A 60198-nucleotide genomic window follows, 5' to 3' on the forward strand; every position below is an offset into this window, starting at 1 on the left:
AAGTAGAGTAGTCGTTTCTAGGAGCTTGGGGCAATGGAGAATGAAGAGTTAGTGTTCAATGGGTAGAGAGTTTCAGTTGGGGAAGATGAAAAAGTTCTGGAGATGGATGGTAGCGATGGATGCACAACAATGTGAATGTACTTACTGCCAATGAATTGTACACTTAAAAATGGTTAAAATGGTAAATTTTATGTTATGTATATGTTACCCCAATGGAAATCCTGGTCTAGGTAGTCTTCTTCCACCTTTTATCTGGGTCCCACATCATCTCATCTATGATATGCTTGCCAAAATTCATAATCCGAAGCCAACCACAAAGAAATATCAAACAAACCCCAAATGAGGGACATTCAACATTTGTCCAGTTCAATACGCTAGCCATTTTGCACAGTAGCCATCTCCTACAAATTAAATAAAATGTAAAACTCAGTTCCTCAGCCCCACTAGCCACACTTCAAATGCTATTTTTGTATGGCTAATAGCTGTCATGTTGTACAGCACAGATACTGTGCGTTTCTATCACTAGTGATCTACACAATAACTCTCCAAAAATGTCAAGGCCATGGAAAGACAGGGAGAGACTGAGGAACTATTCCTGATTAAACAAGAATAAAGAGATGTAACAACTGAAAACAATATGGGATCCTGAATCAGACCCCAAAACAGAAAAAAAAAGGGGCACCTGGGTAGCCAAAGCGTCTGACTTTGGCTCAGATCATCTCACAGTGTGTGGGTTCGAGCCCCACGTCAGGCTCTGTGCTGATAGCTCAAAGCCTAGAGCCTGCTTCAGATTCTGTGTATCCCTGTCTCTGCCCCTCCCCTGCTTGTGCTCTGTCTCAAAAATAAAAAAATAAACATTAAAAAAAAGAAAAAAGGACATTGGTGGGATAACTGAGGAAATTTTACTAAGGCTTGGATTAGTTAGTAATATTCTATCTGTATTAAATTTCTGGTTTTGATCATCGTACTGTGGCTATGTAAGATGTAAATATTTTATTATTTTTGCAACTGTTTTGTAAGTCTGAAATTATTTCAAAATGAAAAAATTTTAAATGAAATAAAATTTAAAATCATTTAGACCCTATCTGGCTATTTATATCAATTACCTCTTACTGTTGACTACATTCTGCCCTATTTCATGAGTAGAGTTATTTTTTTTTAAGTTTTTATTTAAATTCCAGTTCATTAACATACAGTGTTATATTAGCTTCAGGTGTACAATGTAGTGATTCAACACTTCTATACATTACTCAGTACTCATCAAAATAAGTGTGCTCTTAATCCCCATTACCTATATCACCCGTCCCCCCCTCCCTCTGGTAACCAGCAATTTGTTCTCTATAGTTAAAAGTCTGTTTCTAGGTTTCTCTCTCTCTCTCTCTCTCTCTCTCTCTCTCTCTCTCTCTTTCTCCATGAGTAGTTTATTGATCACTGTCTATTTATTCGTGGAAGGGCAAGAGAGTGATCTATATCCCAGGTACCACCCCCCTCCAGTGAGGGCCTTTGGAGTACTCCTCCCCTTTAAAGCTCATAACCTAACAGGTGGCCCAAGTCCCCAGGCCAGTGCTCCAAGGAGGGCTGTGACTCACATGTGATGATTCAGCAACCACCAGCTCACATTTCCCCCCAGAGAGCACAGTCAGACCCAGAGAATAGTGACCGAGGGCCCCCAAAACAGAAATGTTCTCATGTCTGAGTCCCTTCAGGGAACTCTCCAAGACTGAAAAATAAAGTATAAACCCTGCCTTTATAACCTTGTTTCAGATAAGTTTTTAAACTGTTATTATTTAAACTATTTTATTTTTCATACTGACAATTTCATTACCAAAAAATTAATTTATTTTCAGTAAAGCTGAAGGAAAATTATATGCTTGTATACACGATATGGGGAAAACCAGAAATGCCTGATGAAGAAAACCAAAATCTGTACTCATAAGGCTACTACTCAAGAAAAATTGCTAGCGACACTCCGGTGTCTTTTCTTCTAGTATTTTCTTTTCTAAAATAATGGGCCTCTGAGTCCTCTGGCTTCCAAAGGAAACCTTGACCAACCACATGAGATCTCTGGACATAACAGGGTCTGGTAGGAGCTCACCTTACCTCTCAGTGGTCTCAGAAGAGGGCTTGGTCCATGTCAGCTTGTGAGTCAGTCCCTCCTGCAGGGGGCTCCTCCAGGCCTTAGCCCCCATGGTCAGCACGGCCTCCTCACCAGCCTGAGGGCATTGTGTTGCTGGTCACCTGCCACTCAGGGACTGCTGTCTCACCCTTCCTTCTGAGAACCACTGACGTAAGTTGCTTGGCAACAGACATTTACTGAAATTTGTGGGAAAACAAGCAAATGAATACATGGGCAGGACACAGTTTCCAAGTTGCCAGAGTTCCTAAAATTCACAGGCCTCCCGCAATACAGAAGCCTTCCCCCTGATCACATCCCTCCATGGCTCCAGCTTCCTGCCACACAGCTGGTGCCTTGCTTGCTTTCAGCCCTTTTTGCGGTCTCTTGTCATAGGGTCCCTCCCCTAGGATCTGGAACTCAGTGCAGAAAACAGAAACCACTGTAGTTATTTTGTGCATGAAGCGTTTTTTGTTTGTTTGTTTTTGAGAGAGAGAGCAGAGAAGGGGCAGAGAGAGAGGGAGACACAGAATCTAAAACAGGCTCCAGGCTCTGAGCTGGCAGCACAGAGCCCGACACGAGGCTTGAACCCATGAACCATGAGATCATGACCTGAGCCAAAATCAGATGCTTAACTGACTGAGCCACCCAGGTGCCCCAAGGGTTTTGTTTCTTGAAACATAATTTACCTTCTGTGAAATGTATCAATCTTAAATGTGCCACTTGATTAATTTTTATCTAAGTAAATACCTGTGTAACCAGCATCTGGATCAAAATCTACAACATTTCCATTTCTCCAGAAAGTTCCCATGTACTCCTTTATCAATCTTAACCCCAGTCCATTATTCTGATTCCATCACCATAGTTATTTTGCCTGTTCCTGAATTTAATACAAATGAAATCAAATAATACATGCTGTTTGGTGTCTGGCATCTTTCACCCATCTTTTTTTTTTTTTTTTAAGTAATCTTTACCCCCAACAAGGTGCTCCAACTTATGACCCAGAGATCAAGCGTTGTATGCTCCACTGACCCAGCCAGGCACTCCCCTACCCAACACGTTTTTTTGTTGTTTGTTTTGTTAATTTTTTAAATGTTTATTTGTTTTTGAGAGAGAGAGAGAGAGACAGAGCATGAGTGGGGGAGGGGCAGAGAGCAAGGGACACAGAGTCTGAAGCAGGCTCCAGGCTCTGAGCCATCAGCACAGAGCCCGATGCAGGGCTCAAACCCCATGAATGGTGAGATCATGACCTGAGCCGAAGTCAGACGCTTAACTGACTGAGCCACCCAGGCACCCCCCTACCCAACATGTTTTTGATGTCAGTCTATGTTGTTGCATGTATCAGGAATTTGTTCTTTTTGTTGCTGAGTAGTATTCTATTATATGAATATACCACAATGTGTTCATTCTATTTTCTATGGAATATTTGGGCTTCTCTGGGTCTGGGCTAATAGCACTACTATGAATATTCATGTAGGAATCTTTTTGTGAAGTTATGCACTCATTTAAAAATTGCTGGGCAATAGGGTATATTTAGCTTAATTAGAAGCTTCCAAGCAATTCTCCAAAGTGGTTCATCACTTTACACCCCCACCAGCCATCTATTGATGGTTTCAGGTGCGATAATCCAGTGCTCTTTACCAACCCTTAACAAGGCCAGTTTCTTTCCCGCAACGCCCCCACCCCCCACCCCACAGGAAGGAATATAATACAGAGAATTACTTTGTTTCAAAATTGGTGGTTGGGGGGCAGGGGTGGAGGACTGCAGGCAGCAGGAGGCTCCCAAAGGAGTACCCGAGCTCAAGACCACATTACCATAACCATAGTTGGAAGTGAGAAGGCCCCAGCTCCACACAGCTCTGTCTCAATGTCAAGTGGATGCAGGAATGCCAAGTCTGGCTTTAGGCCTTCACATATTTGTGTCCTTGCTGTGGTTAGAGAGATAGCCTTTATCCCCCAAATCTCTGATGGGGCATCTCATTGTCAGATCTCATTTTATATGAACTCTAGCTGCAAAGGAATCTGGAAGGTGTTTTTCCCCACCTTTCAGCCTCTGTGAAACACAGGAAAGCACCCTATATGAGGAGGCAGAGGGAGCCTTGTTTCAGTTGGCTTTTACTAAGTGAAAAAGCTATCCCAGGGGTGCCCAGCTGGCTCGGTCTGTGGATTGTGTGACTCTTGATCTCAGGGTTGTGAGTTCCAGCTCCATGTTGGGTGTAGAGATTAAAATAAAGATTAAAAATAAAATCTTAAAAAAAAAAAAAAAGCTATCCCAAATGTAACTGAGCCACCATTTATCTAGCTCACAATTCTGCAGGTTGGTGATCTGGGACCAGGCTTAACTAGGCAGCTCTCATCTTCTTTGGGCTCCCTCATGCCAGTTACCAATTCTGATGGGAACTGACTGGCCTGAGATGGGCTCAGCTGGGATGGATCATCTCTGTTCTATGTGGTCTGTCATTCCCCAGCAGGCCCGCCTAGACTTGTTTTTTTCATCATGGCCGGACAGGTCTCCAAGAGAGAGTTCAAAATGCTCTTTAGGCCTGGGCTTCAATATGGCATATCACTTCTGCCATTCTGCTGGACAAAGCAAGTCACTAAGGCTGTTAAGGTTAAAGGTGAGTGGAAACAGATTCTGCGTCTTCCAGAAGGTGATGTAAAGCCACAGTGCAAGGGTGTGAATAAAGAGTAGAATGAGAAGTCAGGGCAATCTGCCATACTAGCCCACAGCACACACCATACCCCCAACTCCTGGAACTAGTCAGCGAATGCTAAGTACCCTTTTCCTTTTCTGTGCAAAGCAGTAAGATTCCCTCTATCTCACCTTTTCTGTTCCTTCCTTTTGCTTTTTCCTGGGTTCCTTTATTTTCCAGATCTTCAAATTAATTTTTAATGTAACCAATAATGCCTTTATTTCCTGAGAATTCATTCTTATTGTCTGATGTTCCATCTTTGCCTTATGGATGTAATATGTTCCTGAATCTAATTACTGAGGGTAGCAATTAGAGAGTCTTGAAAAATACTTTTTTTTTTTTTTTTCAGGGCGCCAGAGTGGCTCAGTTGGTTAAGCATCCAACTTCAGCTCAGGTCATGATCTCGAGGTTCCTGAGTTCCAGCCCTGTCAGGCTGTGTGCTGACAGCTCAGAGCGTGGAGCCTGCTTCAGATTCTGTGTCTCTCTCCCTCTCTGCCCCTCCCCCGGTAGTGCAGGCTGCTCTCTCTCTCAGCAATGATAAATGAATAAACTTTACTTAAAAAAAATTTTTTTCCTGATATTCCCTGTATGGTTTTCCTCTGAAGCCTTTTTTTTTTTTTTTTTTCTATTAGCTTAGTTTCTCTTTTGTGTTGCAGTCTCTCCCCTCTCTGGTGAACTTTGTTTGCGTTAAGAATGAGGCAATAAAAAGCACTGGGGAAGTTCACTGCACATCCACTGGTTGGCTTCCTTTTGGGGCAGCCAGATGCAGACTGGCCTGTAGAGGAGGCCCTATAGGCTAGAACACGAGGAGCTCATGTATGGGGCTATTCTGTTTCTTTAGAGCATGGGCACTTAACCTGGCTCAGGCCAATGACGCCTTGGATTGTCTGGTAAAGTTCAGAGGACAGAATAGTGTTTTTAAAGGAATTAAAGATACACAGGATTACCCCCCAAAAATCCCAATTATATTGAAATACAATCATTAAACTATTAAAGAAATGTTTAAGTAGCATTATGCATAAATGATAATCTGAGGTATCTTTATTGTGATATGAAAACACCCATAATTTCTTTTAGTGACCAAGTCTTAGATTCTGCTAATGTCATCGTCGCTGGTGGCCAACATTTAAAAAGGAAGGAAACTACAAAAGGCAACTTTGTAATTGGGGGGTGATGGATCTGTTCATTATCTTGACTGTGATAATGGTTTCATAGGTACATACCTATGTCAAATCTCATCAAATTGTACACTTTAAAATACGTGTAGTGGTTGGGAAATAAAGAATCCTGTCAACAGCAAGACCCCTGGACACCCACACAGAGGACAGAAAATACCATTTACTGAAAAGGCAGTGAGCTCACACACATGCAGGTATATCACGAGACACTACAAAGCCTAGGGACCAGTTCACACATTTTATACTTAAATTCTACACACTTAAATGTTCTCTCCTCCCCTCAGGAGACAAATGAATAAACTGGAAGTTTCCTGTCCCCCTCATAAGAGACTCCTGAATTGCTCTTAGAGCTCCACGAACAGAGTTGTAACACCAGAAGGCCTGCAGTGTAAAATCCAGCTCACGTTATCGAATTCCTGACCAAATGGTCAGGCCTCTGATATTTTTCAAGGTGACATCCTAAGGTGAGGGGAGAAGCAGCTACCTCCCTGTTATTAAACAAAAAAAAATTGTATTTATTTATCCTTACGGCAGCTCATTGTATGCCATTTGTACCTGATACAACTGCAAACATCTTCAAAAAAGGGGGGGGGGGGGGATATTAATTCCAGTTAGTGATTAGTGAAAAAGATGTAATTTTTCCCCCACCCAAGTCTGCATCATCCCCTGAATTCTATCTATGGATCCTTTGCAGGTCTGTGGTTTCCAGGCCCCATAATTGTCTCAATGGTGCCCTGACAGTAACAATGTTTCTCCTGACTCAGTGTCTACCCTGTGGCCACCACTGCCTTGGGGTGTCATGTTTCTGTGGTCTCCTTTCATCTAAAGCAGTTCCTCAGCCTTTCGCTGCCTTGATGGTTTTCAAGAGCACAGGCCACAATTTCCTTCCCTTTGGGTTTGGCTAAAGTTTCCTCCTGATCAGATTCAGGTTAAGCATTCTTGACACTCAGATGTGTTGTGTCCTTCCTGCAATCAGGGAGGCACAGCATGATCCCATCATGGGGGATGTTCACTTTGATCACTTGATAAAGGGGGCACCTCCAGGTCTCTCCACTGTAATTTACTATTACCCATTTTTAATTAGTAAGTAATCCATAGAAAGGCTCTTCGAGGCTACATAAAAATCTTGCCCTCACCAACCTTTCACTCACTAGTTGTGGTGTCTTGTAGGCACCTTTGTGTGGATCCACTCTAACCCTAATTACATCTAACCCTAGGCATTTTATGTTGGTCTTTATCCTGAATGGGTCATGTCTTCCACTGTGTTTACTAACTCCTCGTCCAAAGACATAGGAAACTTACCGATTTTGCTCATCAGTTTTGTCACCTTAGAACCTCTCTGAGTCAGGAGAGGCTCCTCTCTTGGCCAGAACTGACTTCATTTTCATCACATGAGTACTATAGGAACACATGAGCCAGAAACCTGTCAAAGGGTTTTAATGTCTTTTACTCTTGATCAAGTGTCCACACCAAGCAATGCCCAGAGAGTAAACACTGTGCTGCCAGCTCTAGCTTCAGGCAGAGTCTTTGCTGGGCCAAAGACTTCTGGACCCTCAAGCTGCCATGGCCTGCATAATCAGGGTGGACATAGAAGGTGTTGCTCTGACTACTGCTAGGCTTCATAAACTCAGGCAATTATTTCAGAGAGAGGAGGAGTTCTAACCACTTTTTTACTCACCATTCCTAGGGGCAGAAATCACAGGCCTATGCTAACACCCAATCATAATACTAACCAAAGAGAAAGATCATTCCTTTTCGTTAACAGCAGTGTAGAAGGCAAGCCAGCAGAAGTTCTGAACACGGGGCCCGTAGCAGGAAACTTGCGAATATTACACCATTGGTTTCTTTGCTGTAACAAGTAGCTTATCATCTGGGAGAGGGACATGTGATCTTGGGCCTACCATCCTTGAGAGATAGCAGAGGCAGTCTGCTATTTCTATCTGCTTTCCCAGGAGAAATAAAAAGTTGTTACATGGTGATGTTGCAGACTCCCTGGCCCCAAGGGTCTCTTATAAACCACCTATTCATTCTGTGCATTCATTCATTTAACATATTTTGGGTGCCTGCTATGTGCCAGGTGCTATGTTTAACTAGAAAACAAGAGACACAATGTAAATCCTCCTGGAGGTGTAACCTGATGGGGAAAAAAACATTAAACTAAATAACACACAAATAAGCATATGTGATGGGTGGAAGGAGGCAGAGAAAACTGATAAAACCGCTGTATCTGCTTCTTAAGGGGAATATATAATTCATGTCTGGAAGAATACATCTTTCTATGATCCCCTTCAGCTTACAGAGATTAGTGGGGAAGGAGGCCTTGCTTGAGAATTTAATCATTTCCTATAAGAGTTTGTGAGTTCAATGCAGAACATTGAAAATGTGGTTTGAGGAGCACCTGGATGGCGTAGTCAGTTAAGCATCCGACTCTCGATCTCCACTCAGGTCATGATCTCGTGGGCTTGTGAGTTCGAGTCCCACATTGGGCTCTGCATTGATGGTGCAGAGTCTGCTTGAGATTTTGTCTCTTCTTCTCTCTGCCCTTTCCCTGCTTGTGTTCTCTCATTCTCTCTCAAAATAAATAAATAACAGGAAGGAAGGAAGGAAGGAAGGAAGGAAGGAAGGAAGAAAATATGCTTTGAGTTGCTGCAGATGGAATCCCAGAACAGTCTTTTTCTTTCTCTTTTTTAAGTGGGCACAGATATACTATCAACAGGTAGGCTGGAACCAAGCTGGGTGGGCAATGAGGCCTTACACTGCTCAGTATGAACAGGACAGGGGGGAATGAACACGAATAAAACAAGGCTGCTAAGAACACACTGCTCAATATGAACAGGACAGGGGGGAATGAACACGAATAAAACAAGGCTGCTAAGAACAGCAAGTACAGGAGGAAGCATGGGGAGGCACTGCTTAATGGATGCAGTTTCTGTTTCACATGAAGAAAACAGGCTGGAACAGATACAATACTGTGAATGTACTTACTGCCACTAAATTGTACACTTAAAAATAGTTAAAATGGTCAATTTTATGTTATATATACTTTACAATAAAAAGAAGAAAAACAATTTTTAATAAAAAGATAAGAAAGAAAGGAGCAGCCTGAAAGCTGATGGGTGGCTGAGGCTCCAGAAGGAACTGAGAGTAAGAACATCCCTTTAGAGGGAATGGTCTAGAGACTCAGAGAACAGGAATGTCTAACAATCAATCTTAAGTTTTTTGCTCTGTTCTTTAGGATAACTCCTCTCTATCCCTCTAACCTTTAGTTAAAGTTTGCTACCACCCAAATGCCTGATTCTGGGGCATCAAGGGAAAGAGCATGTATTCGGAGTCTGGGCAGACACAGCACGACAGGGAGAAGAGAAGAGCCACATGTCTTGGGACCTGAGGGAGCCTGACAACACCACAGAAGCCAAGAAGACAAGAAGTGATGCCTCAGAGACACATATGATGTGCTCAGTGCTCAGTATCCCCCTGCAGGTGGGGATGAGGGCTCGACCAACTGCCACTGCAATACTAAGGGGATGCACCAACTCCACAGAATGGAGGACCTGGAACCATCCAGAAGGCAGAGGTCTGAGTCACACAGGTGAGCCTCAGGGACTTCATAGCCTGCAAGCTCTCTCCTAGGTTAAGCTAAACTGGTTCCAGTGGAGCCTCTGCACTGCCGTTCCTACTGGAAAATAAGAGATACATCTTGAGAAAGTCATTTTCCTTTTCTGATGCTTTCAGGGATCTGCCATGTTACAAAGATTAGGTAGTGAAAGGATGGGTGAAACAGATAAAGGGAATTAAGAGATACAAACTTCCAGTATAAAATATGTAAATCACAGAGATGAAAAATACAAATAAGGCATATAGTCAGTAATACTGTAATAACGTCGTATGGTGACAGATGGTATCTACACTTATGGGGACCCATGCATAATGTACAGAATTGTTGACTCAATCTGTTGTACACCTGCAGCTAATATAACATTGTATGTCAATTATACTTCAACAATAATGATTTTTAAAAAGGATTAGGGAGAAAAAACATAGCCATGGATAACAGGAAAAGGAGAGCCAACTAGTGCTTCACTGGAATCCCTGAAGAGAACAAAACCAATGAAATACAATAACTATTAAAGATATAACTCAGGGGGGACTCCTGGCTGGCTCAGTCGGTGCAGCATGCAACTCTTGATCTCAGGACTGTGAGTTCCAGCCCCATGTTGGGTGCAGAGATTACTTAAAAATAAAAACCTTAAAAAAAAAAAAAAAGATATAATTCAGGGAAATGTTTCTGAAATAAGAATTTCAATCTACATTTGAACAAAAAAACACACCATGTTTACACTACAAAATATATTCTAGTAATATTACTGGAAAATAAAGAATCTTTGGGGCACCCAGACCAAAAAGGTAAGTATACAGGTTCCAAATTATTATTATTTTTTTGAACATACAAGAACTCAGGAATATTGTTCTTACATGGTCATGTAAAAATAGGGAATCAAAGAGGAAAGAAATTACACTGCAGGTTTTCCAGAAAATATCATTAGAGAAAACACCACATGTCAGCACCTATGGGTTATAGCTAAAACAGTTGTCAGAGGAAAATTCTTAACTTAAAACACAAATACCAATTTAAAAAAAAAAAAAAAAACCTGAAAACAAAAGAATTAAGCACCCTTAAAGAGTTATAGATAACAGAAGGAAATGAAAACAGAAGGAAGGACTTAATAAAAATGGCAGAAATTAATGAGTTAATGCTTTTGCAAGTTTAATGATGGGTACTCAGATTATGATTCTAACCACTGTTTTATAAATGTGAGATATTTCACAGTAATTCTTAGATCTGTTAAATGAACTATAATATACTCATATAATGAGTAAAGAATAAAAAAGAATAAGGGGCACCTGGATGGCTCAGTTGGTTAATGTCCAACTATTGATTTTGGCTTAGGTCATGGTCTCACTGTGAGATCAAGCCTCGCATCAGTGCACAGCCTACTTGGGATTCTTTCTCCCTCTCTCTCTCTTTGTCCCTCCCCCTCTTTCTATTTCTCTCAATAAATAAACAAACTTAAAAAAAGAATAAGAATCCTATGTACTGCTATGAAAAGATCTCCAGGCAACACTGTTAAGTGAAACAAGCAAGTGCAGAACCCTATATCAAGCTGGCCTATAGTGTAAGAAAACAATGCAGGCAGGAAGTGGAATAAGAACCCAAGTTCGTATTTGCTTGTATTTGTATAAGAGAGATAGATATGTAGAAAATATAGAAAGCTATCACCCTTTGGGATAGTGGGGGGAACAGAATGGATGGGACAGAGGTGAGAGCAAGTTTTTCAGTGAAAATTTTTTTATCATTCTGACTTCTAAACCATGTTACCTATTTGGAAAATAAAATTTAGTTAAAAAATTCAAGGCTGGCCCAGATGGGTTCACTGGTAATTCTACCAAACATTTAAGAAAGAAAATATACCAATTCTCTCAAATCTCTTCCAGAAAACGGAAGGAGGGGCAATACTTCCTAACTCATTCTACGAGGCAATATCACCCCAATACCAAAATCAGACCAAGATATTATAAGAGAACTACAGGCCAATATTGCTCATGAACATAGAGGTAAAATATTAGCAAATAGAACCCAACAATGTATAAAAAGAATTATACAACATGACCAAGTGGGATTTATCCCAGGTATGCAAGGCTGGTTCAACATTTGAAAATTAGTTAATGTAATCAATCCATCAGACTAAAGAAGAAAAGTCATATGGTCATAAAAACAGATACAGAAAAAGCATTTGACAAAATCTAACATCCATTCATGATTTAAAAAAAAAACTCCCAGCAAACTAGGAATAGAGAGGAGCTTCCTCAACTTAATACAGAATATCTACAAAAATCTATAGCCAACATCATAGTCAATGGCAAGAAACTAGAAGCTTCCCCACTGAGATCAAGAACAAGAAAAGGATGTCCCATCTCACCACTGGTTTTCAACACTGTACTGGAAGTGCAATTCATTCAAGAAGATAAGAAAAGGAAATAAAAGCTATATATGTGGAAGGAAGAAATAAAACTACACCTGTACACAGATGACATGATTGCCTCTGTAGAAAATCTGAAAGAGTAAGAAAGAAAAAAAAACTGTTGGGGTGGGGGAATGGCGCTTGGGTGGCTCAGTCAATTAAGCCTCCAACAGTTGGTTTCAGCTCAGGTCACAATCTCACAGTTAGTGAGATTGAGCCCCGAGCTGGGCTAGGCTCCTTGCTGACAGTGTGGAGCCTGCTTGGGATTCTCTCTCTCCCTCTCTCTCTGCACCACCCCCCCCCCCGCCAAAATAAATAAATAAACTTTAAAAAAAAAAAGAAGAAAAACCTGTTGGAACTAACAAATGATCACAGCAAGGTTGCAGGATATAAGTTAATGTTCAAAAGTCATTCCCTCTCCTCTATACCAACAATGAACAAATGGAATTTGAAATTAAAAATATATTGCCATTTACACAGGTACCATTAACATCCCCAAAATGAAACTTAGGTACAAGTCTAACAAGATTTGTTATGAGGAAAACCATAAAACTCTGATGAAAGAAATAAAAGGAGAACAAAGTAAGTGCATATTCCCTGTTTGTGGATGGGAAGACTCGATATTGTCAAAATGTCAGTTCTTCCCAATGTGATCTATTTGATCTACATATTCAGTGCAATCCCAATTAAATTCCCAACAAGTCATTTCGTGGATTTGAAAAACTGATTCTAAAGTTTATATGGAAAGGCAAAAGACTGAGATTAGCCAACTCATTATTTTTTAAAATACTTTTATTATTATTATTTATTTTTGAGAGAGAGAGCATAGGATGGGCAGAGAGAGCGAGACTGAGGATCCAAAGTGGGCTCAGCGCTGACAGCAGAGTCAGATGTGGGGCTCAAATTTATGAACCATGAGATCACGACTTGAGCTGAAGTCAGGATGCTTACCTGACTGAGCCACCCAGGTACCCCTAGCCAACTCATTATTGAAGAACAAAGTTGGAGGACTGACACTATCTGCCTTGAAGACTTACTACTATCTAAAGCAACAGTATTCAAGACAGCGTGGTACTGACAATAAAGAATAAAGAAATTTTTTTCCAGTTTTTTTTTTTTTTAACGTTTACTTATTTGAGATAGAGAGTGCATGCATGCACACACACAAATAGGGGAGGGACAAAGTGGGAGAGAGACAATCCCAAGAAGGCCGACTTGGGGCTCACGAACCATGAGATCATGACCTAAGTTGAAACCAAGTGTCAGGTGCTTAACAGACGGCGCCCCCAATTGAATCATTTTAAACCACCACAAGGAGCTGCTGGTTAAAGATTCATAACAGGAGTTTGGTGCCCCACCCATATCCTTTTGGGTTTGACCATCATGCAGCCAGGCCCAGCACCACAATGCCTTTTTCTGGGGGCAGAAAGAGCCAGGTAATTTGTCTTAAGACCAACTCAAAACCACTGACTGAAGAGAATGGCAGACAAACATTCTTAGTCCCTCGCCCTTGAAGCAAGGTCACTCAAAGTGACTGTTGGGTTACAGGCCCCCAGAGGCACTAAGCTCCCGACCCACCCTTGATAATGTACCTGTATGGGCTGCCTTCCCTTCCAGTACTTCCTGGAATCACCTCCCATGTAAGCAACTTGTAACTAATCCTCTAATCCTCGTCTCAGGCTCTGCTTCTCAGAGATCCACACCAACCTGCCACATTTTGGTACAGAAAACAAGTACTACCACCCGAAGGAGGCACGTAAGGCGACAGGGGTGATATGGGGCACAAGAGGTGGAGACCTCCCAAGATGCTTCTTGGAGGCATCTTTGATCATGAAAGCTCAGATACCCAGCTCAGTGCCAAAGAGACACGTACTCATAAGAGCAAATATACATTATCCAAACTTACAGAAACGAAGAATGAAATCACACAATCAGTGCTTTTAATTCAAAACAAGAAAGACAACTTCATCCTGGCTAGACTTCTTGCACCCATCTGATGGTATCTTCTCTCCCTGAAAACAAAGGAAACCTAGCATTATCTTGAAGTTGCCTGGTGGGCAAGGGATGGGCCCAAAGAGAGCTACAGAATCCCCCTGCTGAATGAACGACAGACACATTTGTGAACTGTGGTGGGGCTGGACACTGAGCAGGTCCTCACTGACAAAATCCTTGTTGATAATGTTTCCTAAGTGAGTGCAAATACAGCAACCAGCTCCCCCACCCTGGGAGTCTCAGGTTCCTTTTGCATTGTGAGGACTATGGGTTTGGAAGGAGAAAGTGGGCTGAGTTCCACTCCTCATGCTCCAACACTAGCAACTGGTGGACTGTTTTGGGGGCTGGCTGCCGGGGATGAGAGAAACTGGGGTCAAGGACAGGTGAGACTGGTCCACTATGCAGTCTAAATGAGTCACATGGCAGCTCCAGGCACAGGATGTTCTGGGATTCCTCCTCACCACCCTTTGCCCAGCCCTCTTTTCTGCCAGCTTGTCCCGTCCACTTGTCCTGGATGTGGTAGCACAGCAGAGCTGGGAGCAGGCTGGGAAGGAGGCCAATGCCAAGATTCACCTGGCTGTGTGTCCATCCATCCTTGTCCTCCCTCCCTGCCCCTCAGGAAGCCCCATCCCAGTGAGGGGTCAGCGGGGCCAGGAAGCACTGAGTTCCTTCTCCAGACCCTGGACAAACTGGTCATTGAGGAAGAGCAGTTGACCATGGGGCAGGAAGCGGGCAAGGATGCCCTCGATGCGATCAGCCCTAAGCAAGAGGTTGGTGCTGGGGGTAAGCAGCCGGAGGTGATCCAGAAGGAGGCGTGCCAGCAGCCGGAGTGTGCTCTCAGCCAGCAGCAGGTTCTCATGGGCATCCAGCACCAGGGCGAAGCCTAATGAGAGCACACCCAGCCACACCACTGTCCGAGGCTCCTGGAAAGGGTCCCCTGCGGCCAGGCGGAAGGCCCCATGTGGGGCCTCATGCAGGGGCACTGGCTCATCTGAGGACTGAAGCTGCAGGTCCACGGAGGTCCGGCCAGATGCCTGCTGCTGAAGCTGGCACATGGATTCCACCTGCCTGGGAAGAGTGGGTGAGTCACTGATTTCTGTCATCCTCATGACCACCCCTAAAACTGAGAGGTGCTATTAACTCCATATCTCAGATATAGAAACTTAGCCCCAGAGAGACTAAGTGACCTGCCCAGGACCACAGAGCAGGAAGCATGAGCCATGACAGGAATCCAGGCTCCCATCTCCAGGCCCTGAACCATTTCACTCCATGTGTTCAAGAGAAGGCAGGTTTTGAACACAGCTCCTTGAGCCAGGAAAGGGCACCAGGGGAAAAAGATCCTGCCACCACTAGCTTCACAGAGGCTTCCTTAACATAAAGAAACGCAAGCCATGAGAAATGAAGAAATGCAACTGGCCTGTCCAACCTCTCCACCACCATCCTGCAACCCTTTCCAAATAAAAAAGAAAGACCGTCCACTTGGCCATTCAGGTTTTTGAAATCACTCTCTGATCCCTCCTGAATCACTTTCTAATTTGGGCCATGCACAGGCTGGTTTTAAAGGCATTTAATTTTCTGTGCTACAGGAGGGGGGTGGAGGCCCAGAGGAACAAGGGGATGGCAAGAGGCTAACACAGGGCTGCCCATTCGAGAATGCTAATCCCCGGACACAAAAGGCAGAGAGGTCAAGAGATTCTGGCACTGGCTGGCTCCATCTGGGTCTCGGATGGGAAGGTCCAAGGCCAGCCACTACATCTGGAACAGTATTTCCCACACACTGCTCTTTCAGTGGCTTTCAGGAGGCTCTGGGCTCAGCATTCCCATGTATGACATTCTCACTCCTCCTTAGGGATTCATAAAACCTACAGGCATACTAATGGCCCTAAGAAGTCCTGCACTGCAAAGCATGTTCCAGGATCTGCCTGCCCACACCCAAATCCCAGCTCTGCCATGTTCTAGTTACATAACCTTGGGCAGGTTAAGTTCCTTAAAGTCTCTGTACCTCAGTTTATTCACCTGTAAGGTAGGGATAACAACTGTATCTATCTCAATAAACGGTTACAAGGATTAATGAGTTCATATACATGAAATGCTCAGAACATAAACTCTTAGCACATATGTACAGGCTCAATAAATGCTAACTATAATAGTTAACGATGATGACCGTACTGTTATTATTTCTTTAACCCCTTTTCACATACACTTGTGAACAACTGTGGACAGCTCATGGAAACACTACTCTAAAACTCTGTCTCTGCTTTAGTCTGATTCTCTGTGCCCCGCAGAAAACCTATCATTATCAGGCATGTGTTCAGTGAAGGCCCATATGTTACCTGGCCACAGCCAAAATCTGCTCCTTTCGAAGGAGCCTGTCCCTCTCAGCACCATGTGGCCGTGGGTCATCAGGTGAATTCTCGGCACCAAAGACGCAGGAGTAGAGCACTCGGCAAAGGCCTGTGTCCTGGGCCTGCGGAGCCCGCAAGTTGTGGATGAGGAAGGCGTGGACCATAGCTCCAGGGCAGGCACTACAGGGAAGCCAGAGACCTCAGTGAGATGGGTGTTAAAGTCACAGGGCAGCCACAAGGCAGCATGTCCAGAGGCTGCTGTGGCTGGTCAATGGTGCTCCTCAGCCACCCAAGACACATTCCCCGCCTCGCCATAATGGTGTCTGGTCAGCAGCACTTCTGCCCACAACAAAGTCAATGGTGAAGAAATCTCAATTGCTTCTCTGCCTTTTGGCTAAGGTCAAGTGAAGAAATCTCAGACAACCCCAAACCTACAAAACTACAAAACAAATGGCCAGGAATCTTCAAAAAGTGTCATGAGAGTCAACAGAAGCTGGGGAGCACTGCTCCAGACTGAAAAAGACTAAAGAGACAAGGCCAGCTGAACGCTGCCTGTGTGTGGGATGTGTGTGGGGGATCCCCGGCCAAGAAAAGGGTAGTTTCAACTTACAGAACTAGTAGGGCAACTGGAAACATTCTAGATAATAGTCTTGACCAATGTTACCTAATTTTGAATGTGGGAGAATGTTCTCGTTTTTAGAAAATACACACTGACATACCTCTAAACATTGAGCTAAAATGGCATCGTATCTGCAGCTAACTTAATTATCAAAGGGTATGAGATAGCTCTTTATAAGAAACTCTTGAAATTTTCTGTAAGTTTCAGATTACTTAAAAATAAAGACTACTAAGTAATGATACTAATAATAAGGGTGTCTGGCTGGTTCAGTGGCCAGCCAGGGATGGAAAGGCAGCGGGTACACAGTAAACAAATATCTGTTATCTGTAATTAAGGGTAAATAGATCGTCAGTTTAGACTGGTCAAGCAAGAAGGTTCGCGAAGGCGCTCTGAGAGCGGGAGCCAGCTGACCTGGCGCTGACCTCCGGTGACCCTCCAGCGGCAAGAAGAGCGCGTCATCAGCCTCCGCCACCGCGTCCCCCCTGCCCACAAATGGTAGCGACAAAAACTCTCACGTCACTGCCTCGCGCAACCCTGTGGCGCAGGGCATTTGGGGGGTTGTAGTTTCTTGCTCCAGTCAGACAGACCTAAGCCAGACACCCCGCCCTGAGTGTGCTGTTCCTGAGCCCCGGGGCCGCTGTCCTCCAGGCGTCGTACTCACCCTTCCTTCCCTGACTGCGGACTTCTGCTAACAGGCCGCAGGACCCGGCAGTGGGAGAGTAATGGCGGCTGCGAAGCCCCTGGGCGCTTGCGCACGCCGGTCGCGAGAGCGCGCACGAGGTGACGCGCGCAAGGTGGGCGGGGCCCGCGCGCCCGGAGTGCTGCGCCGGGAGTGGGGAGGGGCGGTGTTCTGACACCCTGGCCCCCAGCGAGGGCAGCTTTTGCCCTCCGATCAAAGACCCCTTGCTTCGAGCTCCCAGCAAGGCCCATGCCCATTATTTCCAGACGGGGTATGAGTGTTCGTACTCGGAGCCCCTGGACCAGCCGAGCCCCAGGCCACAGCCCCCGTCGACCGCGAGAGGGCGCAGCGACCCGGCATGTGAACCTTCCGGAAAAGGCTGGGCGGCCGCGTAGTTGCGAGCAGGAGGGGTTCGGACGCCGAGGTCCCTGCGAACCTTCTGAGGCTCGTGGGGCCTAAAGGTGCGGGGCTTGTTCTCAAACTGGCCATTATGCGTGGGAGTCAGTGGGGTGCCTGTTAAAATGCAGGTTCCTGGGCTTTACTTTTGGAAATTGTGACTTCAGGACAAAGATGCATATTTAGGCATTTCTTCAGGGAGGGTTTAGGGTTGTGGGTTCCTGAGGTGGGTTAAGGCCAGGGTTCGGTTTCGAGTAGAATGATTCAAATTTATCCCTGCCCCCCCCCCCCATCCCCCTAGCCCACCCCTGTCACAAGTTTGTGTTCCTGGCAGGTGAGTCACTTCGTTGGACCCCAATGAAGGGTTTAGTAGGCTGACCAGTTTTTCCTTTGGTACTTCCACCTGTAATAAGTTGACCCCTCTTTGAGGGAGGCTGTCAAAGGTATAGTGAAGAGATTTATTCTTTCAACCTAAAAGGGGCCTGGCAGGCCATCTGCCTCCAGCCCCAATTAGAGACTCAGCCCAGAGGTGTTTGCGACCCGGCAAGGTCTATCCTGAGCCTCACTGCCTACCCTGGACATCCCCACACATGCATGTACACTTTTGCCTATTAGCAAGTGAACCACTTAAGCTTCCCAGTGTTCTGTTCCTCAGAGCTTCCACACTGGCTGTTCCCTCAGCCTGGAATGCCCTTTCCTCCCCCGCTTTTTCCCCTTCAAAATGTGCTCAGACCAAAACTTAGGGGAAACTTTCTTGCCTGGACTGCCCGTTAGCATTCAGCTGCTTTGCACCCATTGCTGAGGGTCTGCCTGTGGTGGTGATGTCTCCCATGGGGTATACACAGGCCATGGCACACATGTTCCCTCCCCAGGGCCATGCACAAAGTAGGCCTGGAGCCGACAAGAACACACTCCTTGGTGACTGAAGAAATGAAGAGCCGGGCAGCCAAGGTGGGGACCCTGGAGCCAGGACCCTCCAAGGGCAAGGCATGCATTGGCTACAGGACCTGGGCAGGGCAGCATTGAAGGAAGGCTACAGGAAATGGGCAGGGTCTGACTAGGGCATAGGGGCATTTTGAACACATGTACAACATATATTTGTAGATGGAGGGGCAGGCCCAGAGACCGTGTGAGAACTCAGTCACAAGACTGGGGTCATGTTGGCTCAGTTCCTGGTTGCTGGTCCCTATCACGCTCAGCCAGGACCCATGTCTGCCAGCTGATTACAGCAGAGACCTGGCCAAGGGCTGTGGTTGCTTGGGGCCACCTGGCATCTGGAATACAGTATTCCAGCCTCTGTCCGTTCCTTTTTTAAAAAATTATTTTTAAATTTATTTTTTTTTTCTTTTTAGAAAGCCCAAATGGGGGAGAGGGGCAGAGGGAGAAAGAGAATCCTAAGCAGGCTCCACACACTCAGCATGGAGCCCAATGTGGGGCTTAATCCCACGACCCTGGGATCCTGACCTGAGCTGAAATCAAGAGTCGGACACTCAACCGACTGAGCCACCCAGGCGTCCCTCTGTCCATTCCTTAGGCATTGAGTCCACTCCCAAGTCCCAGGCCACTGAGGGGCTGGCCTCGCGAGGTATGTAAAGGAGACAGCGGTGAAAATCTAGCCTGAGCCACTACTATGCAGGGCTTTGGAGGACCCAGATGGAGGTAGTGTCTTGACAAGTAGCAGAGCAGACTCAGGTGCCATGCCTGACTCTTTGCAGCCTTCAGCCAGCCTGTGATTTCCAGGTCTAAAGCCATGAGCTGAGGACAGTGAGGCAGGAAGGAGCCTGGGTCCCCCAAGATGCTGCAGAGCCTTCTTGCTGAGTGAGGAGCACACACATTTATTTTGTTAAACAGCTGTGTGGGGTTGCCGTTACATACAGTCTAATTCATGCCTAATTGAGGCAACGTGAGGTGGTCAGGGTGTTGCCTGGCTTATAGTAGGCACTTGGTAAATCAATGCATGTTGACAACCCTTAATACAGAGGCAAGATAGGAGAAGGTGTCAGAGAGGTGTTGGTCAGCACTGGAAAGCAAGTGGGGTGTTCTGGTCTGATGGGAGGCAGAGGGACGGACAGGCTGACCTTCCAGTGCCTCTTGGAATTATAAGACCGGTCCTCACGACAGAATGGAACAGTCTGAGTGCGGTGGAAGCAACATGCGTTGCATGTTCATGTGTGTGTGAGCCTTTCATAGTGGTTACCCTACAGGTTGCAGCTGGGCCAGGCATACAATAGGTGCAGATGTGGGTTTGTGGGATATGGAGAGTGTGTGTGTGTGTGTGTGTGTGTGTGTGTGTGTGTGTGTGTAAGAGAGAGAGAAACTGAAGAGAGAAGGAAGGAAAGTAAAATAAAGCACTACACAAAAACTAGAGGAGATTGAATGAGGAAGGTGGCTGGATTTAGGGCCTGGCCCACCTGTCTGGAAGTGGCTCAGGATCACACCTTCCTATCATTCCCCCTCCGCTCCCTCTGGCTGTGTGCAGAGGTGCCTATCACCCCACTCCCCAGTGGTCTTCTCAGTGGTCCTCTGAACTGGGGTGGGGGGTTGCCTGTACCCTCTTACATTGGGCCCCTTCCCTACACTCCCATCCTCCACTGCTCCCTACCCATGTCAGGGTGAGGCCTACCCCATGGTGGCAGGCAGCCTGGTGCCTGCCTTTTCCAATGCCCCTTGGTGCCTAACACTGTGATGTGTGCACGGTGACTGATACTGATTCAACTTGGAAAGCAGTTTCCGTTCCGCACCTACCCAAGCCGTAGCAGTGTCCTGATCACCGGTGGGCAGCCTGGCTTGGGAAGCTCTGCTGCTTCTCCCAGATGTTAGAACCAACCCCCAGGTCCTGCTTACACATCTCCAGGGACAGGGAACTCACTCCCTGGGGACAGCCCCATTAGTTTTTGACAGCTGGGAACCCATATTGAAGGTCTTTACAGACCCTGAGTCCTCAGGCCAGACTAGTTGAGCCACCACCTACTTCTGGATGTGAGGAGGGCAATTGGGTAGAATCTGCCAGCCCCAGGCAGTGGATTTTCTGAATGACTCCCTGATAAGGATGTCTAGCCATTTCTCAAAGAGTAGAATAGCAAACTAAGCAGAAGAAGGGATCTGCTTTTTTGAGAATCCAGGCAGGCTGAGATTAAGTGGATAAGGCTGCTGTAGAATAAAGGGGACCAAATTCAGGCCAGCCTTGTTCTTCCATCCCCCTCCACCTCCCTGAGTCATCTCACAGATGGCATTGTCCTGTGCGGGCAGCTTTCCACCAGCCACACAGATGGCTTCCTCCTCTGTCTCCACCACATCCCCTTCCACAGCTTCCTAACTGCTACCTGGACTGGTGCAGTAGACCACCAGCCTACATACAGCATTTGGGCTTTTCTCCTACAACCCTGGGGCTTGCCCATGTGCAGAAAAGGGACAAAACCCTCAGCCTGGACCCCTTTCTTCTAATTGTTTTCAGGCTCATCCTTTTTACCTGTCTGTTCTTTAATCCTCACACCGGCCCTAAGTAGTAACAGCCATAGCCAACTCTTGTATGGCACTCGCTGTAGACAGGTTCTGTTCTGAGTGCTTTACATACACTAACTCATTTGATCCAACCCGCAATCCTTTGAAGGAGGGCATTTACAATCCCCATTTTACAGATGAGGAAATTAAGGCACAGTGAACTCAAGTAACTTTCCTGAGGTTACATGCTAAGGGAGATGTGCATGTCCGTAGATTTCAGCCTGCCCCTCCCCCCACCTTGTGTGTCCCCCTTCCTCCCTGTCCCCTCACAGTGGCCCCAGGGGCTGACTCAGCCCCTGCTCCAAATTTCAGAAGACCATAAGCCTCCTCCAACTCCAGCCCTGCATACCTTCTACAACCCAACCCTGGGAGCTCCATCCCACCCTCAGGGAGCCCCAGGCCCCGTGGAAGTAGTCTTGGCTGGGCTCCAGGAGGAAGAGGCCATGTGTGATTCGTCCTTTCAAACAGCCGCGCTTCCTGCAGGGCTGACAGCCAGAAGGCCCCACGAGGCGGCTGGGACCCGGCCACGTGAGGCTTCCTCCCCTGGGCTGCCTCAGGCCCCGCTGACTCAGAGCCTGGCAGCCCTCCCAGGGGCGTGTGCTGGTGCAGCTGGGTGGGGCGGAGGCTGCCTAGCGGCACAGGGCTGGCACCCACACCAATTCCTGTGTGGGCTGGGCAGGAATGCTTCTTACCTTCTGTCCCGTAACCAACTGTCTTCTTTGAACAATCGGCTGTGAACAAGTCCACGTCCTCCAGCGTTCTCTCAAGGCATGGCTTTCCTGGCTGCAGAACAGCAACTTCCCCGTCATTACTCAACTTCCCTCTCCTGATTGTTTCCAGATTCCATGAGACCGTGGACCTCCTTGTCTAAACATCCCTCCTTTCTGTACGAACAGTTTCATTGCCTCTGGAAAGTGGGCGCCTACGTGTTCGATTCCAGATATGAAGACTTTTTAGAAACCCCAAGTTTTCTAGATGGCTGTAAGCTGTCGTCAATGGATGGGCTCAAGCCAATGACATACAGCCAACTGACTCTGAGGAGTCACTTTAACTTTTTAGAGAATCTTACTTGAGGAAGAAATTAAGACCAATATTTCAATGTAGGAGAGTCAGAAAACAGGCTGGGCTTATAATGCTTGAGCCTTGCTGCTGCCACACAACAACGTGTAGGTTCAGCACTTAACAGAGCTCTTTGCTATGTACAATGGTCACGTTTTCTGGTTAAGAGAGAGAAATTAAAATTTACCAATTGTGATGAGCATACGGGGCAGCAGAATTCTCACTCTGCTGGTAGAAAACGCTAAAGCTGAGCAAACACACTATGACCCGGCATTTCCACTCCTGGGTATATTGCCGGTACCATTTGAAATCACCTCAAATAATCCATCAAGGGCAGAATGAAAATGTTCTATACCTGATTGTGATGGTGATTACACACTGTATGCATTTGTCAAAACTCACAGAATCGTACACTCAAATGGGTGGATTTGATATATATAAATTATATCTTCACTTTTATTTTATATATTCTTTAAGTAGGCTTCATGCCCAGCACAGAGCCCAATGTGGGGCTTGAACTCACGACCCTGAGATCAAGACCTAAGCTGAGATCAAGAGTCAGATGCTTAACTAAGCCACCCAGGCACCCCTGTATCTTAATTTTTTAATGTAAAAACCAGAAGAAAAAAATTTAGAATGAATAAGTCAATATAGGAGTATAGTCACACAGTGGAATACTATTCAGCAATGAACAGGAACAAACCGCTGCTAAAGGAAACATAAATGAATCTCAAAGTCATGCTGAGTGAAGGAAGCCAGACGTAAGGGTATGAACTGTATGATTTCATGTATATGAAGCTCAAGACAGGAGAAATGAATCTACCTGACAGAGGTCAGAATAGTGGGGACCCCTGGGATGCAGGCACTGGGAGGAAGCAAGAGAGAGCCTCATGGAATTCTAGAAAAGTCATTTATCTTGAGCTGTGTAATGGTTCCTCGGGTCTGTGTTCTCTGCTTAAGATGTGTGCCCTTGATGAGATGTTGATTATTCTTCAATTTAAAAAGAAAACATTTTTTAAAATTGTTTTTGCAAGTGACCCAGTGAGCGATTCAGCTGGTGTCCACACCCCACTAGTGCCCACTGACTTGGTCAGCTTGGCACAGGCCAGCTTCCCACCTGTGCCTGGCCCTATGATGCTCTTTAACTACCCTGGCCCGGGCAAAACAACCTTCAAAACTGGCCAGCAGCCCAGGATTTTAAACTGCTTCCTTGCCTGATCTGTGTCCCTTCATGAGCATCCAGGAAAGAAGTTACCGCTTCTCTTGCTAGGGGGAGGAGAGATTGCCCCATCCCCTGAACTCCAGGGATAGATGGGGTCCTGGCCCGAGTTGGAGAGGCAAACCTCTGGCATTCCCTCTCCTAGACTCAGGCCCACCCCCATCAAGGTATATGTGAGCACCAGGACCTTCTCTGGGGGAAGTTTTGTTTCCTAGCTTGACCAAGGCCCTCTCCCTGACTCCTCCTCCTCTTCCCCTGCAAAATGAGCTATATACCTACCTGGTAAGCTTAGGAGACAACGTATAAGTGTCTGGAACAGTGTGAATGCCCCATGACCACAACTATGGCTCCGATGATGGGATATGAGGAGGACAGATGTAGTCTCAGATGTCAGCACCTGGCACACAGCCTATGTGTTTACACTCAACACCCATGGCTCTCTCCTCCCACGTGGCCTGACCGTGACCCATGGGGTGGAAAGAGGACACTCAGAGTAGAAACCAGGCAACCTAGCCCCACCCACTTGGCTTTTCTGGGACCAAGGCAGGAGGTGAGAAGTGGGAGAGTCCTAGGCAGCTGGAATGCCTGCTCTGCTTGTATCTGCTGTGTGACTTGGAGGCAACCACATGCCCTCTCTGAGCATCCAGCAGCCTTCCTCCTCTATAAACCAGGAAGGAGGGAGTGGGGCTTCCTGGGACCACCTAAGCAGAGTGGAGCAAGCAAATCTTAGTAGGACAGTGCCCGGGGCCTTCCCCCCCACTCCCCATTTCTCCCTGTTCCTCAGGGGTCTACACAGATACTTTTTTTCTGGGGCAAGTCCCCTTACCCGAATAAATGCTACCCTTGGTGTTAGCTGCCTGATCAGCAGATAGGGCTTTGGAGCTTTCAGAGCCCCTCCCTCCCTGAGCAAAGGCCCAGGCCCCCGGACCATCAAAGTCACACCCCAACACCCCCCATGCATTGTGCCCTTGCACGGGGCCTGGACCAAGAGGGAAGACCAAGCCTTTGGGCGTAAGAATCTTGGAGGAAAAGCCGGAGACAAGGCAAGCATTGTTTAGACTCAGCCTGGGAATCTGGAGTCCTTTATTGCTCTGGTAGGAAATAGCCTCCATTTTCCCATCTACAATATGGAGTGAATAATCGTTAGCACCACCTACTTCAGAAGGTAGATGAACTTTGACAGAAAGGGGTAATGATGCCCCACATGTTGTACACACTCTGTATCAGGTAGTACCTTATCTGTACATGTGTGCAGAGGAGGCCTGGCAATCACAGACTTGCATTTGGGGGCAAGGGTCACCTGCAGTGGTGTTCTGAGGGAATTTCCTGAGACACCAGGTTTGGTCCTGGGACCCATTCTCCCAGGTTGGCCCTTTTCCACTCTCTTGATCTTGAACTTGGCATCCCCCTACGTGGTGGAACCTCTGCGGGGTGCTGGGGCCGCTGAGAGGAAAGTCAGTTTTCTGACAGGGCAGGAAGGCTTCTGGGAGGAGGTGACATCTGAAATTGAGTCTCAAAGGAGGAATAACAGGGAGAGAACATTCCTGATGATGCAGCAGGTGCAAAGGAAGGAAATGTGAAGAGCAAGGCATGGGGATTTGAGTCAAAAGAGGTGAGGAATGGGGCTGGGGAGGGCCCAGGTCCTAAAGGGCCATGCAGGGATAAGTTTATCCTGAGGGCAGTGGGGAGCCACTGACAATTCTTGAGCAGTGACAGGGTCACTTTGGTTACTTGGTGCAGTTTAGAAAGGGTGAGCTTAGAGGTGTTTGAGTAGACACACGAAGGAGAGGCAAGGCTGCCTTGGGAAGAGAACATGAGGCCACCTCTTCAGGAGTCTTCCAGCCCCCATCCACTGACCTGTGGCTATCCTACCCCCCCCCCCCCCACCAGCGTTTGCCATGGTCTTGTCAAGGGCCCATAGGACACAATGCTGGTTACTCAGCTTGCTCAGTGCTTTATTGAACCAAGGCCCAAACAGATGACTCATCTGGGCCTTCAAGCACAGCCCCCCACACATCCTGAGATTCGGAATCCGGACGTGGCTCTGTCCTTGGCTTCGCTGCTTCTATGACATTTCATCTTGAATATTTCCAAACCTTAAAGTGTAAAGACTTTGTCCACACAGACAGACACATATATATTCTTGCCGCAGGCTGTCATGCTCACTGAAATGCTTCAACTCAGCAGTTTGTGTGTGCAAGGCATTGGGCATCCATGGCTATCCATCCATCCATCCATCCATCCATCCATCCATCATCCGTCCATTCGTCCATCTGTCCATCCACAACAAGACAGCAGCAAATTCTGACCAGTCAGGCCCTGGGGTTCACAGCAGTGAGGTCTGGGCTTCCAGGGGCTCAGGATGCAGGCCTTAGCCCTGGCCCAAGGGCCCCTGAGGAGCTAGGGTCAAGTGGCTAATTAATGTTCAGAGTCTCTAACCCCAGCTGGAGAGGGGAGCCTAATCCTCAGCCTGTGAATATCCTGAGATGGGCAACAAATCAGACAAATGAATCAAGCGTGCGGGTAACACTGAAACAGGAAAGAGTAAGAGGTTATGTTTGTGCTGGAGGTGTTCATGTGGAGGGACAGGAAAGAGAAAGAGAAAGAAAACACGGCAGACACACCCAGGAGTGCTAGAGAGGGCCCGGCCACAGTGCCAGCTCCCCTCACAGGGAGGAATTCTGCCTTGGCCCATCCTGGGGGGCTGTGGCTTTCCTCTGGCCACATACAAACAAAGCCCCTAGAGAAAAGGGGGGTCTTTTCTGGACATGGGAAGACAAAGGGTTAACTCAAACAAGGAAGGAAAAAAAGCAAAAAGGTCCCTGCTGGACACAAAATACTTCCTTAGAGCTCGACATAATCCAATTTCACCAAATCAACAGGCTGGGCTCCTCCAGGGGCTGGGCTGGGGTGGGGGTGGGACAAGGGTCTGAAGTATGATTGAATGGAGACATGGGGACCAGGGCTGGGGGCAGACAGACAGGACACCCTCACTGCCTTTCCCCTGGATGGCACCTGGGGCCTGCAGCAGACCCTCAGCCCTGCAGGGCCCTAGGTGGCTGGCACCCAGGCCACGAGGAAGAGAAGGTAGGCAGGACTGGCGCTGGCCTTCACTGGTCCTGCAGGCGGCTACAGAGCTCCCGCCTGCTCCTCTCCCCAGCCCAGCTGCGTGTCTTGAGACGGAAGGTCTTCAGCTCGTCCTTAAAGGCCTCATGGTTCATGGGCCGGTAGTCCTGGGGCTCACAGAAGGTCTAGGGCAGGATGGGAGAGTCAATCAATACAGGGAATGGTTAACTCTGGGAGGAGACCTCCCTTCTCCTTGGGCAGAACCTATTCCCTACAGTCCAACCCTCCCACACCCATGGTACCGGGTGCTGTGGGAAGAACTCCTTATAGCCGCCCTTGAGGATATACATCTCAGGATAGTAGAGGCTGGGATAGTCGTTGGCGGCTCTGTCACGCTCCCTGATGAAACGGCACCTGAGACCAGCAGGGGTGTAGGGGTCAGAGCTGGGCGTGCAGTGGGATATACCTCAGGGGACCTATTCTTCTTTGCACCCACCCCTTTGTGGGCCATGGGGAGCCACAGAAGGCTTGAGTAAAGGAATGTCAGCCACAAGAACACTCTTAGATCATCTGGCTACTGGGTACAGAAAAGGTTGGGGAGATGGAAGAAAGGAGGTAAATCAAGGGAGTTGTTTCTAGAAGATAGTTCACAATCTTTGTTAGAGATATCTGACCTGGACCAAGAAAGGGGAAACAGGAAGGAGAGAAGTAGACAAAATTGTAGAGATCTGTTCAGGAGGTCTGGACAAGACTTGGTGAGGATGAGAGGTGGGGAGAAGAAAGATCCGTCAAACCCTGGAAGGGTCAACATCACCGAGGCTTGGAACAGGGCCCTTGAAGGTTAAGGACACTTTTGACACTTTTGGAGACTTAGAACCAGATCTTGGGGGGGGGGGGGGGAGGGTAGCAATGGATGGTGGGTGGATGAGGCCAGATGGGAAGGATGGGGAGAGGGAAGTAGGAGGAAGGTGCCATGCACAGGAAGGGAGGCTGAGGTCTGCTACACACTGCCAGGAGACCAGAGGCCCAGGTCTAGGAGGGGCTGGGGCTGGGCTCAGGCCTCCTGTGCATCAGATGGCTCCAGCATCCCAGAGCCTGGGCAGAGGTCGGGAGCAGACACCAGCTGGCTGACTCACATGCGGGGACCGCGTTCAGATGAGAATTCACAGTGGAAAATGAGGATGATTCTCTTGTCCAGATTACAGGGTGTGATGGGGCTCTGTAGCAGGAAGGTCTCAGCATCCCGTTCCAGGGGCAAGTTCACGGCAGTCTGCCAGAGGAGCTGGAGGTCAGGCAGTAGCCCTGGGCCTGGGTGGCAGGTCCCTCCCTGTGCGGTTCCCAACTTTCAGACAGGTGACCCCACCTCTTACTGGGCAGAATCCTTCCCTAAGATAGGGTGCAGCCACCCCCACTGAGTCACTCTCCCCGCAGAGGAAGGACAGACCTGGTGGGTCTTCAGGGCCTGTCCTCATCAGCCCGCCTCACCTTAATGTGCCCGCCTTCATACTCGTAGGGGTACCTGCAGTCCACAATCACAAACCTCTCCACGATGTTGCTGAACTTGCCTGCCAACAGGGCTGCCATCTGTGGGTCACAGAGGTGGGTCCCAGCAGGTCAGGCTGACAGGTGGGAGCTGACCCCAACCCTACCGCTGCCCTGGCCTTTTCCAGCCAAAAAAGGTTAACAGGCAGACGTCCCAAGTGTGCCTGGAGAATGGCTCATCCCCACATACCGTTTCTGGTGAGATGTACTTGAGATCTTGGTGCTTCCCATCCACAGTCTGCAGAAGGAAGGCCTGAAGGGAAGAGGAGAGAGAGTTTGAGAAAGGGAGATGGGAGAAAGAGAGAGAGAGGAGAAAAAAAGGTGAAACTGGCAAGACCAGGAGTCAGGTAAGTATGGAGTTTCTTTTCTAAGCACAGAAGGCCACACCTGCTCTGACCTTCAAATTTAGCTCTGGTTCTGATAGCAACCAAGAGGTGCCTCTTGGGTTCTGACATCCAGGGAGCAACCCCTTTCCAAGGGGAAAGTGAAGAAGAGAGCAGAAGAGATGAACTCCCTGCCTGCTGCCCCCACACTCTGCAAAGCGCCCGGATGAGGCCAGAGGAGGCTCCAAGCTAGATGTTAGTTTGGAAATGTTTTCCAAGGTTGGAACACAACTGATACCCCAGACAGATTTGAGGTAGAGTCAGGAGACCAAAGAGAGCCAGAGAGAGGAGTCTAGGTAAGAATAAAGGATAAGCTGCAAATGACAAAGCAGGGAGTGGGCGGAAGTGTGCTGGGAGGGGAGAGGAAGGTGCCAAAACACCTGCTGAGCTTGGGGGGGCCATACAGTAAGGGGTCAAGTCTGCGGAGGGTCCCCAGTGCTGGTACCTTGGAGTAATCCCCAATCAGTTCTCGGTGGTCACTGTCCAGGATAGTCTCAATCTCATCATGACACAAGGACTTTGAGCGGAGGACACGGGCTTTCTGTGGGGTGGATGGTGGCCAGGATCAGGGGTGGGGAGGCTGCCCCTCAGTGCCCCCATTCAGCTGGTACCTCTTTCCCTGCCCCCTCCCTCTGCCACAAACCCAGCCAAGAAGGGCTTGCGGGGTGGACTTGGACAGTGGCCGCCTAGCCCCACCCTAGGGGGTACCCACAGGTTCCTCGGCCTCCCGTTGCTCCTCTGGAGGGGTGATGCTCTTCCTCCGCTTGTTCTGTATGGGCAGGTCCCTGTCGTGGGGCCGCTCCAGCCTCTTGAGGATGGGTCGGATCACGCTGCAGGGCATGGACGGAGAACGGAAGAGCCGCTGGCACTTGCTGTATATGATGAGGTCCTGGGAGGGGTGGCAGGTAGGGGGTCAGAGTGCCCAGCCCCTGCCCCCTACTAAACCCACCTGGAGGGTAGGGCTCCACCCCTCCAAGTTCTGAGCGGCCCCCCCAGAAACCCACCTGCTCTTCCTCCTTTTCTGAGGTCTTGACCAGTGGGGCGCTAATGAGGCTCTCCATGCCTGGGGGGACCACATTGTCATCCTGAGGCCAAATCAGCAAGGATATGGTTAACATGCAGGCAAAGGCCAAACCGCGTAGGCCCTAAGTCCTTCAGCATGGCCCTCCTCGGCCATGTCCACACAGGGTGGTCCCTTAGAACCAGGAAATTGCAGGGCCCCACTTGTTTGCACAGAATCGTGAGAAGCGTGGCCATGGTGGAGTGCCAGGCTTCCCTCTGCCCTGCAGGGCCCTCCCTCAGTGCATCACCAGTGCCAGTCGCCTGCTAGTCTCTGGTAGGCCAGAGGTCAGGCTGTGACTCCATTAGCTCCAATTCCTCTTCTGTCATTGGAATGATGGTGTAGTCTCCCTGCAGGAGGTCAGTGCTTTCCTCTTCGGGGAGATCCTGGGGAAAGACTGGTTACCTTTAAGTCACTCTCCAGGATGTCCACAAATCCATCATCTTCCTCAGAGGACCCCTGGGTGGCAGTCAGGGGGAAGCGGGATCGGGCCGGGGGACTCCACTCCTCTATTTCCATCTTCCGCTCAGGGGTGAGACACTGTGCAGGGGACAGACACAAGCTGCTCAGGGTGGGGACCCTGGGCAGCCCCCAACCCCATCCTTCTGAGAAAAGGTTCCCACTGCCTCAGGGTTCAGGATCACCCTCCACCTTCCCCCAGGCTGCCTTCAGGGGTGCCAACCCTACATGCAAGCCCACCCTGCATGGTCTGGCTCTCCTGACGTACCATCAGATCGGGGGCTGAGCTTGGTCTCTGGGCAAAGGCTTCTCTTCGGTCAGCCCACTCTTCCAAAGCATGGGCATGGCTGGGATGTGGGGGTTTCCATGGCATCTTGAAAACAAATCCATCCTGTGGGCAAGATGGGGGGGGTGTCATCAAACGCCAGAGAACCACCCCAGCACACCCCCTTCTCTCCCTGAAGTGCTCCCACTCCAGCCTTCAGGACGCGCACATTCTCTTTGTCCTCCCCAGAGCTGCGGGCAGCTCGGCCACACGCCTCACTCTTCCTCCAGCTGCCAGGTGCTTGGGAGTTGGTGATGTTCCGTAGCACAGGGCTGTGGCCCAGAAGCCTCACCTAGAGAGCCAGGTAGGGCAGCAGGTACTGAAGGCTGCATTCCTCTGGCATCAGCCCTGGCCCTACCTTCTCCCATCCCTCCTTCGAATCCCCCAGCTTGCCCATCCACCTCCAAAACCCCATCTCCCACAGCCAGACCAGGGACGCCAGACCACTTCAAGTCCACCCTCTGGGAGGCCACCCTGGATCCCTCCTGCCCTTCCTCAAGCCTGGGCAATGCCTGGGCCTCTAAGGTCAGGCCTCAGAGGGCACTCACCGGTAAGGACTGGAAGCGTCGAATGGCAAACTGCTCGCTGCAGAAGGAAACGGGGATATGTCAGGGCTGGAGAGTAGAGGGCTGTGCAGGAGAGCAGGCAGGATGCCCCTCCACCGCAGAGCCCTATGCATCCCTGTGGGAGGGAATGGGACAGCACCCTCCCCATGCCTACTCCACCCAACATGGGGGGGGGGTGGGGAGGGTGGAGGGGAGGGGAGCATGGACAGAGCCTGTGGTAGGTAGACTACCAAGACTACCAGAGCCGGCCTGAGGAAGGCTGTAGCACTTACTTTCGGATGACCCGGCTGGCTGCTTGGATGGCCTGTTCAAACCTAAGAGAGAGAAACGTCCTGTGCAGCCCACCTCCTCCCATAGCACATTGCCCACCCCCAGCATCAGGCCCCCAGTCCACAAGGCCCAGAGGCCAGGACTCAGGCCAGTAGACAGTGGAGGGAAGAATGCAGGGAGGGGGTCCAGGTACTGGGGAGGGGGGAGAGGAGAAGCAGCCTGGGATTTTGAAGACTGCCCTGAATGGAAGAGGGCCCAGAGAATGGCAGCAATAGAGACAGCTGGGGCAGGTCACAGGGTTGCTGAGGCGCTACCAAGGCAACAGTCTCGCCAGCCTGCCCACAGGCCTTCCACCTGTATGCAAATCACCTCAGCGGGGCCATATGGTGGCCAGGAAAGGCATCCATCCATCCCATGATGACAGACTGTGGCCAACAATGCGGGTATCTCCAGGGCCTGGATGCCTTCCCTCCCCTTGTGTGGGGCGCTCCTGGCTCCCCCCAGGACAGGGGCCTAGTTTAGTGTGCCCCTGGATCAGCCACAGTGTGCCATGCCAGACCCCCTGGTGACAAATGTTCAGGGTCACATCCTCTCCTCCCTCCTATGGAATTTTCCAGGACCCAGTCTCTGTCCCACCCCCTTCTCCTGCCTTAGAAGAGGCCAGCAGGCAAAGAATTCCAACAGATGTTCCTTTTGAGGCTGGGGCACAAGCTTCTGTAGATAGGCCCCACCCCCTAGCTATGTTACCAGAGACCACCTGCCACGCAAGGCTTTTGTGCGTCTATGCGAACGCAGGCACACACACACACACACATGCTTCTTTCTGAGAAACTGTAACCGACACAGCAGGTGCAGAGGTGGGGGGGCCCACTGAGGGCTAGCGTCAGGGGGATGACTCCTAGGGGTGGGGAGTGGTTGTGCCCAGACAACCTGGCATCAGGAATGACCACGTTGGATTGGCTTCATTTACAATCTGCACCTGGGCCTCGGGAGTAAAGCAGGGACAGCTCTGTGTTGCCACCAAAAACCGACCTGCAGTCCCCCCACCCCCACCCATTTCTCTCCCTGCTTCCTGTTTGTGAACAAACCCTGTAGCCCAGCCCAGTTTGATCAAAGGCAGTGGGAGGAAAGATAGGCACTGCTCTGACCCCAAAGCCATAGTCCCTCAGCTCAGTCTGGGGATGCCCAGCTGTCCCCACTAAGGCCTGGCAGCTGCTCTCCCTGCTGGGGCTCTAACAGCTGGATGGGAACAGCTGTGGTCTGGAAGATACTACTCATGCCCCACAACCAAGGGGAAGGGATCTGTCCTCAGCAGAACTCTCTCTCCACGCTCTCTCTCATAAAGTGCCTGGTGCAGAGGTTGCTGATAGGATGGCCAAGGGCTGGACCAACCTGCCCCAACTGTTTTGTTTGGTCTATAGCAAATTCAAAGTTTTGAATCAATTGGACCATATTTTAAAATTGTTATATCTCACAGAAAAAAAACAAATAAACATCTGTATAGGCAAAAGAAAAACAGGACACACACCAGGCCTGTATTCCCACAAGCCAAGGGCTGGCTGAAGTATCCACTGCTCCAGAAGCCACTATCCCCACTACCTGGTCCTGAGACCACAGTTGGCTGCTCCTATAGGAGCAGACCCTTTTCTGAGACAGGAAGTAAAGTCTCAGGACTTGGGAAGGTCAATTAGTACCAGGTATATGGGGATAGGAGGGGTCTGGGCATTCTCCCAGGCTTCCCCAGTGGGTTTATGCTGAAACTGGGATTCCCAAAGGCAGGTACCAACCCCTTGGTAGTGAGGATCCTTTCACTTTTTTTTTTTTTTTTTTTTTTTTTTTTTGAGAGAGAGAGAGAGAGAGAGAGAGAGAGAGAATATCTTAAGCAGGCTCCAAGCTCAGCATGGAGCCTGACAAAGGGCTCAATCCCACGACCCTGGGATCATAACCTGAGCCAAAATCAAGAGTCGGATGCTCAACCCACTGAGCCACTCAGGTGCCCCAGTGGAGATCCCTTTTCTGTACTTACGTCCGCTCTGCCATCTGGGGGTCCATGGGGCTGGGAGAATCCATGCAAAGACCTGAGGGGACAGAGCACCTTGGTTTGAAAGTAGTGCCCATCTTCTGCACTTTCCCCCACCATGTCCCAACCCTATTCAAGAAAGGAAAAACCTGTTTCTATTTTAGATCTTGACACATTAAAAAAAAAAAAAAAATGAAACAGGGCAGAGAGAGGGAGAGAGACAGAATCCCAAGCAGGCTGTGTGCTGCCAGCATGGAGAACTTTGAGATCATGACGTGAGCTGAAATCAAGAGTCTGAAGCTTAACCAGCTGAGCCACTAGGTGCCCCTCCTCTGTATGGGTTTTTAAACCAAAATTTTGCTAAGCATTTTTCTTAAACTGGTTTAAAGTAATTTGTTCTAGAAGAGATAACAACTTTTTAAAGAAAAGGTTATAGGGGCGCCTGGGCGGCTCAGTCGGTTAAGCGTCCGACTTCAGCTCAGGTCACGATCTGGCCGTCTGCGAGTTCGAGCCCCGCGTCGGGCTCTGGGCTGATGGCTCAGAGCCTGGAGCTTGCTTCCGATTCTGTGTCTCCCTCTCTCTCTGCCCCTCCCCCGTTCATGCTGTGTCTCTCTCTGTCTCAAAAATAAATAAACGTTAAAAAAAAAAATTTAAATAAAAAAAAAAAAAGAAAGAAAAGGTTATAGCTGAAGGCAAGCAAATGTTATAAAATGACCAAGTTTCAGCCCTAATGCCTCCCAGGTGGGGCTGTGGTTCAGGGACTTTGGCGCCTGGTTTTAAATAGGTAAGATCTCCTCTCCCCAAGTGGGCCCCGCCCTACAGCCCGCTCAGCCAGTCTGGGCTGGGTGTGGTAAGCCCCACCAGAAGTGGGCAGGTGGAGGCTCCCGGTTGTGGGGAAAATGTTAGTGTGATTGGCAGGGAAGTGGGGAGACTCAGGCAGCCCCCCAAGTCCCCCGGGGTCCCTTGAGACTCACCTGCATCAGAAGATTCAGAGGACTCAGACGACAGGGAAGATTCAGATGCTCGTCTCCGGGACAGGGATAGGCGTGTGAGCAGGCCGCCTACCTGACTCTTTGGGGTCTCACTGGGAAGGCAACAGGGACCCAGGGAAGGAGAAATGTAAACATGGGGCTCAAGAGCTGGCTGGCCCATGTTCCCACTGGCCACACCTCTGAAGGGCCCACCACTGCCCCAGAGAGGTGATGGCACTGAGGGCTTACCCTCTTCTCTGGGCCTTCTGCAGAAGCCCTAAGTGTCTTTTCTTTGTTGATTAAGAAAGAGGTGAGCCCAGAGCAAGAGCAAGAAGCTGGGCTGGAGGCCACTCTGGGGGATGGCAGGGCAGGAAAGGAGCCCTGGAGGGCCTTCATCGGAACTCTTCAGACCCCTACCCATCCACAAGCCTTTCTGGAACTAGGACCAATACTTTAGTCTCTATTGCTGCTGAGGGCAACCCAGCCTGGACACTGCAGGCCTGTTCAGGAAGCAGGACCAGTGTTTAACCCCTTAACCCTGGGAAAGGACTAGGGGTGGAGGGAGCAGGGGCATGGACATAGGAGAACCAGTCTGTTCTGCCACCCTCAAGTTCCCACTCCAAGCTCAGAATCCCCTGCCTGGGGCAAAATAGTGGTGATTAGGGCAGAGATTAGGGAGGCAGCGGGGGAGGGGGGGGAGCCGGGAAGTGGGACAGTGGTCTCCAGAGGCTTGTGCTGCCAAGAGCAAGTCACCTGGAGGGTGTGAGCAGCACAGACCTGGCCTCATTGCCCTAGTCCCGGGTCCCTGAAGCAGGCTCTTACCCAGGACACCTCCCCACTCAGCCTCTCGATTCGACTCTCACGCCGGGGACCAACACCCTAGTGCGGGCCTCTCACCCCACACCCCGCGTCGGTGGGGCGCCCTACCTGCCCAGCCCGGCGAGGTTGTGCATGGTCTGGGTGAGTGTGGTGACCGGCGAGGAAGCGGCCGCGCGCTCCGGGGACCCCACGAGGCCATGAGCTCCCAGCCGGAGGCCCCGGAGGTGGCTGGGACGCTCGGCGCCACCGCGCACGCCGGCCGGACTGAGAGCCACGCCCGGCGCGGGCTCGGGCTGGGGCAGCTCCATCGCGGCGTGGCCCGCGGAAGGCTGGCCGGAGGGCCGGGCGCAGGGCGACGCCGGGCACAGCTGGCCGGGGCGAGGTGGGGAGCGGGCCCGGGGTGGAGGGGGGGGAGGGAGGGAGGAAGAGCCACGGGGCCGGAGCGAGGGAGGAGAGGGAAGCGGGGAGGGTGGGGCGGGGTGGAGGGACGCAGGGACCAGCCACCAGTCCGGGAAACCTCTAAGCAGCAGCTGCCACCTCCACCTCCTTATATATTCGAAAAATAACAGCAGCCGCGCCGACGGACGCCACCAATGGGGGCTCTGGTTAGAGGAGGGCGGGGCTGAGGGCGGGGCCCGCGGGGTGAAAGGCGCGGAGGCTGGCCAGCCCGGCCCCGCCGAGTTCCCGGCTTTGGTTGGGGCTGAGGGACTGGGGTTTCTCCTGAGCCCCCACGCGCCACCCCTCGCCCCTCCAGCCAGGACTTGAGGATCTTGGCTTCCCAAATTCTGCTTCTCGGGATGTGGTTTGGAGTTACACACCCCCGGCCGAGAGGGTCTCAGAGGAACCAACACCCGCTAGGGTGGCCTCAGAGGGACCTCCCCCCACCCCGAGATTTAACATCACCTACACTCACCAGTAGGCACCGTGAGAAGGCTCCACTCCAGGAGTTTGCCAGACAAGGCTACGAGGTGCGGTCTGAGTTTGCCACTCTATCGACCCGGACGTTGAAGCGTGAAGTTCATTAACTCGTTCAAGGTCACACCGGGCAAGTGGTGGAGCAGAAATTCACCCCAGGCGCTCTTGCAGCCTCCCTGCGCTCACGACTAACAGCGCGGGGCATCCCTAAAGCAAAATCACCGAACGGAGCCTCCCGCCTTCCCCCGCCCCTCGCACACGAGGTACACCGGAGGTGGGGGGCTACGATACATGTGACCCCGAGGGGTCTAATTTTCTCCAGCAACCCCAGAGGAGGCTCTAATGCCTGACCTAGCCATAGGTTTTGGCGGTTGGGGCCAAAGAAGGTGTCTACGACCTCAGAACCCAATTAATGGAAGTTTCTCACACCCACCGACGGTTTGGCTAAGGTGATGTCAATGGCATCACATCGTTTAATTTGTGTCTTTGATGACGAGGGAAACTGAATTTATCACTAGTTTAAACTGAGCACCTTCGAACTAATCGCTTTGCATCAATCCTGCTTTCCTGGAATGAGACCGGAAGGCTGCACTCAAAAGTGAATGGGTGGTAAGCTGTTTTTCCATCCCATCTCCCCAGCAAGGAGTTGGCCTCTGGCGGGGTGGAGCACAGCTGGGAAAGCAGGAGCTGAGGCTTTGCGCCTCTTGCGTAGTCCCATCCCTCCTGCCAAGGTGCAGTGGGTGGGAGTGGCAGAAGGGAGGGCCTGGCGGTAGGAGGTTGGGTGGCTAGGGGACTTGCGGAAGAAGGGGATGCAAAGACCCCCAGTCCTACCTGAGAGTGGTGAGGAGGAGGGTGGGGTTCATGACTTTTCCTTTTCCCAACATTTTGCCCAGCTTCTGTGATGTGTCAGGCGCTATACTTAGTGCTGGACAGGGCTGAGGTTTCAGGTTCATCCGCCCTGGATCAAGGGTCCAGCTCCCAATCTCTAGCCACTACTCACAGTCCAGGCTGTGGCTGTCCCCAGGATGGGGGACTGGGGGAGGACAGTCTGTGAGGCCTCCCACTTCAAAGACCAGAAATAAAACTGAAGGGTTGCGTTTTCAAAATCAACCCAGCTGGTGTTATGCCCCCCCCCCAACACACACACACACACACACACACGAATGTGCTTACAGGCTTCTACAGGGTGTGGGGAAGGTGTATCTGTGTGTGCTCAACAAAAGGTGGGGGAGTGTGACACTCTTGAATCCTTTGAAATCTCACAGTCAGAGGTCACCTCTGGGCCAGTCAGGAGAGCCCAAGACCACAGAGAGGTCATTCCAGAGCATTCCTCCCATCAGCTCTGTGTATCTTCCCACATCTCCTTTTGCCAGTTAGATCACAGATTATGTGCCCAATTAAAAAAAAAAAAGATAGTCAATAAAAATAAGCTAAAATAGATATTTGGAATCATTTTGTATGAGAAACAACTCCCCACATCCAGCCAGGTCCTGGTTACAATGACAATTCTGGGCTTCAGAAAGCTCCACTTCCCATGAAAGGAACACCGTGCCTCTAAACTGTACACATCAAGCTGTGGGCTCACTTAAGGGGGTCTGGTGTGACCCCAGTACCTTGGCAGAAAAGAAGGAAAAATTATCACGTTTGCAAAATCCTTCTGCTTCTCCAAGCCTGTTCCCACACGGCATTTTTTTTAATTTATTTTTTAAATTTATTTATTTTTTTATTTTTTTCAATATATGAAATTTATTGTCAAATTGGTTTCCATACAACACCCAGTGCTCATCCCAAAAGGTGCCCTCCTCAATACCCATCACCCACCCTCCCCTCCCTCCCACCCCCCATCAACCCTCAGTTTGTTCTCAGTTTTTTTTTAATTTTTTTTAACATTTATTCATTTTTGAGACAGAGAGAGACAGAGCATGAACGGGGGAAGGTCAGAGAGAGAGGGAGACACAGAATCTGAAACAGGCTCCAGGCTCTGAGCTGTCAGCACAGAGCCCGACGCGGGGCTCGAACTCACAGACCGCGAGATCATGACCTGAGCCGAAGTCGGACGTCCAACCGACTGAGCCACCCAGGCGCCCCGTTCTCAGTTTTTAAGAGTCTCTTATGCTTTGGCTCTCTCCCACTCTAACCTCTTTTTTTTTTTTTTTCCTTCCCCTCCCCCATGGGTTTCTGTTAAGTTTCTCAGGATTCACATAAGAGTGAAAACATATGGTATCTGTCTTTCTCTGTGTGGCTTATTTCACTTAGCATAACACTCTCCAGTTCCATCCACGTTGCTACAAAGGGCCATATTTCATTCTTTCTCATTGCCACATAGTACTCCATCCACACGGCATCTTTATGGGATTCATTTTTCTAGTGCCTTTTCCATCATGGCTTGTGACATGTTAAATGGTTTTTTAAAATTGGAACATGTTACTGGGGTGCCTGGGTGGCTCAGTCAGTTGAGTGTCGGGCTCTTGATTTTGGCTCAGGCATGATCTCACCATTTGTGGGTTCAAGCCTCGTGTAGGGTTACATGCTAACAGCACAAAGCCTGCTTCGGATTGTCTCTACCTTTGCCCCTCCCCTCCTCGTGAGCTCTCTCTCTCTCTCTCTCTCTCTCTCTCTCTCTCAAAAACAAATAAATAAAATTAAAAAAAAATTGGTTCATGGTACCAAAAATTTGAACAAGGGAGAAAATTCAAATGGTACAAAACAGCAGTGAAAAGTCAATCTTCCATCCCACACAAACATTCAGAACAGACGCAGTCACTATCATAAACTTGTTGCATATTCTGGAGATAGTCTATGACAGTCCTAGGCAATAGAAACATAATGGCAGGCACAAATATGAGCCATATACATAATTTAAAATCTTCTAGTAGCCACATTAAAAAATATAAAAGAAACAGTTGAAATTTTAATATTTTATTTAATCTAATATATTCAAAATGTTATCATTTAAACATATTATCAATGTAATAATTGTTAATTAGGTATTTTATTTGAAAGTTTATTTATTTATTTTGAGAGAGAGAGAGAGAGAGCACATGAGCAGAGGAGGATTGAGAGAGGGAGAGAGAGAAAATCCCAAGCTGGCTTCCAGCAGGTAACCCCAATGCGGGGCTTGAACCCACGCACGAGCTGTGAGATTAGGTGCCCCTAATTAGATATTTTAGATACTTTTTTTTGGTACCAAGTCTCAAAGTCCAATGTGCATCTTACACTCACAGCACATCTCAGCTTGTACTCACCACATATCCAGTGTTCAATAATCACACGCTATTAGTGGCTACCGCAGTGGGCAGTGTAGGTCTATATATGTACAAGCATATGTCCATATTTTTACAGATATAACAAACAGTATGTGAAACACTGTTTTACCCCTTGCTTTCTTTTACTTGGAGGTGGATCCATATGAGTACCATAAAGGCATATATTTACTCAATTCCCTAATGCTGAAAATTCAGGTTATTCATTTTTACATTGATGCGGCAGGCACACACAGAATGAATTCCTAAAAAGGAACTATTGCAAGATATGAGCTTTATTTATTGAAATCTCCTTTTCCCTTTCCCGAATGTCACTTCCTCAAGCTGACTGAGCTGAAGAACAGGGACCAAGTCATTTGCCTCTTCTCTCACCTCCAGGCACCTCGTATGGGCCCACGGCCAAGGTTGGCCTCGGACCCCATACCCCACCTCTACGGATTTCTCTTAAAGAGAGATAAAAGTACACACAGATGTTTGTTCATTGAGTCATCGTTAGTAACAATGAAATGCAGAGAGCAAGCTGGGTGTTCTTACAGGGGAGCAGTTAATGAGGTGACTCCTCTATACCGTGTAATACCTGCAGCTTTTAAAGAGAATGGGCATGGGGGCAGGCAGGGATGCTTGGCATCCAGCAGGGGCCCAATAAGTAATTGTTGATATTTGAGTGATTACATAATGGGCTCTCAGAAGATGGTCTTTTCAAGAGAGGGTTCCTAGCGTAAAAGAAAGTTGAAACTCACTGATGAAAATAATCATTGACGTGAAAAGATGTTCACAATATGGGCTACAAAATATTATGCCAACTATGGTCCCACTAAAAACAATATGCACAGAAAAGTATCCCACAAGAATATTCTCTGAATAGTGGAATTAAATGTTTGTACCCTCAACATCTTCTGTATTTTAAAATATTTTCCAAAGAACAGGTACAATTTTCAAGTTAATTCAAAGACCTGAATCTGGTACTCAATCTGGTAGTTCCCCAGACAATTAAACATAAGAGTTACCATATGACCCAGCAACTCCACTCCCAGCTATATACCCGAGAAAAATGAAAACATGTTCACACAAAAGCTTGCAAACAAATGCTTACAGCAGCATTATTCGTAACTGCCAAAACAGAAATAATCCAAATGTCCATCAAATGATAAATGGATAAAAATGTCTTATATCCATACAATCGAATATTATTCAGCTGTAAGAAAAGAATAAAGCACTAACAGATAGTTCATCATGGATGAATCTTGAAAATATGACTCTAAGTGAAAGAAGCCAGTCATAAAAGACATGTGTTATTGATTCCATTCATATGAAGTATCCAGGCAGGGATTTCTTTCTAAGGTGATGAAAATGTTCTCAAACTGACTGTGGTGGATAGTTGCATGTATCTATGAATTGTATATGCTAAATGAGTGAATTGTATGATACGTGAAATATATCTCAATAAAGCTGTTAAAATGAAAGGATGGGGGGAGCACCTGGGTGGCTCAGTCAGTTAAGTGTCTGACTCTTGATTTCAGCTCAGGCCATGATCTCATGGTTTGTGAGTTCGAGCCCTGAGTCAGGCTCTGCACTGACAGCAAAGTGTGCTGTCTGTGCAGAGCCTGCTTGGGATTCTCTCTCTCCCTGTTTCTCTGCTCCTACCCTGCTCGCTCTCTCTCTCTCTCTCTCTCAAAATAAATAAATAAACTTCAAAACATGAAAGGATGGGGCCACCTGGGTGGTTCAGTTAGTTAAGTGTCCGACTCTTGATTTTGGCTCAGGTCATGATCTCTCATTTCATGAGTTCAAGCCCCACGTTGGGCTCTGTGCTGACAGTGTGTAGCCTGCTTGGGATTCTCTCTCTCCCTCTCTCTCTGCCCCTCCCCTGCTCTCACATGCTCTTCCTCACTCTCTCTCAAAATTAAAAAAAAAATGAAAGTGTGAGTAGAATTATGGAAGATTAGGGGAGAAATGTATTTATCTTGGGACTCTTGGCTCTAGAAACTCTAGAGGTGTCCTCAAATATCTAGACAATCTCTGTCCTAGTAACTGTATCCACCTGTATCAATAGGCCCACATTGTCTTCACCTTCCAGGCCCATCCTTGGTTCCCACAAAAAAATACCAGTATGGCCACTTCCAGGACAAAAAAGAAGTCACACATTTGTGTTGACAGCACAGCCATTTCCAGATATCTGGTCTACCTGCTGCCTGTAGCAGGGCATAGGGCCCATTTCCACTCCCTCTCAGCTGAGCAATTCCTATGTCCATCCATCTGGAGCCCTGGGATCCCCCCGCCTCCCTCTGTAAGCCCCATCTTTCCAATTCCCCACCTTAGAGAAGTCTACAGTCCACATTCTCTCGTCTTGGCCTAGGCTGTCCAAAGCTACCCACTAGGCCTAATACCCATTCTACCTACCTAATCATTATTCCTCATGCCCCTCAGCAATCTTTCCACTCTCCTTTTAATTTTAAAGGTCCTGTTGTACTTGCTTATGGGAAAATTCAGTGAAGTAGAAAAAAAAAAAGCCCACCCATTGTCTATTCACCCAAACACACATTGATTATAAGCCAAGATGGGTGAAGAGGCAGGAGGGACATATGTGTACATTGATGAAACCACCAAAATGTAGACACGGTTTCCTGAAAATGTGTGGCAAGGAGTCTCGGACACGTAGCCTTACACTCACCTTTGCACAGGGACCATACACCCATTATGGGCCAAGCACTGATCTGGCCCCTGTAGGGAAAAATCTCCCATGTTCTTCTAGACCTTGTGATTAGAAGAATATTTTTTATGTCTCAGGAGTGGAAAAGGCCTACGTAAGACACAGAACCCAGAAACAATAAAGGAAAAAATTGACACAGCTGCTTACTTAAAGATTATAAACTTCTCATATTTAAGATTCCCTAGGCTAAGTTAAAGGATAAGTAGCAGACTGGAAGAAAATATTTGCAATATTCGTAACAAAGATTTTGTGTTCAGAGCATATGAAGAGCTCCTGTAAGTCCACAAAAAGACAAATACAAGAGAAACATGGACAAAAAGCATGACTAGAAAATTCACATTCAAATGGCATTCAAAGAAATATACATGGTAACACAGCAGTGAGTTACACTTTCTTCCCTTGGCCTCCAGAACAGCACACAGGCCTGGTGGTTCTCCAACCTCTTCAGCTGTTTTTCATGAATTTCTTGTTAGTCCTTTCTTGAACCCTTAACCTTGGAGAGCCCAGGGCACTGTCCTTGGTCCTCTTCTTTGCACACATCCACTTGTTTGTAGCCTCATCCAGATCATCCCAGGTCCTTAGCCCATCCCCCTGGGTCACAGCCTTCCTCTTTGACTACACACCTCAAGCTACTCTAAGAGATTTTTTTTTAAACTACCGCAAAGCATTCATTGTTTTAAGAATATGTCATTTTTATTTGTTTGGTGCAGGAGGAGGTTTCAGGGATTCATGTGTATGTATGCTTTTATATATATAAACGACATTATGTCTGTAGATGAAAACACATTTATGCCTGTATGCATGGAAAAGTCCAGGTGACACACGGAGATGTTATCAGTGTTCATCTATGGATTTGGGGATTACTAGCAAATAGATTTAAAATCGTAATGCTGCTTGTAAAAATAATCTAAATGGGTAACAATAGGCTACACAGATTAGTGTTCACCCATAATTGGAACAATATACAACTATTAAAAAGCATGTTGGCAATACTTCATCAAGTGGCAAAATTCTCATCACTTGATGCCAGGTAAAACAGCAGGAGATGCCAGTTATACAGTGTATACATCTGATGCCAGTTTTATGCAATAAATTTTTAAAAAGAAAACTGCATGAACCTAGAGAAAAGACTGGAAGGAAACGTACCAAAATGTTACCTGCGCATTTCTCCAGGTGTTGGGGTGAAAGATGATTTTTAGTTTCCTGTATTTTTCAGATTCCGCAGATTTTGCTGTCACAAAACAAAAACCACAAAACACAGTTGTTATTCTTTATAAACAGCAGATCGGCGCCCACTGGGCGCAGAGGCCGGGCACCGCGCCCCTGCCCGCGCGTTCGCCCGCGGGTCTCCGGACGCCCGAGAGCTGGCGGGTCCAGCAGGCCGCAGCGCCCCCCCGCGGTCGGTCCGGGGCGGCGGGGAGGGGGGTGGGCGCGGAGGGCGGGGAGGCGGCGCCGGGCGTCCCCGCGCTTCCCGCGAGATCCCGCTCCGCCCGCTCCGCCCCGCTCGCCGCGCTCCCTGCTCCCCGCGCCGCGGCACTTCCTGCCTTCCGCGCCCGCGCCGCCCGCCCTCGCCCGCGCCCGCCGCCTGCCGCCCGCCGCCCGGCGCCGCGTCCGCCGGCGCCCCCGAAGGTGCCCCCGGCCCGGCCGGGTCACCGCCCCGCCCGCCGCCCCGCGAGCCGCTTTGTCTCGGGCGGGGCGCGCGGGAGAGGCCGCCAGGTGCCCCCCGCCGCGGGCCCGGGCCCCCCGCCCCGGGGCGGCGGCGGTGGCGCCGGGCCCCGGGGCGGGGGGCGCGCCGGGATGGGCCCCAAGCGGCGGCAGCTGACGTTCCGGGAGAAGTCGCGGATCATCCAGGAGGTGGAGGAGAACCCGGACTTGCGCAAGGGCGAGATCGCGCGGCGCTTCAACATCCCGCCGTCCACGCTGAGCACCATCCTGAAGAACAAGCGCGCCATCCTGGCGTCGGAGCGCAAGTACGGTGTGGCCTCCACCTGCCGCAAGACCAACAAGCTGTCCCCCTACGACAAGCTCGAGGGGCTCCTCATCGCCTGGTTCCAGCAGATCCGCGCCGCTGGCCTACCCGTCAAGGGCATCATCCTCAAGGAGAAGGCGCTGCGTATAGCCGAGGAGCTGGGCATGGACGACTTCACCGCCTCCAACGGTTGGCTGGACCGCTTCCGCCGGCGCCACGGTGTGGTGTCCTGCAGCGGTGTGGCCCGCGCCCGGTCGCGCAGTGCTGCTCCCCGGCCCCCAGCGGCTCCCGCCAGCCCACCTGCGGTGCCCTCGGAGGGCAGCGGCGGGGGTTCGACGGGCTGGCGCGCTCGGGAGGAGCAGCCGCCGTCGGTGGCCGAGGGCTACGCCTCCCAGGACGTGTTCAGCGCCATTGAGACCAGTCTGTGGTACGACTTCCTGCCCGACCAGGCTGCGGGGCTGTGCGGCAGCGATGGACGGGCGCGCAGGGCCACCCAGCGCCTGAGCGTCCTGCTGTGCGCCAACGCAGACGGTAGCGAGAAGCTGCCCCCGCTTGTGGCCGGCAAGTCGGCCAAGCCCCGTGCAGGCCAAGCCGGCCTGCCTTGCGACTACACCGCCAACTCTAAGGGTGGTGTCACCACGCAGGCCCTGGCCAAGTACCTGAAGGCCCTGGACACTCGCATGGCTGCAGAGTCTCGCCGAGTCCTGCTACTGGCCGGCCGCCTGGCTGCCCAGTCCCTGGATACCTCCGGCCTGCGGCATGTACAGCTGGCCTTCTTCCCGCCGGGCACCGTGCAGCCGCTGGAGCGGGGAGTGGTCCAACAGGTGAAGGGCCACTACCGCCAGGCTATGCTACTCAAGGCCATGGCCGCACTAGAGGGCCAGGATCGTTCAGGCCTGCAGCTAGGTTTGATGGAGGCCTTGCACTTCGTGGCTGCCGCCTGGCAGGCAGTGGAGCCTTCGGACATAGCTGCCTGCTTTCGTGAGGCTGGCTTCGGGGGTGGCCCAAATGCCACCATCACCACTGCCCTCAAGAGTGAGGGGGAGGAAGAGGAGGAGGAGGAAGAGGAGGAAGAAGAAGAGGAGGAAGAGGAAGAGGAGGGTGAAGGGGAGGAGGAGGAGGAGGAAGAAGAGGGTGAAGAGGAGGAAGGGGGGGAAGGAGAGGAGTTGGGGGAGGAAGAGGAGGTGGAAGAGGAGGGTGATGTTGATGACAGTGATGAAGAGGAGGAGGAAGAGGAGGAAGAGAGCTCCTCTGAGGGCTTGGAGGCTGAGGACTGGGCCCAGGGGGTAGTAGAAGCTGGTGGCAGCTTCGGGGGCTACAGTGCCCAAGAGGAGGCCCAGTGCCCTACTCTCCATTTCCTGGAGGGTGAAGAGGACTCTGAGTCTGACAGTGAGGAAGAGGAGGAAGATGAGGATGATGAGGAGGATGAAGATGATGAAGATGAGGAGGAAGATGGTGATGAGGTGCCTGTGCCCAGCTTTGGGGAGGCCATGGCTTACTTCGCTATGGTCAAGAGGTACCTGACTTCCTTCCCCATTGATGACCGTGTGCAGAGCCACATCCTTCATTTGGAACACGATCTGGTCCACGTGACCAGGAAGAACCATGCCCGGCAGGCAGGAGTTCGGGGTCTTGGACATCAGAGCTGAGCCACTGGGCCTAGCCATGCCCGACCCAGATGTGGCAGCACCAGCCCAGGGCAGAGGACTCTCTGGGCAGCCGCTGTGGATGGAGCCAGAATGGGGAGCTCCAGATCCTTTAGTGATGTTCCTCTGGCCCTGTGACAGGCCCAGCCACCTCGGTAGGGCCCAGGGCTGGGGTCAGCCTCACTGCCTGCTTATTGCCTCTTTCTCAGAGTCCTCTTTCCTCCCCATTTGCCCCTGGGCTTGGGGGACCAGGTGGGGAGGGTGGGGAGCTGTCCGGTGCTACCACACCGTGCCATCAGTGGACTAGGCCACAGTAGCAGCCAGGGTTGGGCCCTGGAGGCTCCCGGCCGGAGAGTGCCTCTCCCCTCTGCCGTCCACACCAGGTGTTTGGTGGGGGGGACCCCAAAGCCATTCTGGGAAGGGCTCCAGAGGAAAGTCCAGCCTAGGCCGCCACAAGGCTGGCAGCCCCCCACCCTGCCCCTGGGCCGCCTTGAGAAGCACAGTCTAACTCACCGCAGGCTCCTGAGCCTGCCTCTGCCTGCTTCCCCATCTTCCCAATCCCTTTCTCTGGCCCAGTCCAGGTTACTGTGGCCCTTGGTTTTCTTTCCAAATTGGAGGTTCCCAAGAGGCCCTCCAGGGGAGTGATAATGGGCACTTCCCTTGTGGGTAGCTGCAGGCCCCATGCCTCTCCTCCCTCTCTGGCAGGGCCCTATCCTGGGCAGGGTGCCTGGGGCTGGGCCCAGAGTCCAGCCATCCAGCCGCTCCTTTCCCAGTCTGAATTCAATAAATCTGTCCACCCCCCTTTTGTGGGGGTGAACGTTTTAACAGCCAAGGGTGCATCCTTCATGGTCTGGGCTTGCGTCTGTCTTGGGAACACGTCCTGTCCTGGCTCCCTTTGGTCCTTGCTCTGGTGGGACATGGAACCAAGCGTTGAGAGGGCGGCCACAGCCTACACCCTGACTGGGGTGAGGGACCACCTCCATATCTAAGTATTATCCAAGCTTGGGGAGGAAGGGGTCTTTAGTGTATCTCCTTGGGTTTAAGGAAGTCGGGCCTTATCCTGCTTTGGGGTTAGAAAGAAGCAGCTCAGGATCAGTTGGCTAGGAGGGAAGGGAGGGAGCCAGCAATCCCTGTTGGACCAAATTGAACTGGGAACTAGGCCTATCAAGCCCATTAAAGTTGGTGTCCTTGTAGGAGTGGGGCCAGAAGGCAGAGCAAAAGGAATGTTGGGGCAACTCCTGTGGTCCAGGTTGGAGTTCAGAGGTACATACAGGGCCTCCCTTGGTTTACTTTTGATGCTTAAAGAGGGAGCCCTTTAGGCCTTTCAGTGATTAGCATTTCCGAGCCTGGTGGCTGGTTATCCTGGGGACAGTACAGGAGGAAGATAAAATTCCTGGGATACATTGCACCCCCAAGAGGCTGAGGAAGAATGGGCAACTCGCTTTGTGGTGCCCTCCAGGGGGCACCCCAGTCCAAAGGTGAAGATTGGTGCCTCTGCTGATCTCTAACCCCTTTTCTCCTGTCAGGGCCCAGCCCCTCCCTCATTGAGGCCCTCAGGCCCCCTTGGTTCCAACTAGGGGAGGGCCTGGGCTTGGGGAGGCCAGGTAGCTCTGGGCCCCAAACCGGTTTTCCCACCTTCACCAGGGCTGGCACATCACCACTGTGGTTCCCTCCCCACTACTTCCTTTCAGTTCTTCCTCTCTCCACCCTGGAATGTTGGGGGTGGGGGGATATCTAGGCCATCTTTTGTCCCTTGCCTGCCCTGGGTGTGGTCCCTTCCAGAAAGGCAAGACCAATATGTATGATTTTAAAACAAGAAGGTAGAGTGACGATTCCATACTTGGCCTTCCACACTCCTGGAACTCAGGGTTTCCCTGTAAGCCTTAAAGGCAATGAAACTAAGTGACGGCAAAAAGTAGTTGGGATTCCCCTTACCCCCATCTGAGCTATGGAGGAGAAAACTGGAAAGTCCTAAGAAAGCCCAGCCTACCCCCTGGCCTGCTCTGGAGTTAAGACGGGAGCGGTAGGTTTCTCCCCAGGTGCCCCTGTTCAACCCAGTCCCTCATCTCAAATACCAACAAGGCAAATTATTTCCATTTGTCTTCTCTTCTGCTGGAACTGAGATCATCTCAATAATGATGGCACCAAGTGATGTTAATAGGGCCCTTGCTGTGTGCCAGGCGCTGTGCTAAGCATTTTAGATGCTCACAAAACCCCTATGAGGTAGGTGAAACCACGAGAAAACAGACACAGAGAGGTCCAGTAATGTGCCCAAAGCCACATTGCTAGTCTTCGGTGGAAGCAAACTTTCTTCCCTGGCTGACCCTAGGAGTCCCTTGACTGCTACTTTGTGTCCTTTCACTAAGACAGAACCCACACCCCTAACCCTTCTAAAAATAGTGCTCCTTTGAAATGGAACTGGCTACTGAAGTCCATTTTTAACCCATGGAAGAACCGCTCTTTGGAGGGAGATGAGGGATTATGGGAGTGTTTACAGGAGCTATTGCAGCTTTTATACCTGTAGCCAATTCCCATACCCTCAGTCCCCATACAAATGCAGATCTGTAAGTACCCTTCCCATTTTCCTCCCTCTTACCCCACTGGGACAAATAGAACCATTCCCACTTCACAAAGGGGGAAAATAAGGTTAAGGAGTTAAATAACCTGCCGGAGGCACTGGCCTTGAGCCGAGTATTCTCCTTGGGAGTCTGGGTGACATATTAAATGCCCTACCAGGACACTGCTGGGAAGGGCAGTAGTGGTGATGGCCTTAATAGCACAGAGCTTTGAGAAGGGACCCAGCAAGGAGGCACTGTCACACAGCCTATCACACAATCCAGATGGGAAGCAGCAGATGATTAATTACAGTGGACACCCAGATAAAGCTGAGGAACATTGGGATGCTGCCTTCACTTGGGACTGATAGCTGAAGGATCCAGAAGGGGAATCTCGGCCCTGAGGATGCTGGGGCAGGGATTCTGAGGGCCCAGTTGGGTTTGGCAGGTCCCAGGGTGGGCCAGTGGCTGATCAGGTGGAGTGGGCGCAGATGCTGGGAAGACAAGGCCACCTAATCGCCTATTCAAAGCTGGGGCCTGAGAGTAGGTAGAGGGAGAAAACTACAATTCCCAGAAGCCCCTGTTCCCCTCCGAGTCAAGGATAGTTGCCATGGTTTCAGAAAACAATATGGCTGCTCCCAGCTGGGAAGCGAGTTTCCCGGTTTGAGAGGCAGAGGCCGGTCTGGGCGCCTTCGGTGGCGAAAGAAGAGGCATCTGAGAGATCGTGCGGTTTGGCGCTGACGCTGCACGACTGGAACGGTCTTGCCTTGCTGGGGGTGCCAATGGCTGGCAGCGTGGACGAGGAGGCGTTGCACCAGCTGTACCTGTGGGTAGACAACATCCCCCTATCCCGGCCCAAGAGAAATCTCTCCAGGGACTTCAGTGATGGAGGTGTGCACCTTAGTGTGTGTGCACCCCTGTGTGTGTCCCATGTGTCCGTGTTTGTCTACATATTCTGTATGTACGTGTGTAAGGGGTCTGTGTGCATGTGTCTCTTTGTGTTTCTGTGCGTGTGGGTATGTGTATGTTGGGGGGGGGGGGGTGTCTGACTATCTCCTGGAACTTCAATTATACAAATGTGTGCGCGTGTGTGTTTATCTGTATCTGTGGGAATATGGCTGTGTGTGGGTCTATATGTATGTCCCCTTGTTCTATTCTTTAGGCATGTGTGGTTGTGGTGTCTGAGTGTGAGTCTGTGATGCCCTCCTGGGACTTTAATGACTAAGACGTGTGTCTGTGTATGTTTTTGTGCATCTCTCTGTATGTACTTCTTCATTACTATATTCTATATATCTGTCTTGTGGGATTCTGAGCTTGTGTATGTGCATATGTTTGTTGATACATTCTGTCCTGTATGCATGTAGGGGGTCTTGTGTGCATATGTGTTTGTGATCCTGGGACTTTGCTGTTGGAGTGTGTGTGTGTGTGTGTGTGTGTCCATGTGAATGCCTAGGGTGGGGCCCCAGGCTCCTGATAGGCTCTCTTGGAGACTCCTTCTCTGAAGACCAGACACCTCAGTTTTCATATGCTTGAGTTAATGGGGATGGGATGCTGCTTCTCTGGGGTATGCTGGAGGCTGATCACTCATTTCTAATCTTGCTTTCTTGAACTCCTTCCCTCTCCTCCACCACCCCTCCCTCCCTATCATCCGTTCCCTTTCCACACCTCCACCCATCCGCTTGGTCACACCATTCTGTAACCCCCAATTCTCTCATTACATGCACATCTTCTCCCTACTCCTTCTCCCTTACCTACTGCCTCCTCCCCCACCTTCCACATCTGCTTCCATTCCCTCAGTCCTGGTCGCAGAAGTCATCAAGTTTTACTTCCCCAAGATGGTGGAGATGCACAATTATGTCCCTGCCAACTCTCTCCAACAGAAGCTCAACAACTGGGGTCACCTAAACAGGTAGCAGAATACTTGGGTGCACTAGCGAAATCTCTAACCCCGTTCCCCCCTCCCCACCCCCAGGATCCCAGGGAGCTGGGACTCTGTTGGTGTCAGGGTAGGGAGGGACAACGCAGGCAGAACTGGTAACAAAATCAAGGGTTTGTTGTTGTTGTTTTTGAGGAGACAAAGGAAAAGTGACAACCAAGATTCTGGCTCATTCCCCCAGGGCTGCACCCCCTTCCTTCTCCCCCACGCCCCTCACTTCATTCCCCGAGGACCCAGTCCTCCAGTCCTGTGTCTATTCCCAGGAAGGTGCTGAACAAGCTGAACTTCTCGGTACCAGAGGACGTGATGCGCAAGATCGCGCAATGCGCGCCAGGCGTGGTGGAGTTAGTGCTCATTCCGCTGAGGCAGCGCCTGGAGGAGCGCCAGAGGCGCAGGAAGCAGGGCGCGGGCTCCTTACAGGTGCCACCCCACTCAAGTTTCTCCCACTACTTTGTGGGAGCTTCCCAGGCAGCGGGAAGCCCCGCCGTGGCAAGAAGTGTGGGAGAAGGGTGTCTGGCAAAGGGAGCCTGGTCTTGGGGACCACGGAAGAGACATGGGGCTCCTTGGGGATGAGCGAATCCTACCTCACAGTAAACCCTGGGGGTTCTTTCAGGAGCTGGCTCCCCAGGATGGCACTGGCTACATGGATGTGGGTAAAGTGGCCTTTACTTTTCTTCTCTCCCAGGAGAAGCTTTCCTCCTGTCCTTCCTTCCTATGGGGGAAGGGGGGCCGGGGTTGGGGGAAGCAAGGGAGAAGTCAGGAAAATAGGACTCCAGCACGGTTAACTCCTCCACTTGCCTGGTCTCAGGTTTGTCCCAGAAGGCCCGAGGGGAAGGTGACCCGGACTCTCAGGGAGGAGGGCAGCTCAGGTAAGGAGGCTGGGAGTTCCTACCTCACCAGGCCTGGTGATCTCCCTACACAGGGCTGGCAGGTAAGGGTGGTGGCAGGTTGTTCCTGGGAAAGCAGGAAGTGGGGGTGTAGGGGACGGGGAGCGAAGGCCTGGCCGAGGGGCATTGGAAGGATGAGAATGGGGCCTGAGGTTCGGGCCTCCGCTAAGCTGCTTCCCACCCCAGGGGGGGTCGGCTGCCAGCGCCCCGACCTCCGGGATATAGTCAGGCACTGCAGGGCGACCCAAGCTTCGTCCTCCAGATCGCTGAAAAGGAGCAGGAGCTGTTGGCCTCTCAGGAGACTGTGCAGGTGAGGGTGACTGGGAAGGCGCGGGTGGTGGTGGGGCGGTGGGTGCTTAGGGCCTGCAGTGGTGGGGACAGAAGGCAGCGGGCCTCTGGCTTGACCTTTGTGCGGCGCGGCCCAGGTCCTGCAGATGAAGGTGAGGCGCTTAGAGCATTTGCTGCAGCTCAAGAACGTGCGCATCGACGATCTCTCCCGGCGGCTCCAGCAGGCAGAGCGTAAGCAGCGGTGAGCGGCGGCCGGGGCCGCGCGGGGACGCCCCAGTACCCGCCAGAGCCCGGACGCCTAGACCGACGCACCCACCCACGCACCCACCGACGGACTGACGGACCTACCGGCGCGCGGAGCCAGCAGCTCCAAAGAGCCTCATGGGCGCCAGCGCTCCCCTCCCTTGGGTTGGGGGTGAGTTGGGGGGCAGTGAGGCAGGAGCCCTCAGAACGCAGCCCCCCGGACTGACCCACCTCCTTCCACTCCATCCGGGTCAGGAGAATGGACCGCTTTGCAGAACCCAGAAGCCACGTGCAGAGACCTGGCATGCTCCCCAAAGCCATGCCCGACACCAGGGGCCCCACCTTGGTGCTCCCTGCTCTGGGCCTTAGGGGGCGGTGCCCGGACTCGGTGCACACCCCTAGAAACAGGTCCCCGCCCAGCCCTGAGGACTGCGGCGTCTCCATCCGGGCTAGTTCTCTGCGCTCTGGACCTCGGGGGAAGCTGCCCGAGGCAGCTGAGGGAGAAGCTTCCCTCTCCGGCGCGCTCACCTGGGGCCCAACTCGAGGCTGGAGAGCACAGCAGCTGGAGAGGAAGGGGTGAGGAGTGGCTTCAGCCAGGAGTGGGGAAGACATGGGCTGTGCCTGTTCCAAACACTCTTCCCTCCCCTCCTAGGGGGCACCTTTGAGAATGTTTTGGAGATACAGGACCGCACTACCCCCATTAAAGAAGTTGTGCTATCTTTCCTGCGACTGCCTTCTCTGTCTAGATTTCTTGCCCTTCTTAAGCCGCACTGCCCGCCCCCCCCCCCCCCCATTTTGAGTGAAAGAGCCTTGTAGGCCCAGAGTGGGTTTCACCTTTGGTCAGCTGGGCCCTGGGTGGCCACTGCCTGGTAGGTTGATGATATCACAGGGTCAGGTCTTGTGCACTAGAACAGCCTGACTTCTAACACTGGCCTTAGACTGACCCCCAAACTCACCCTCACAGAATCTTCTAGCCCTGTCCAAACCCAACTCCAAACCCAGGCTTCAGATTCTCCCCAAATGTAGCCGCACCCTCACCCTCAACGCTGCCCATGGACTGACCCCTAAACCTGTCCTCTGTGTGACTCCCAACCCTGCTCACAGACTTGATCCATAGTTCTATGGACTGAGGCCAAGCTTGATTCCCAACCCTGACCAAGATACTATGGCCATGATATGACCCTAACTCTGAAAATTTACTGACTACTGGCATTACATTTTGAGACCCCACAATTCTATTCCTAGACATATTTCAGCATATACCCAGGGGAAACTTAAGCTCTTGTGTTCTGTATTCTGTAACACAGGTATAGCAATAGTCATAGCAACATTCTTTGTAATAGAAAAGAATTGAAAATAACTTGTATTAGTTTCTATCGCTGTGTAAGAAATCACCACAAACTTAAAACAGCACAAATTTATTATCTCATCTTTTCTGTGTGTCAAGAGTCCAGGTGTGGCCTAGCTGGGCCCTCTGCTTCAGAGTTTCTCATAAGGCTGCACTCAAAGTGGTGGCTAGGGCTGTGGTTTCACCTGAAGTCTTAACTGGGGAAGGATTCACTTCCAAGTTCACTTGGTTGTTGACAGAGTTCAGTTCCTTGTGGGCTGTAGGACTGAGGGTTTCAGTTTCTTGCTAGTTGTTGGCTGGTGCCCTCATTTCCTTGCCATTTGGTCACTTCCAGTATGCTAGCTCACTTCATCAAAGCCAGCAAGGGAGAGAGTTAACAGAGTCTTCTTGCAAGATGGCAATTACAATCCTATCTAATATAATCACAGAAGTGACACCCATCACATTTGTTGTATCCTATTTTTTTTCTTTTTTTTTCCCCTCCCTCCCTCCTGTTGTATCCTATTTATTACAAGTCATGAGGTCCAGCCCACATTCAAGGGGAGAGGTGTGCATGGGTGTGAATACCAGGAGACAGGGATCATTGGGAGCCATTGTAGGAACTGTCTGTCTACCACAAGGAGGAAAAAAGCAATGAAAGGATAAAATCTAGGATAGTGGTTACCTCTGAGAGGAAGCAGAAGGCAGAGATGCAAGAAGCATAGGAGTGAGTTATTTTTAATGTTTTAGTCCTTGGGCAGGTGGTGGGTTTACAGGTGTTCATAGTGGGCTGTTTATGGACAAGCAGGGAGAGAGTGTTATGAACTAAGGACTATGGGTAGCCCAATTCTGTTCACCTGAGCTCCTAAAATAATAAATAAAAATACAATTGATGACTACTCCTGACCTTGGTCTGAGCCTCTTCCCTGCCTCTTCTCTGCACTCAACCAGGTCTTAGGTTAACACTGGCTTCAGCCTGACCTTCTACTTTCCCCAAATTAACCACCAGCCCTCACACATATTGACCCCAGCTCTAGCACTGTTATCTTGCTGTAGTCTGCACTGATTCTCCAAAGTTCTGTTCTCTGAATCTGTCATCATGGACCACACACACCTGGAGACTCCTATGTGTGGAGCTGGTAGGAATGGTTTGTGGAGGGGCTTGGGGACCAGGAGGTTGGGTAGGGTATGGTTCTGCCTGACGGGAGGACAGTGGGCCCAGAATACAGGTGTGGTGGCAGGGATCACCCTCTCAAGAGTCTGCTGGCTTCCTCCACGGCAGAGGCTAGGCCAAGTCCTGGAGGTTCCTTTTCCTCGAGTTCCTGCCCCAACCCTGGCTATTCCTAATACCTGGATGTGCCTGAATCTAAAATCATGTTCGAAACCCTACAAATTAAATCCCCAAACGATGGAGAATTTTACTGAATGTTTCTTGGGAATAAATATGAAAGTGGATTACATCACACATTATAATTCTATACCTCTTCTCAACATCTCTCTTATTCTCCAAACTTCCCCTCTGACAGCCATTGCCATATTTTCCCCCTCTGATCCTCACACCCCTCTTCCCTTTCTGACCCACAGGAAATCTGATTTCTTCTGGTTCATTCATTTATTAATTCCTCAAATGTTTGTTTAGTGCCTACTATGTACTAAATGCCAGGAACACAAATGTAAAACACAATTTGTCTCCCCAAGTGTTTACAATCCTAGAAGAGGAGAAGGCATGCAAAAAGATACTTAAATTTTGGGGGCGCCTGGGTGGCTCAGTCGGTTAAGCGGCCGACTTCAGCTCAGGTCATGATCTCGCGGTCCATGAGTTCAAGTCCCGCGTCAGGCTCTGTGCTGACAGCTCAGAGCCTGGAGCCTGTTTCAGATTCTGTGTCTCCCTCTCTCTGACCCTCCCCCGTTCATGCTCTGTCTCTCTCTGTCTCAAAAATAAATAAACGTTAAAAAAAAATTCTTTAAAAAAAAAAAAAGATACTTAAATTTTGTTGTTACTCAATGTTTTGAATAATAAAACACACATAAAAAGTAAAAAGTCCACTCGGTGCCCACACACATGTAATAGGGTTAATTTTGGTTTCTGTGCATTCTTCCAGAACGTCTTTTTGTGAATGCAAGCAAATATTCACCTTTATGGCTATTCTGCCCCCCGCCCTTTTCTTACCATAAAAGGGAAGCATACTACCCACTCTGTCCTGTATCTTGATTTTCCACTCCATACAATCTCTTACAGGTATGCAATGGTCAATGTTATATGCCAACTTTACTGGGCCACAGGGTGCCCAGATATTTGGTCAAACATTCTTGGTGTTTCTGTGAGGGTGTTTTCAGATGAGATTTGCATTTAAATTTAAAGGTAGGGGCACCTGGGTGACTCAGTTGGTTAAACGTCTGACTTTGGTTCAGGTCATGATCTCAAGATTGTGAGACCGAGCCCTGTGTCGGTCTCTACACTGGGTATGGAGCCTGCTTAAGACGCTCTCTCCCTTTCCTTTTGCCCTCTGCTTTCCCTCAAAAATAAAATAAAATAAAATAAAATAAAATAAAATAAAATAAAATAAAATAAAGATAAAAATAAATAAAGGTAGACTGAGTAAAACAGATTGCTCTCCCTAATGTGCATGGACCTCATCCAATCAGTTGAAGGCCAGAATAGAATATAAAGGGTGTCTCTTCCCTGAGTAAGAGAAACTTTCTTCTTTCTGATGGTCTTTGAACTGGGACTTTTTTTTTTTTTTTTCTTTCTGCCTTTGGACTCTAACTGAAATGTCAATTCTCCCTTTGTCTTGAGCCTGCCAGCCTTTGGATTTGACTCTCCTAGGTTCCAGTTTGCTGACTCATTCTGTAGATCTTGCTACTTTCCAGTTAGCTCTCTTATCACAAGAGCTTATTACTTATAATAAGTCTGTATCTGTATCACCTATATAACCTAAAGCCCTGTCTCTGTATCGTCTCCCATTAGTTCTGTTTCTCTGGTGAACTTCAACTAATACAATATTTTTCCATACCGTTACATTGAAAACTTCCTGTTTTAAAAGCCATATAATATTCTATTGTGTGTACAAAATTTAATTACTCAGTCCTCTGTTCATGGACATGTAAGTTGTTTCTGTTATTAAAAACAATAATGCAACAATGAATAACCTCCTGCATCCATATTTAGTATTTCATGCAAGTATAGCTGCATGGTTAATTCTACGTTAGGACAAAGAATATGTACATTTGTAATCTTGGTGGATATTGTGAAATTGTCCTTCGCAAGGGCATGGTTCAGAGCAGAGGCTGAAGACTGGTGGCCTGTTGCCCTGTGTTGGTTTGCACAGTGTCATGTTTTTACAAAACTGGTAATTTTCGTACTGATGAGGAGGTGAGGCAACTAGAACTCTCCTAGTACTCTGCTGATGGGGTATGAGTTCAACCATTTCAGAAAATCGTTTGGCAGTTTCCTATAAAATTAAACACCTGCCTATGCTATTGTGTCAGTTAGGGTTTAATCATAGAAACATAGAAACAAAAAACATAGTTGGCTTTGGGTCAACTGTTAAACAATTTCTGTAAGACTGTTGTTTTGTATCTGATGCTGGAGCTTAAAGTCTACAGGTCATGCCGTTGGGAAGGGAGGATGGATGTAAAGTGGGGGAGAGAAAGGACAAGCCAGAACCCATGAGAATAAGCTGAAAGCTTTGATTGCCAACTCGAGCTCGTGTCAGTTCCCACTACCTCCAAATTTGATGATATGGGTGTCTTGCAGGAGAGGCTGGTGCCCTCTGTTATCTGACCCAGGAGTCAAAGAAACTGAAGGAGGATCCTGAAGGAGGATGGAGTAGTTGCAAGCCTGACTGTGATCCCATGTCAATGACGTGAGCCAGCAGATAGGTAACAAAGTGTATGGGCTAGACAACTTCTGCCTAGACTTTGCAAGTCTGCCAATACAGCCACTGCTTTTCTTTTGCCCTCCGAATATCATGCCAAAATGCTTGCTGTGGGGGTGCCTGGGTAGCTCAGTAGGTTGAACATCTGACTCTTGATTTTGGCTCAGATCATGATTCCAGAGTCGTGGGATTGAGCCCTGCATTGGGCTCCGTGCTGAGTGTGGAGCCTGCTTAAGATTCTCCCTCCCTCTCTCTCTCTCCCTCTCTGTCTGCCCCTCTCCCCAAATCACACTCACTCTAAAATAAAAAGTAAAGGGGCACCTGGGTGGCTCAGTCGGTTAAGCGTCCGACTTCGGCTCAGGTCATGATCTCACGGTCCATGGGTTCGAGCCCCGCGTTGGGCTCTGTGCTGACAGCTCAGGGCCTGGAGCCTGCTTCAGATTCTGTGTCTCCCTCTCTCTCTGACCCTCCCCTGTTCGTGCTCTGTCTCTCTCTGTCTCAAAAATAAATAAACATTAAAAAAAATTAAAAATAAAATAAAATAAAATAAAATAAAAAGTAAAAAGGGTGCCTGGGTAGCTCAGTCAGTTGGGCATCCAACTTCAGCTCAGGTCATGATCTCACAGTTTGTGGGTTTGAGCCCTGCATCGGGCTCTGTGCTGACAGCTCGGATCCTGGAGCCTGGAGCCCCTGCTTCGAGTTCTGTGTCTCCTTCTATCTCTGACCCTCCCCTGCTCATGCTTTGCCTCTCAAAAATAAATAAACATTAACATTTTTTAAAAAAATAAAATAAAAAATAAATTGAAAACATATTTTACAAATGACTGTTGTGTCCCACCCTAATTGGAAGGGAATTCTGGGAAATGTAGTTCACCACAGCTAAGTTGACACCTTATAAAGGCATCACAGCTATTCCCCAGCAATTTCATTCCTCAATATATACTCAAGAGAAATTGCATATATATGTTTACCGAGGTGGGTACTAGAATACACAATACAGTTTATACTATCTTTGTGCAGGGCTTCTTTTGCTTAATATTGCCTGTGAGAATCATCCATGTTGTTACACATATTCAGTAGAGGTTGTTTTATGTCACGGCTGTATGATAGGCCATTGTATGAATACAGTGAAGTTCATTTATTCATTCTACTGTTGATGGACACTTAGGTTGTCTCCAGTTTGAGGCTATTCCAAATGGTGCTGCCATGCGTATTTGTATACACGTCTTTTGGTATGTAACTAAGAATGGAACTGCTGGGTCAGAGGGTTGGCATTTTCAGCTTTAATACTGCCCAGCAGTTTTCCAACAAGGTTACAATTGTTTAATTTTTATTAAAAAGAATAGAATCCAGAATACCATATGTTTGGAGCTGGAATGGGTATTTTACATGAGTTCAGTCTGTTCTCCTAAACTGGAGTTGTTCTTTTTTTTAAATGTTTATGTATTTATTTTTGGGAGAGAGAGAGAGAGAGAGAGAGAGAGAGAGAGAGAGCATGAGTGAGGGAGGGACACAGAGAGAGGGAGACCGAGAATCCCAAGCCGTTTCTGCTCTGTCAGAGAACTGTGAGATCATGACCTGAGTGGAAATCAAGAGTCAGATGCTTAACCGACTGAGCCACCCAGGTGCCCCTTTTATTTTTTATTTTAGAGAGAAAGAGAAAGTATGAGCCACCCAGGTGCCCCTGGAGTTGTTCTTAATGCCTTCCCTTACTGCCCCAATCTCCAGGGTGCCTGTGGCTTCCCTCAAAGCTCTATCAAGGCCCTCTGCGCAGGAAGTCCCAGGGCCTGGGCGCCACTCTGATATTAGCATCCCTCTTCTTGGTAAACAGACCCATTGGGCTGCAATGGAGCCTGTAGTATCCCAGGGCATGGGCAGCTCTGTATTGCAGATCCTTTCAATTGGCCAGTCCCCCAAACTGCCCAGCACCTAGGAGTGTGAAGAGTGTTTGGCAGGGACAAGAAACCACAGCTGTTTTTGTGCGGCGTACTCCCACCCTGAACTGTGAGAACCTGTAACTCCATAGCCTAGCACAGTAACTTGCTCATCATACACACTTAGTCAATATTTGCTTAAAGAAGTTGACAGGAAATGGCCCCAGGCAGTGCCCAGTTAGCAGCTAGTCTCTATTTGAAACAGCCCACACCAGGGATAGTTTTGAGAAGAAGTTGTCTTCAAAGACATAATAAAGGCAGGTCTTAACTTGGTCTTGAAGGGAGTGTGAGTTTTGTCCATGAAAGGAGAGTGGAAAGGGCATTCTAGGTGGAAAGGTAGCATAAGGAGGGTATCATGAAAGCAAATGTCTGCACAGTCCCAGAAGGTAAAATCAATGTGAGAAAACAGGGATTGGTGGGGACGAGACAGCAAGTTGATGTGCCAGTCTTTGGTGCCAGGCTAGAATGTGAGTCCACGTTGTTAGATCTTCTGATATTTTAAAGGGGGAATAAGAAGAGGAAGAGGAGGAAGAGGAAAAAGAAAGAGAGGAGGAAGCGAAAGGAGAAGGAGAAACGGACGAAGAATTAGAATTTTTAAAAGCCTCGTGTGGGCTAAACAAAATATATCTGTAGTCTCCTTTAGGCCCACTGTCTGCCAACTTTAAACGCTGCAGAATCGAATAGACAGACATGAGAATACAATTTAGCGGAGGGAGCATAGTGGGGCACATAGAACGGTGGGGCTGGGTAGTGAAAGATCATCTGGCAGAAGTGGATGGGCTGGGATCAGAACGTAGGAATCTCCCAATGCCCACGCTGGAGGGCAGTATCTCAAACGCCAGAGTGCACATGAATCACCCAAAATGCTTCTAAAAAGTTTGTGAAATTCTGCTTGAGGCAGTCCCAGAACAAGGAGGTTTTGGAGGAGGGGAAGATGCGATGGAAACAATAGCTCAGTAAGATTAATTTGCCAACATCGTGGAGGCCAGAGGCTATGGGATAGGTTAGGAGTCACGGGTATCCATCAGAAGACAGGAACCTTGACGGGTCCCCAAAGGCAGCGACCTAGGTCCCTCTAAAAGGAAGCCGACCCTAAGCCGTGCCATACCATCTCTCCCCCTAGTTACATTGGAAGGAGAGAACCTCGGGCTCTGGAAGGCTCCCCGCAGGCACTTTAGGGACCCTGTCAAAGCCAGCGAAATGTGGGAGGAGGACTGTTGTTCCAGGACCACCCGCGGAGCAGCTACTGGAATTCCTAAAGACCCTAGGACCACGCCTCTCGCTCCCAGTCTCCGTGCAGGTGCTCACATCCCACCCCGAGACGCTGAGCTACGCGCATCCCGCTGCCATGG

At 49.6% G+C, this 60198-nt stretch overlaps 4 protein-coding genes across 8 annotated transcripts; 2 read left to right on the forward strand and 2 right to left on the reverse strand.

Moving 5' to 3' along the window:
* Positions 1-13927: 13927 nt before the first annotated feature.
* Positions 13928-22490, reverse strand: AP5S1 (adaptor related protein complex 5 subunit sigma 1). Of its 3 annotated transcripts, none has more exons than XM_060613370.3 (3): positions 22229-22490; positions 16330-16521; positions 13928-15064 (listed from the first exon to the last, which is right to left on the reverse strand). In XM_060613370.3, exons 2-3 carry the CDS (start codon positions 16503-16505, stop codon positions 14638-14640), a joined length of 603 nt encoding a protein of 200 aa, XP_060469353.1. In that variant the 5' UTR covers positions 16506-16521; positions 22229-22490; the 3' UTR covers positions 13928-14637. The 3 variants fall into 3 exon arrangements, with proteins under 3 accessions (XP_060469353.1, XP_060469346.1, XP_060469359.1); XM_060613363.2 differs by lacking the exon at positions 22229-22490 and adding an exon at positions 17622-17750; XM_060613376.3 differs by lacking the exon at positions 22229-22490 and adding an exon at positions 17372-17581.
* Positions 22491-24862: 2372 nt separating this feature from the next.
* CDC25B (cell division cycle 25B) lies at positions 24863-36195 on the reverse strand. 2 transcript variants are annotated; one of them, XM_060613275.3, is made up of 16 exons: positions 35404-35906; positions 34480-34589; positions 33512-33563; positions 31488-31529; positions 31198-31234; positions 30819-30941; positions 30593-30715; positions 30271-30405; positions 29810-29890; positions 29518-29694; positions 29251-29346; positions 28613-28675; positions 28366-28464; positions 28017-28150; positions 27183-27294; positions 24863-27065 (listed from the first exon to the last, which is right to left on the reverse strand). In XM_060613275.3, the coding sequence occupies exons 1-16, from the start codon at positions 35601-35603 to the stop codon at positions 26925-26927; spliced, it is 1725 nt and encodes a 574-aa protein (XP_060469258.1). In that variant the 5' UTR covers positions 35604-35906; the 3' UTR covers positions 24863-26924. The 2 variants fall into 2 exon arrangements, with proteins under 2 accessions (XP_060469258.1, XP_060469267.1); XM_060613284.3 differs by lacking the exon at positions 30819-30941 and having other exon boundaries at positions 35404-36195.
* Positions 36196-43712: 7517 nt separating this feature from the next.
* Positions 43713-46630, forward strand: CENPB (centromere protein B). The gene has a single exon (XM_060613264.3). The coding sequence runs from the start codon at positions 43981-43983 to the stop codon at positions 45799-45801; it is 1821 nt and encodes a 606-aa protein (XP_060469247.1). The 5' UTR covers positions 43713-43980; the 3' UTR covers positions 45802-46630.
* A 105-nt stretch (positions 46631-46735) lies between these two features.
* SPEF1 (sperm flagellar and cilia associated 1) lies at positions 46736-52436 on the forward strand. 2 transcript variants are annotated; one of them, XM_060613344.2, is made up of 8 exons: positions 46736-49244; positions 50151-50262; positions 50553-50709; positions 50903-50942; positions 51098-51158; positions 51363-51486; positions 51602-51705; positions 51963-52436. In XM_060613344.2, exons 1-8 carry the CDS (start codon positions 49136-49138, stop codon positions 52285-52287), a joined length of 1032 nt encoding a protein of 343 aa, XP_060469327.1. In that variant the 5' UTR covers positions 46736-49135; the 3' UTR covers positions 52288-52436. The 2 variants fall into 2 exon arrangements, with proteins under 2 accessions (XP_060469327.1, XP_060469338.1); XM_060613355.2 differs by having other exon boundaries at positions 51602-52076.
* Positions 52437-60198: the final 7762 nt, after the last annotated feature.

The sequence above is a fragment of the Panthera onca genome, chromosome A3 (genome assembly GCF_046562875.1).
Source record: "Panthera onca isolate mPanOnc1 chromosome A3, mPanOnc1 haplotype 2, whole genome shotgun sequence".
In the NCBI taxonomy this organism is placed as follows: Eukaryota; Metazoa; Chordata; class Mammalia; order Carnivora; family Felidae; genus Panthera; species Panthera onca.

Excerpts from the sequence above, each read along its gene's own strand:
- CENPB (XM_060613264.3), top strand. The coding sequence starts at position 43,981 with ATGGGCCCCAAGCGGCGGCAGCTGACGTTCCGGGAGAAGTCGCGGATC.
- CDC25B (XM_060613275.3), bottom strand. The coding sequence starts at position 35,603 with ATGGAGCTGCCCCAGCCCGAGCCCGCGCCGGGCGTGGCTCTCAGTCCG. Across the intron at positions 31,235-31,487 it reads GCCAGCCGGGTCATCCGAAA|CGAGCAGTTTGCCATTCGAC; the intron begins GTAAGTGCTACA and ends TTCCTTCTGCAG. Across the intron at positions 27,066-27,182 it reads AGTTCTTCCCACAGCACCCG|ACCTTCTGTGAGCCCCAGGA; the intron begins GTACCATGGGTG and ends ATCCTGCCCTAG.
- SPEF1 (XM_060613344.2), top strand. The coding sequence starts at position 49,136 with ATGGCTGGCAGCGTGGACGAGGAGGCGTTGCACCAGCTGTACCTGTGG. Across the intron at positions 49,245-50,150 it reads CAGGGACTTCAGTGATGGAG|TCCTGGTCGCAGAAGTCATC; the intron begins GTGTGCACCTTA and ends CCATTCCCTCAG. Across the intron at positions 50,943-51,097 it reads CACTGGCTACATGGATGTGG|GTTTGTCCCAGAAGGCCCGA; the intron begins GTAAAGTGGCCT and ends GCCTGGTCTCAG.
- AP5S1 (XM_060613370.3), bottom strand. The coding sequence starts at position 16,505 with ATGGTCCACGCCTTCCTCATCCACAACTTGCGGGCTCCGCAGGCCCAG. Across the intron at positions 15,065-16,329 it reads CAGATTTTGGCTGTGGCCAG|GCAGGTGGAATCCATGTGCC; the intron begins GTAACATATGGG and ends CACTCTTCCCAG.